At 59.3% G+C, this 69210-nt stretch overlaps 3 protein-coding genes across 3 annotated transcripts in view; all 3 read right to left on the bottom strand.

Annotated features, from left to right (window-relative positions):
• Nucleotides 1-23781, bottom strand: part of MOB2 (MOB kinase activator 2) — a 52190-nt gene extending 28409 nt beyond the window's left edge. The window contains exon 1 of the mRNA XM_024117582.3: nt 23658-23781. Within this exon, the coding sequence (XP_023973350.1) occupies nt 23658-23674 (17 nt within the window). The 5' untranslated portion in view covers nt 23675-23781. The remainder of the gene's footprint in view (nt 1-23657) is intronic.
• Nucleotides 23782-36328: 12547 nt separating this feature from the next.
• LOC102981219 (uncharacterized) lies at nt 36329-37888 on the bottom strand. The gene is given in 4 exon segments (XM_028478776.1): nt 36329-36879; nt 36882-37162; nt 37164-37196; nt 37488-37888. Coding segments are annotated over 4 exon segments (843 nt in total). The 3' UTR covers nt 36329-36751.
• Nucleotides 37889-38776: 888 nt separating this feature from the next.
• Nucleotides 38777-52698, bottom strand: DUSP8 (dual specificity phosphatase 8). The gene is made up of 8 exons (XM_028479011.2): nt 51114-52698; nt 47447-47787; nt 45859-45997; nt 41462-41628; nt 40761-40920; nt 40487-40610; nt 39665-40238; nt 38777-39414 (listed from the first exon to the last, which is right to left on the bottom strand). Exons 2-8 carry the CDS (start codon nt 47675-47677, stop codon nt 38938-38940), a joined length of 1872 nt encoding a protein of 623 aa, XP_028334812.1. The 5' UTR covers nt 47678-47787; nt 51114-52698; the 3' UTR covers nt 38777-38937.
• Between the last annotated feature and the right edge of the window lie 16512 nt (nt 52699-69210).

Below are 69210 nucleotides of genomic sequence, written 5' to 3'. Positions count from 1 at the left end.
GGTCAAGCGCCGGCCTGGAGCCCGGCTGCCAGGGTGAGCGTGGAAACGCCCAGATGCTGGAGCAGGGCGGAGGCCAGGCAGGAAGAGCGCCTGGAAAGGGAGGCGGGGAGGCAGGCTGCACCCCTGCCGGGCTCAGGGCCAGGAGAGCAGCACGAAGTTACAAGGCAGAGAAATGCCCCACACGTCATGGTGGCATTTCAGGTTCAAGTCCGGCCAAATGCCACCCAGTGGGAGTGGCTGGTGAAGCCTAGTCAGTGTGCTGGGCCCCTGGCCACCACCGACCGCAGGGGCGCCCAGACCGTGCAGTAGCCACGTCTGACCCCTGTAGCGCTGGCTGCCAGACAAGCAGATGCAGAGCCAGACGGTGACCAGCGAGGGCCTGGGGCACCATGAGCAACGCCCCCAGTCACCCCACGCCCACAGAGAGGCCAGTGCATGGCCAGGGACTGGGGCACTGCTGCCCCCCGCCCAGGCTTCACAAGCCAAGCTGGCACGCAGCCCAGGCCGCCTAAGAAAAGGGTGATAAAGGGTGATGTGGGTCCTGCCAAGCCGGCCCGCCCTCCCCGCTGGTATAAAAAGCTCGGAGCCAAGATTTAGCCCAGGCTCAGCCCACAGGAAGGAGGCTCGGAGTGCACACGGAAGGGAGCCGCCCGCGCCCGTCCCCGCACAGGCCTGTCTCCGCAGGCACCCCAGCACCAACACCGGGAATCTCCCCCCACCCAAAACACTAAAATCCAATCAGGAAACAGCCTTTCCCGAGAAAAACGTCAGAGAGAGATGGAAGAGGTCCACTGCACGTGGAAGGGCGGTAGGGAAGTTTCCAGAGAGGGAAGGACCCCAAAAGAGGTCAGGCTAGGAGCCCAGTGGAGGAGGAGAATGAGTTCCTGCCCACAGACCCCCCACCCGCGGGCCCCAGGCTGTCCCCTCACCACCGCCAGGAACGCCACCCGTCAGGGGTCCGGGGAGAACTCGCGGCGGCTGCCAGAGCGGCAGACCTGAAGCTGTCCACACGCCCCACGTGCGCATAAGATGCGCTGAGCCAGCTGAGCAGCTTCACGGCACGCTTACAGACCTGGCCGCGCCGGGGCCACGGCACCCCGAAGGCCGTGAGGGTCAACGATCGCCAAAGAGCTCCGGCCACCCTGCCGGGCTGGTGTCCTGCATTGTCCACTCCCCACTGCGGCCATCGGGCCTGGGGAGGGCCTGGACCTGGGGGTTTTATATGGGAGAAACAAGGGGACGCAGCCAGTCACGCAGGAGAAGGCGGAGACTCTTCCTCTGGACGCCCGGCTCACCGAGGTCAAAGGGCAGCCGGCAGTCAAGCAGTCTCCATGGCATATTTGCCTCCGACTGGAGATCTGTTCTCTTCTCTAAATTAGAGGGAAGGCATCCGACGTGGGAGTGTCAGAAAGTCAGAGGAAAGCCAGAGCGAGATATGCCGCAGCCCAGACTTCAGATTCCTCCAGGGGAGGCCCGGCTGGCAGGAGGGCAGTGCTCAGGCCAGAGGAGCCACAGGGAAGGGGCGCTCGCGGGACAGGGGTCCAGACGGCAGCGCACACCACCGCAAGCTGGCCCCGCCACACAACAGACTCTGCTCTGCAATCAAGAGAAGGAACTGCTGCGCGGCTGCCGGTGACCACAGACCGGAGGCAGAACTAGTCCGGAAAGCAGAGGAGCGGCAGGAGGGCACGAAGGGGACGGCGCGGCTCACGAGAATCCACCCTCAGCGAGGGCGCGCTTCAGCTCGGAGGACGCTGTGGAACGAAATCACACCTCTACGCCACACGCACACACACACACACTTGCACGCTCACACACCCCCCCACACACTCGCACTCACACACACACACACTCACACGCTTTTCCAATGCAATCCCGTACCTTCGGAGACAAGAGCGGGGCTGACTGCTACCAAGACAGGCCTAGAGGATGTCCAGCCTGTGACCGCCAGGTGAACACAAAGGTGGTTGCCTGCGCCTACGGTCCAGGTGACCGACGTTATCAGAACTCACTTCACGATGAAACACAGGGTTATGGGTGAGCCTCCCTCCACTGGTCATGCCTTTTCCCAAAAAATGACTTTAAAAAGTAAGCACTGCACGTAGAATGAAGAAGGATGGAAAGATGCTGGGGGAGCAACGTGGACACGCGTGTCTGCGAGCTGACAGCCACCCCAGGCACGACACGCCAACCACACGGAGTTAGGTTTAATGTGGCGTAGCTAAAAACCGAAGCCAGGAATTATTAATTAGGAAAATTAAGAATACAGGCATCCCTGACTTATGGTTCGAGTTGTGATTTTTCTGACTTTGTGACAGTGCAAAGGCAAAACACGTTCAGTAGAAGCTGTACTTGGAATTTGGCATTTTGACCTTTTCCCAGCAGCGACGTGGGGCAGCAGCGCAGCCCCCAGTCAGCCCGCAATCACAGGGGTGAACCTGACCCACACCATTCTGGACCTACACAACCACCTGTTTTTCACTTACAGTACAATATTCAATCAATTACATGAGACACGCAACACTTTATTATACGACGGGCTTTGTGTGAGATGATTTGGCCCAACTGTAAGCTAATTTGTGTGTTCTGAGCACATTTAAAGTAGGCGAGGAGGTCAGGTGTATTGAATGCATTTTCAACTTTCAATATATTCAACTTAGGATGGGTCTGTCAGGATGTAATTCCCACGGTAAGTCGAGGGAGATCTGTATAAGGACAGGCCCCAAACAAGACGTACGATTGGATCCAACGCCTCGGAAGGAACCTGAACCACCCTCAGTGTTTTCTGAGGGGTTTCCTGACGGGGAGCCCAGAATGAAAGTCTCAGCCGGGGCTCTTCAGCTGCAGCCCCTCCCTGCACCCCCGGAGGTGGGTGCAGCTCTGACCAGGCAGCCCCCCCAGCCCTCTGCAGGGCTGCTGTCCCGCCCATGGCCGAAGACCCCCTTCCTCTCCCTCCGGCACTGGGTCTCCTCAGAAGTTTCCTGAAAGGGGGCTGATAAGATGCAGTATTTTTTCAGAATTCACATGCCAGTTTTATTCGATCCTCACACAGGATTAACGGTTTGGCTGATGTGAAATGAAGTCCATGTTGCTAGTCCGTTTCTGACAATCTCTTGAAGATTATTTTTTAGTTTCCGGGTTGGAATTTTGTTCGGATTCCTGGTTTGGTTTGTTTTGTTCCTCTCTCTGGGAGCTTCTGAAATCCTTCCTTTATCCCTTGTGCTCTGAAATGTCACAACCGTGCTCCCTGCTGTGGGAACCGGGAGCATCCACTGTGTGGGGCACATAGGGTGAACTCACTTCCTGTGATTCTGGAAAATTTCTGAGTTGCTTAAAATTCCCTCTTTCCGTTCCCTGCTCTTTCCAGAATTCCCTTGTGGCCGCAGAGCCCCCTGTACTGATGTTCTGATGTCTTTACTCTTGCACTCCGGGTGTCCATACCTGACTTTTTGTTCTACTTGCTGGGAAATACACCCAAATTTTATCTCCTATCCCTTTATCAGGTTTTTAATTTGTTATCACACCTCTAACCTGCAAGCGTTCTTTTTAATTCTCTGGATGTTCCTTTTTTGTACCAGTCAGTTCTTACCTGCTGGGGTTCTCCATGGTCTGTAAGTCTCTGAGGAAACTAATGACAGCCCCATTTTACTTGGTTGTTCAGAGTCTGCTCCCTCTTTTTCCTTTGGTTTTGGTCTCTGCCGTTCCTGTTCACACGTTCCACAAAACACCTGGTGGCCCTGGCCACCCACTCATACTTGAAGGTGGCGCTGAAGAGCCCCCCGACCTTTCTGAGCACGCGGGCGGCGCTCAGGCATGTCACTGGGGGACCATGTGCCTCCCTATAGCAGGTGGCGCGGGGGATGTCCATCGGCCCCTCCACCGTGAGCGTCCGGAGGTCTCTTCTCTTGGGCGGGTCAGACTCCAGGCATTCTTCTACCCAGAGAGTGGACTGCAGTTGCCAGGTCTTGGAGTCCAAGACTGGGTTGGGGAACGTCACCATGGTGGCTGCGGGAGGTCCTCAAGGCTTAATCTGCACGATGGTGGCCCTGGTGCACTCCTGGGACTCACATGCCCTCCAGACAGTAATCCTCAGATTCAAGGTAGGTGGGAGGGAGCAGGGTATCTAGCGGCTTCTCCTGCACACCTCCAGACCTCCAACCGGCTCCTTCGGAGGCTCCGAGTTCCCACAAATCCGGAAGCCATCCTCAGGTCCTCAGGAGAAACGTCCCAGCTCGCTCAGGTCTCAGCTTTTCCTCAAGCCTGCGTTCCACTTGCTCACCAGCTTTCCAACTTCCTCCTCTGTCTGCTGTTGTCTCCCACCTTTGTTCCCGTGGGTATCTGCCTTTCCAGAACCCTCAGCTCTCATTCCAGTGGGCCCGGGCAGGGGGTAGGTTCCACACACAAGTCCAGTCCAGTCTACTTAGGCATCAGGGCCAAGTGCGACACAGGATACTGGCAGGTGGCCCCCGGCTCCCCTTCCGTCAAGGGCCCCCTGGGCTCTCCCCTTCCTGACGGCCCCCACACTCGGCTACCAAATGATGCCCACACCTCCCGTGCCCGTCTGTGGGCAGGGCTTCCCACCCAGCTAAGGCAGATGCACAGAGGCAGGCCCTGCCCTGCCTGCGGGGCTGGCTGGCCTCATCTAGACAGTCTCCCGGCACAGCTCAGCCCCTGCCCAACCCCCCACCCCAGGCAGCACCTCAGGATAACCCCTCCCTTCATCCCCCACCTTCCAATGCCAGGGAGTCAGAAAACCCCTCGAGGGCTTCCCTGGTGGCGCAGTGGTTGAGAGTCTGCCTGCCAATGCAGGGGACACGGGTTCGAGCTCTGGTCAGGGAACTAAGATCCCACGTGCCGCGGAGCAGCCGGGCCTGTGCGCCACAACTACTGAGCCTGCGCTCCGCAACAGGAGAGGCCGCGGCAGTGAGAGGCCCGCGCACCGTGATGAGGAGCGGCCCCCGCTCGCCGCAACTAGAGAAAGCCCTCGCACAGAAACGAAGACCCAACACAGCCAAAAATAAATAAATAAATAGGCAAAATTAAAAAAAAAAATTGGATCATATATTCACCTTTCTCTTTAAAAAACAAACAAGAAACCCTTTGACCCAACCCTGAGGGTGAGTTGCTCCCTGTCCAAGGCCATGGGATATAACCCAAGTCCCAGCCCAAGGCTTCCAAACGGACACCACTGTTTCCGTGGAGATGTGCGCAGAGATCAAGGACAAAGGACACATCTGTCGCCCACTGGACTCTCCACCCGGAGCCCGGTCAAGGCTGCTAACCCAGGCTCCTGCCTGCACAGGGAGGGCGCGGCACATGGGAGGCCTGCTCAGAAAGGGGGGCCCCTGGTGAGCCCCGGTGCACACGGCACCTCGCGTTTGTGGGACCGCACTGCCACCAGCCATACCCTATCCTCTCTCGAGATTCTGACACCCCTTGGAGAAGGCCTGTGTGTCTCAGAGAGGTCCCCACCCCCTCTGCTGGGGCCACAGGCAGAGTCCCTGATCCTGGCAATGCCCCTGTCCCAGGCCTCAGGCCATCACGGCAGAATGGCCAAGTGGACTGTAAGCTCTGTGTGGGGTTTTGCTGTTTTCACGAGGATCCTGAGAAGTAAACACTTCACACAAGGTCAGCGAGCAGCAAAATGCAGACCCTCCTCCTGGCGGCCCCTTAGAAAGGTGCTCAAACACTGGCACCTAGTACAGCCAGACAGTGGTGTTGGGCCCGGCGCTGGGCCTCCCCAGAGCTCAGAGCTAAGCAGGGAACCAAACACGGGCACAAAATGGACATATTCCCCTGAGGTTTGTCACCCTAACGGGTGCCACCAGACGCAGTGGGCACAGGCTGTCTAGAATCCCTCAAACAGAATCCCAGCTTGGGGCGGGGGAGTGGGAAGCAGTACAGGCCAGCAGTGGACCGCCTGAGACAACAAAACACCTGTTTCACCTTCCAGACACTCGGATTGAAAACACTGAGGCCGCCCAGCATCGGAAGGGATGAGGCGGGGCGCCCCCGCCCCCGCGCAGGTGGGAGTGGGAATCACGTGCAGGCCCGGCGTCCGCCCGCGGCTCCCACCTTCCCAGGCGATCGGGCGGTTCCAGCCAAGCCCACCGGCCGCTGCCGGTCCGCCGTATGATACGGACAACCGGCGGACCGGCAGCAGCCAGCAGCCGGCGCGGACGTGAGGGGCGGCCGCCGGCAGCAGGAGGGACCACTCAGTGCCCGCGCGCTCCCGCTCGCGCCAGCTCGCGCCTCTCCTCTCTCGCGGTGGCCGGTGGCCGCAAGCCCCGCCCCGGGCCCCGGGCCCCCGCTGGCGGCCTCCGGTGCGCCCGGCGCGCCCTCTGGTGGACGCAGGAGCCACACGCGGAGAGAGAAAGCGGCGCTTTCAACCCGCGGAGCCTCCCTCTCTCCTCCTGCAAGTCCGGCAAAGCGCTCCACGCGCCCCCCACCCCCACCCCCGGCCAAGAGCCTGTGTTGGAGAGAGAGCCCAGGGCCGCGAGGTGGGTCAATCCGCCTCCTGGGGGCCCCTAGACACAGCCCAGAGGCCTCGAGAGCAGGCTCAGCAGGCTCCGAACAGAGAGGGGGCCGTCACTTCCCGGCCTCCGGACGGGGCAGCTGCCCGACTCTGTGCCTCCTTCCGTCTGTGAAATGGCAGCTGCCCACCAGTCCAGCGTGTCCCCACTCGCAGAGCGCGGGGCTCGGGCCAGAGGCCGACTGGCTCCCGGACACCCCGGGCCTGGCCAGGAGAGCACGGGAGCCTCGGGGCACACGATGGGAGGGAGCATTTTCCAAGTGAACGGAACTGACGGGGTGAGAAGAAAGAAGAGCCCCGGCAAGCGTGTCTGCGGGTAGAAAAGTGAAATCTCCCTGCCGTGCAAAGAGAAGGCGCCAAGCCCAGCTGCTTCCAAGGTCCTACTACATCTGAGTGTGGCACCAGCTCCTGGCACCGGAAGCACGGGCAAGAAAAAATCCCTTTCCTGGCAGTGAGCACAGCACGCGAACCTGAACAGCATCCCGAGACTGTGCCGAGCAGTTCACAGAGGAAAGCTCATAAAAGGTAATAAAAGACATCAAAATAGGCTCTGCCCCACTAAGAAGAAACACGGTGAAAGTGAACTGACGCTTCGCCCATCAAATGGAGGACCATAAAAGACAGTGCCAGCCAGGGCAGGGCCTGGGCCACCCAGCAGGCAGCCGGTAACAGAAAGCGTGTGACAAGATGTAGCATCAAGGGAGGGCCCCCAACGGGCTTCCTACAAAACAAGTAGCAAAGAGAGGTGGGCCCACAACGTTGTTTATGACCAGCACACAGGAAACAACCACCTCAGGTAAACTATGTTACACTCACACGGGTTACACTGGCACGCAGCCTTCATCAGTGTGTCTACACCTCAGAAAGGTGAAGGCTCACACCTATTCTCTCCCTCTCACCCAATGAGGAGAAAATGAGACACAAAGTAAACAAAAGTAAGTGCCCAGCTCTGACCTTGGAGGCCAGCGGGGAGCACGCAAAGACTGTGAGCTCTGAGAAGGGAGGTTTCCCGGCCAGCACACAGAGAGGTCTGTGTCAGATGTCTTCTAGACCAAGCTCCCGGCCTGCCTGTGGCCACTGTGAGAGCCTGGCATCGCCACTCTCCCATCACCTCTGTGGGCAGAGAATGGGCCGTGTGCGAGGATGGGCCCTCTGCGGGCCCAGAGGATGCTTGGAGCGCAAGAGGAAGGGGTCAGCTGTCCCACGGGGCCTTGCTCATCTGCATCAGCTCTGACAGGGCTAAGGGTTTATTTCCCTCTCCCCAGAATCCCCAGTTACCCAGGGTGGATGAGCGAGTGAGAGGGGGCAAGGTCGCAGTGTCCTGAGCTGCCATGGTGCCCACTACACGCCACGGTCCCCTTTACAAAGTAGCTGCTCTCGTGCCCTCAGACCCCAGCGGCTCACAAGAAGCTCTGCAGTGCTGGGCCCTTCCAGCCACACGGGGTACACAAAGAAGGCGGCCTCGGGATCCTCTCTGACACCTGACCCAGGAACCTCGCGCTGGGTGTCCAGCTGCTCGCCTCACAAGGTGCCTCGCAGGGGCTCCTCCGAGGCAGATGGCCAGGCAGACCTGTCTTGCCGGACACTCTGGCCGTGGGCAGGCTGGCGTGCAGGAGGGGTCCCGCCGCCTCTCTGGGATGCCAGCAAGAGGCCAGGAGATGCCAGCAGAGGGAGCCGAGATGCACGCGGCACCGGGCACCCCCCGGCCCAGGCCGGCCACAGGAGACCCCGGTTCACAGACCCAGGACCTCACTGCCCTGCCTCCAAAGGGATGGCCAGCAAGGGGAGGCGACAGAAGGAACGGAGGCTGGAGGGAGGCCAGAACACTGCGGTAGCACAGGAGACCGGGGACAGGGGGCCTTTCTGGGCGGCCTCCAGCCACCCCGGTGGAGGGGTGGAGAAGACAGACTGTGGCACCAAGAAGACACTGGACACGGAACAGAGGGAGAAGCTACAAGTGGGGCCCAGCCCATTCTGGAAATCTGTGAGGGGGACGCCACGGGCACTAGTGTGGGCCCCACCATGACACAGAGCAGATTTCTATCAGGAGGGCCACCAGAGCCCAGGTGTTCACGTGAGGTCTGATGGAAAAGGACACTCACCGGAGCAAAGCCTGTCCAGCAATCCCAGTGGATGCTGGCATCCCCGACATCACAACCAGGCAAAGGGGCTCTGACATGACCGACCAGCGACACGGAGCAAGGGCAGAGTCTGCACACAGGAGCGGGGAGAGTGGGCCTTCTTGTTGAAACAACTTCAACCTAAATGCTCCAGAATCGGCAGAGGTGAAAAGGAAGGATCTTACTGATTTTCACTAACAAAGGCTGCTTTCAAAATCCTTCAGTAGGAGACGCGGGCCATGCCAGTCACTGAGCCGACGTTTGCCTGGAGCCCCTCTTGTCTCGCAGCTAGCTTCTCTGCCTCTGGCCCCGGAGGCAGCGGCCGGGCTTCTCCCGGCACCGTGTTCTCCCCCCGCTGTGCACACCGCCCGGCGCCTCAGGAGCCGAAGGCGCACGTGTGCCTCAACGTGAGCGGGGCTTTGGCCCGCGGCTCGGGAAGGGTGGAACCTAAACGTGTGCACGCTAAGTGTGAGAGGGTTAAAAGGAAAGACTATTTACGTCGGTCTGGTGGTCCAGCTACGTGAAGTCAGCAGAGACAGGTGAGCCCTGGCCCACGGCGATGGGCAGCGTGGCCGAGCTCCTCCTCCCCTGACCCGGGCAGGAGCGCGGGCTCTCCGGTGAGGTGTCCGTTCGCGGAGCCTCTTGCCCGTGTCTCCGTGATCTGACAGGGTCTGGATGCGCCTTCTGTCGGTGACGTGTGCACTGTGCGTCCCCAGGTGGCCGGCCTTTTCCCTCTTGAGGGATCTATATATACACATACACACGTACCATGTTTTCTCTATCCATTCATCCATCGATGGACACTTAGGTTATTTCCATACCTGGCAACTGTGAATAGTGCTGCCACGCAGGTGGAAGTACAGAAATCTCTTCAACGTAATGATTTCCGTCAGACATATTCCCAGAAGTGAGACTGCTGCATCATACAGTAATTCCATTTTTAGTTTCTTGAGGAGCCTCCATGCTGTTTTCCACAGTGACTGCACCAATTTACACTCCCACCAGCAGTGCAGGAGGCTTCCCCTCTCTCTACATCCACGCCAACTTTTGATGCCTCTTCTCTTTCTGATGATGGCCATTCTGACAGCTGTGAGGTGGTATCGCTTTGTGGTTTTGATGTGCGTTTTCCTGATGACTGGCGATGTTGAGCATCTTTTCATGTACCTCTTGGCCATCTGTGTATCTTCTTTGCAGAAATGTCTATTTAGGTCTTTTGTACATTTTAGCTCCTTGTATATTTTGGATATTAACTTCTTATCAAATGTGTGGTTTGCCAATATTTTCTCCCATTCCCTAGGTTGTCTTTTCATTTGTTGATGGTCTCCTTTGCCGTGCAGATGGTTTTAGTTTAATGTAGTCCCACTTGTTTAGTTTTGCTTTTGTTGCCTTTACTTTTGGTGTCATGCAAAAAAATCATCACCAAGACCAATGTCAGCATACTGCCTATGTTTTCTTCTATAAGTTTTATGGTTTCAGGTCTTATGTTCGAATCTTTAAACCATTTTGAGTTCATTTTTGTGTGTGGCATAAGAAAGTGGTCCAGTTTAATTCTTTTCAATGTGGATGTCAAGTTTTCCCATTACCGTTTATTAAAGAGACTGTCCTCTCCCCACTGCATATTCTCGGCTCCTTTGTTGTAAATTAGTTGACCATATACACATGGGTTCATTTCTGGGCTCTGTCTTCTGTTCCATTGATCTTTATGTCTGTTTTTATGCCAATACCATACTGTTTTGATTACTGTAGCTTTATAATATAGTTTAAAATAACTGACGCTGATCCCTCCAACTTTGTTCTTCCCTCTCAAGATTGCTTTGGGGTCTTTTGCAGTTCCATACACATTTTAGAATTATTTTTTATATTTCTGTGAAAAACGCCATTGGAATTTTGATACTGATTACACCGAATCTGTAGATTGCTTTGAGTAGTATGGACATTTTAACAATACTAATTCTTCCAATTCATGAACAGAGAATATCTTTTATGTCTTCTCCAATTTCTTTCATCAATGTCTTATAGTTTCCAGCATACAGACCTTTCACCTGCTTAGTTTATTCATAAATATTTTATTCTTTTTGATGTTATTGCAAATGGGATCATTTTCTTAATTTCTCTTTCTAACAGAGAGGGCGAGCAGCTTTAAGAAGATAGCTGGGAAGCTCCATCCTTGCCCCCATTTGTGACTGGGCCCTGAAGCTGGAGGTCAAATGTTCTAGGAGCCCATGGCCAGAAAGCCACACTGGAGTCAGGCAGGCAGACGGGAGGCTCTCCAGGCCAAGGAGACAGCATGAGCACAGGCCAGGGGTCTTGGCTGAAGAGGATACATCAGAGGCCTGACCTGGCTGCAGTGCAATGGGCACCCATGGGTTGGGGGTCAGGGATGGAGGGAAATGGGGACTTCATCCCTTAGGCAAGGAGGTCCAGAGCGTCTTTTAAGCAGGAGTAATACACGGTCAGTACTCTGGTGGTTTGCGGAAGATCTAAGCCAAAGACAAAGACACGCTCCCCAACTCCACCCACAGGTGCCCGGGTCTAGAAGAGCCTGTGGCCCTGGAGCTGGGTCAGCCCAGGGAACCATGGGCCTGCCTGGAGGGAGTCCAGTGAAGTTGTGACCCTCATGTGGTCACACCACCCACAGCTGGCTTCTGAATCAGGCAGGCCCTGCGGCCAGGACCGTGGGGTGTGTGAGCAGTCAGGCTCTAGGCCCAGGCACACAGGCCAAAGAGTGCCCAGGCACACAGGCCAAAGAGTGCAGTCTCCACCCCAGACCCTCCAAACGTCATTTTAGGGGACATTTTATTGTTTTTGTTAGAAACCAAGTGACCCGGACTTCCGGGGAAGAGAGGAGAGATGGAAAAGCGCGGTGCAGTGCTGCCTGTGAACTGCTCCTGGCAGGTACACCCAGCTCCCGGGGGCCAGCAGGGGCCCGTAATTACCACTGCTCTCCCATCTGCTGTGTGACCAGGAGGATCCTGTGACCCCCCAATTACAGTGAATCAGCAGAGAGCTGGGGACATCTGCAGGTGCAGTGTCCTGATCCTACACCTGAACTATCAGAGCCGACTCAAAGACCAGTGACCTGTGGTCCCATAGCTCCCCGGCTCTGGGAAGAGTCACAGGGCGGCGCAGCTCCCTCACTACACCCCCACCCCACCGTCCAGTCCGGTGGCCTCCCTCCCCTGGGGACAGCCAGCCCGAGCCCAGCACCGTCATCGTCCCCCTGTAGCGCCACAGATGCTGATTCCTGAAGGTCCACGGATGCCGTGGAAGCACAGCTGTGCACCCAGCCCTGACATCCCCCCACCGTGGGTAGACGCAGGGCGAGGGCACCGTGGAGACGCGGCCACCACGTCCCTCACAGCAGTGCCTGTTCCCACCACACAGTCACCGCGGCAGGCACGACAGGAACAGACACCAGGACACCGCCGCCCGCCAGCGAGGTGCCAAGGCCCCCACACACGGGGAGCGCCTGAGGCTTGGAGACCTGACACAGCAGCCGAGGTCACACAGCTGGTGGTGGACGGGGGACCGGAGGCCAGTCTGTGAGATGGCAGAGGCAGTGTCTCTGCCCACCACGTGCACTGCCACCAACACCGGCCCTCGGCCAGGCCTGTCCCCATGGGTCCTGCCTGTGCTGATGGGAGCAAGGAGGACGCGCACGCAGGAGGAGGTGGACCCGAGGCACGGCGGACGCCGACAGCAGGCCCCTCAGGCCCCTGCCACTCCAACCCCACGCCCCCGGCACACAGCGGGGCTGCTCCATCCAGAAAAAGACCACGCAGGTCGAACGGAGCACACGTGCAGCCCAGGGAGGTCTCCAGCTGGGAGGTAGACTGGAATCGCCCCGGCCCCCGAACAGAGAAGAGAAGGGAGGGCTTCCGGGGGGCACAGACCTGCTTCCAGGTCGGCGCTGTGCACGTTCCCCCAACCCCGTGCTGTGTCGACGGCCACGCGGGGCCCCCGTTGGGCGAGGCAGGGAGGGACTCCAGCTTGGTGTCTGGGCAGGCCCTGGATCTTGCGTGAGTGGGACATGAGCTCCACTGACGCCCCCAGGGGCACAGGCTCCACCATCAGGGTGGCGGCGCTGCGCCCTGGCGTGGAGCCATCTCAGGAGAGAGGGGGCATCTGCCGTGAACAACAGGCCCCACTGCTGTCCTTGGGACAGTTCAGACTTAGGGGCCGGCAAACCACCAACGCTCCCACCTACAACCACAAGTCCCATGAGGAGGTGACACACAAGAAAAAACAATACGGAGCACAAAGCACCCCAAGAGGAAGCACAGCTCCCCGCAACCCGCCGCGGCTTCACACAAGCAAGGAAGTACGGCTCGTTCCCGCCTCGTGGGGCTGACAGTCACGCATCCTCAAAACCCGGCTGCACTAGGTTGGCCTGGGAGGAAGTGCATGAAAGCCAGCACGGTCATGACAAGAGGACACATTTATTTTCACATGAATTATAAATGCCGGGAGCTCTTGACAGAACTCAGCTGAGCCCAGCACTTCTTCAGCCAAAAAGGTAGGAGGCCTTCCAGCAGGAACACGAGAATGTACTAGGAAACACGGGTTTTTGTCACAAGGCATTTCTCAGTCCCTGCTGCAGTGCCCGCGTCCAGAGAAGCGCCTGGGTCTCACTCGGACAGCGCAGGGCGGATGTGGGGCGGTGCAGCGCTCTGCAAACAGCACCCCGAGACCCAGGGCCCACGGCAGGTGGCAACCCGGACCCAATCGGACGCCCTGCTTCGGAGGCAGGCAGCAGGCCGGGCAGGGAGGCAGCAGGGACAGCCTGCGTGACGACGGGCGCGACCCGCGAGACCACCAGTGCCTGCCCTCGGTGCTTTTAACGCTCTGTGGGGCATGAGCACGTCTGCGTCCCTGAAGCTAGTAAACCTGACTGTGGTCACAAGAACACCTGCCACACAGCAGGCACCTGCCACACAGCAGGCACCTGCCAGAAAACACGTCCCAGCCAAAACCAATCTGCAGGGCAGGGGCTGGGGGCCCCCTCCCCTGATCCGGGTGCCCAGGCTTGGAAAGCAAGCGTGACCCCCAGATCACCTGACCTGCACACGGCACACAGAGTGGGCGCTGAGCCCTCCTCGCCGGTGCCCCCTCCTGGGACCAGACCCTGCAGGGCTGATGCCCCGCGGCCAGCTGCCCACAGGCTGGCTCGGGGTGCCCTGGTGCCTGCCTGCCTGCTCCCATGCCGAGGGAGTGAGGCTACCTGTGGGTCTGGGAGAGAAGATGAACACCCCAAAAGGGAAGCACCTGCCACACGTTTTGTCGGGCGAGCAGGGCACAGGACCCTCAGCCAACAGAAAACACTCCTCTCGTGGCAGGGAGCGAGCCCTGTCCTGCGAAAAAGCCGCGGCCCCAGCGGTCCCCAGTGCACACCCCGTGTCAGTGATCCTCAGGAAGATGGGTAGGCTCAGCCCTGCACACCCGCTGAAGCCCCTCCGGCCCCTGGATGCCACACAGCTCATCCAGGACACGGAAGGAAAGTCACCAAGCATGACCCGCCCCACACTCTCAGCAAGAAGCTCCTCTGAGAGGACGCCAGCCCTCTGGGGAGGAGTGAAAGGCAGGGCAGCCCAGGGGGTGATCCGAGGCCTGGGTCTTCTTCTTTTGACTCCTTTTCCATTCATTCATCACCTTCAACAGCTAAGAGAGAGCCAGGGCAGGGGCTGGGAAGGGGTGGTGAGGGGAGTGTTCTGCAGGGTCGGCGGAGGCCAGGCCGTGGCTGCTCACTCACTCGGGACGGCTCAGCCCTGAACTCCTGCCGTGCAGAGCTCCCAGGAGGGGCCTGGGGGCGTCCCAAGCTCGCCTGGGCTCCTTGGAGGACGACACTGCTCCAAGCTCTCCGGGTCACCCCTGCGCCCACCGCCTGCCATCTTCTCCACGGCCTCGGGAACCACACGCGGCCCCGACCAGCAAGGGCCTCCGGAACACTTGGTGATGGCAGCATGGATGGAATTTCTTTCCCAACAGAATCAACTAAACGGCGCGCACAGTCCGTGTGTGTGTGTGTGTGTGTGTGTGCGTGTGTGTGTGTGTTCCGTGTGTGTGTGTGTGTGTGTGTGTGTGTGTGTGTGTGTGTGTGTGTCGCTGCTTGCTCGGGCCTCCTGGTGCACAGACAGCCCTGACCCGTCTGGGTTCCCTGGTCGGCTTCCCAGCACAGCCGCACCCACCGTCCCCTCATCTGCCAGCAGAACGCGCGCCCGAGGGAAGCACAGCTACTCGGCGGGGGAGGCCGGTGACACAGCCTCCCGACTGGGTGCCAGCACCTCCCAGCTCCTCTCTCTGCTCTCAGCTGTCTCTTTAAGAACAAATTCTATCCTCTTAATACTTGGGATTTAATACCGTGAAAGTAGAAAGAACTCACCCCCGTCATAAGCAGCTAGACCGCTGAGCCAAGAGCGGGCCGACGATGCACCACGGAAGCACGCACGGCCCGCGCACACGAGCAGCTCCCATCCAGCCCGCCCGCGAGCAGACGCGGACTGACCAGCGCCCTTCCTCGCCTGCGCTGCCGGACGCCGAGCAGCATCCCTGGCCCCCACCCACTAGGGGCCCGCAGCAACGCCCCACGGCACCTCCAGGCCCCGCCCCGCGTCCCCGGAAGGTGAGACCCCTCCAGGTGGAGACCCACTGGCAGGCAGCCCGCTCGTGGGGAGGGCAACGGGAGGGTCCCTCACCTGACGCAGGGACCAGGTCCCGAGCTGCCAACGCACCAGGCCCTGGAGCCGAAAGTGGGCACGAGTCAGCACTGGCCCTTCACAGGCACAGCCTGGTAGGCGAGGAAAGCAAGTCGGTGCCGCCAGGCTCAGTGTCTCTGGGTCCCTTCGCGGCATCAACGCGGGGCCACGGGAAACAGTCTGAGAAGAGAACTCAACGCCTCAGGTCCCCCTCTCTGAGCAGCCAGAGACTCAGTTTCCAGCGGGCCGACGACACCCCGAGAGCGCCGTCTTCTCCCCGCCCGCCGAGGCCAGCAGAGTGCAGGGGCTGAGTGCCCGCCTACGCCCACCTCTCCTCCTGGTCCCAACCAGCACTAATGCACACGGGGACATACGAAGAACGCCAACCTCGCCTGTCCTCGCTGGCGGTCCCCCAGCCTGGGTCAGGGGCCTCTGGATGGTGCCCTCCATCCGCCACGGCAAGGGAACTGGCTCCCTCCCACTGCCCACGCCTCCGCTCCCAGCCCCCAGCAGTCCCAGCCCCCAGCAGCTGTTAGGAAGGCCCTGCCGAGATACAGCTGCAGCGGTGGGGGCGCCCGGCTGTCTCCCGTCCGCCCGCTGGGCTGGGGGGACCCCACTCAGTAAACATCACCTCCCGGCACCTCCGTCCCCCTCCCTGCCCGGGGGCCACTGGGCCGGCGTCTCCACCCGTTGAATCAGAAGAGTCCTTGTAAACAAGTCACGGGTCTGTCTTGAAGAGCAGCCAGGGAAGCCAAGCCGGGTTAAACAGCCCGTAGGGGTGCAGAGAAAGGGCCCGACAGGGAGAGCTGCCCCGAGGAGAGGCCGGACCCAAACCCCCGAAAAGCACGAAGGTCTCTGAGCGGGCGGTGAGCGCTCTGGAGGCGCAGCGAGCCCCGTCCTGCGGGAGGAGGCCGGCCACTCCGAAGCCCCTGTCGTAGGTTTCCACACTTTCCTTCCACTCAGAAGCCCTGGCTGAGGCGGTGAGGGCCAGAGTGGGCGCAGCCCCGCCTCCAGACGCTCCTCCTCCCCGAGGGCGACCCCCGGGGCCACGCGGAGGACCTGCTCGGGGCGGGGCCGTGACACCTGCTGAGCCAGCCTGGCAGTAGGGAAGGAGGAGTCCACACTCAGCTGGAGAACCCAGCGTGGAGGCCTCCTCTGCAGCCCCAGGCGCGCCCCGAGAACGCCCTCCCTGTGGGAGACAGGGCCCAGCATCACTTCTGAGAAGCCTGCAGGAAGCGGCTCTGCCCGGGTCTGCGGCTCCCATCAGCCTGCAGGCTGGCAGGAAGAGGCACAGCCCCGCCCCGTGGGATAAAAACTGCCACCGCCCAGAGGCCTATTTGTTTTGGAAGCGTCTCACTAATGAGCAGCTGGGACAGGTGATAACCACTTCCTCTATGCCCGCTCTGCAACCCTCAGTCCTGAGGAACCCGGGGAACAGGCCAACGGGGCCTGTCACGACCAGAGCTGGACCGCACCAACGCGGGGATCCGAGTGCGGGATCTGAGGAGGACGGAGCTGCTGGAGAGCCAGCCTGGCAGGCCAGGCCCGCGCCCTCTGCACGTGGCCCTCTGGCAGCCCAGGGCAGACTCTCAGTGCAGAAGGCGTGGACCGACAGCAGGCCGCCACAGCACCTTCCACCTTCCACCTTCCATACCGAGCTCCGCCATCCCGGCAGGAGAGGAGACGCGAGGGGTGGCCGGGGAGCTGGCGCAGCACCCGGGGGGCGGGAGAGCGGACCGGGTGAGCCAGTTCAGGCCGCGCCCTTCCCGCCACCCCGGGATCAGCGCCAGAGCGGCACTCAGCACTGGCATCTGGCGGGGGAAGGTGGGTGTGGCACGACCAGGGGACCCGGGAGCGGGCGGGTTACAGATGGAAGGCGCCGTCGGCAGGGAATTGGATCAAGCGGCCTCCAGGGCACCAAGACCCCGACCCCCCGCCTTCCGCCCGAGTCACCCCGAGAGCCAGACCTACTGCAGAAGCCTGGGCTGCGGGGCTGAGGGCAGCCGTGCATCGGGACACAGGGCTGGGTCTTCGCCACAGCAGCACTCCAAGGGCAGGGCAGAGGTGATAGTGACAAGGTGGCCTGAGGGCCGCAGGGCGCAGAGCCCTTGCACTCACTTTTTATGCAGGCGCCGCCTTGCCAGGTAAGCCCCAGCTCACTCTGAGGGGACAGAGGGCCTTCTCCACGGTGGACACCTCATAAAATCCCACCACCACCCGCTGGGAAGGTTACTACTAGGCCCATTTCACAGACAATGAAACTGAGGCTTGGGGAGGTAAAACAGGATGACTCGTGAAGCTGTAGTCGGGATTCAAACCCCAGACCATCCAGCCCCCGAGCCCCGTTCCCATCTCTCACATCCCCAGGTCTTAGCTCAAATGGCACCTATTCAAAGACGCTCCAGAAGCCCTACTAAAACGGCTCTTGAGCACCCACCCACCGGATTCCACCCTGCTTCCCAGCACGGCCTGGATCCCTCCGTGGGAGCTCCGCGCCTCCGCGCGGCATCATCCCTGGGACACACGTGCAGGGAGGATGCGCGCATATTCCACCGCGGGTGACCGTGCACGGCAGCTCTTTCCCACCGGCAAAGGAAACTGCTTCAGAGAAAAAAACCAGGCGACGAGGAGAACGTGGCCACGGCCCAAAGCCACACGGCTCCGCTCAAACAGGACCACGGGTCGCACGTGGCCCAGTCACCCACCAACGACCTCCTCGTCTTCTCCTTAAGCATCCGCATTCTATCCTCCGGTTCCAACTGTTCCTAGTCCCATGTCCCCGGGCTCCGTCCCACAGAACAGCCCTGCACACCACCGGGGGTACCCGGGCTGGGAGAAATCCTGTGCAGAAAGAAAAACAAACACGAGGAAGACAAAGAACGGCAGGCCCTCCAGCCAAGTCAGCTGGGAAGAGCCCGCGCCACCGCCTCTTCCGGACACGGCCACTGCTGGCGGGGGACACGCACAGAAGTCACCAGTGGGCACTGAGACCAGCTCCCAGACCAGCCTGCGGGGCCGACGCGCCCAACACAGGCACAGAGGGTGCCCCGCCGAGCACACCTATGCCTGGTGTTGGCCTCCCTCCCAGGCCATGCAGACCCGTCCCCGACAAAATCAAGGACGTGTGCTTGGGTGCATCTAAGTTTCCAGGACCACAGCAAGGACAACGTGGGGAAGGCTGGGACAGCGAGAACACTGACACAGGCCTCCCCACAGAGGCAGCCTCCAGCGCCCACTTGTGCGAACCCCTCCCAGGCCACCATGAGCTCTGGACAAGTCCAGCAGCCAGCGCCCAGTGCCGCCCGGCTTTCCCAGCATCCCGAGAAGAGGCCTCGGTGAGCCCAGCAGACAGTGACGCCTGGGGGTGAGAAGCCAGGACAGAGGCTGGAACAGGGCACTGCGGCTGCCCCGGGCCCTGCCCACCCCGCAGAGCCTCCCTGCGGTGCTCCGGCGGGTCCCTGGGGACACTTGCGCAAGGGTTCCCTGCAGACACCCCAAGCAGGAGGACAAATGAGAAATGACGCGTTGCCAAGGGTGTCCAGGCACGTGGGGCTCGTTCTGCAAGGGCTCCGTGTGACCGTGGCCCTCTTTAGAGGGATCTGAACGCACCCTAGCCCCAGGCCACAGCGACTGCCCGCCTGGAAAGCAGCCGCTCCTGCACGTGCCCCTGCAACCACAGGTTCCAGGGCCCACTGGCCGCAGTTTTTCTCCTCGTGCCTCTGTGCCTTTGCACATGCCGTTCCTCCTTCCTGGGGCGCGACCTTTCCTCCTTTCTACTTGGAAAACTCCTGTGCACCCTCCCAAGCCGCCCTCCTGGCCCGTCCTCTGCCGCCCCGCATCATCTGCTCCTCCTGCACCAGCCTGACAGAGCACAGACTGTCTTCTCCGTCGGGGACACTCTGATCCTGAGCTCGGGGTCTGGCCCAGGACAGCCGGTGAATATGCAGTCGGGACTGGAGGTCCCCCGGCAGGAGGGGGTCCGGCTCACGGCTGGGAGAGGCTGGCTCACAGCAGCACCATCCGGGGTCAGCAGAAAGCAGGGACAATCCAGGTGTCAGTGGAGAGGCAGCACGTGCGTATCTGCACACCGTGGAATATCGTTTGGCAACAAAAAGGACGGCTGACACCAGCAACACCACTGACGAACGTTCACAACGTTAAGCTAAGTGAGCTGCTCACAGAAGACCACGTGCTGCGATTCCATCCCACTTCCATACGAAACGCCCAGAAGAGGCCCATGTGTAGAGATGGAAAGTAAATGGGTGGCTGCCTAGGGTCAGCGAGGGAACGGGAAGCCACTGAACTCGAGGTTTCTTTCGGGGGTGAGGCCAACATCCTCAAACTAAACTGCGGGGATGGTCACACAACCCTGTAATTATACTAAAAATTACTTACTTGTACACTTAAAGCAGGTAAACTTTACAGTAGGTACATTATACCTCATCGAGGCTGTTAAAAAACCCCCAAAGCCTAGAGAATCGAGCAAGCTCAGCCTGGGTGCCCTCGTGTGGGATCTGACTGCCAGCCACGCGACGCCCTCCCCAGAGGCCAAGCGCCGAGGGCAAGGCATCAATGCCCGGCTCAAATACCCGCAGAGGTGGCACCCACGGGCTGGATCCCCTTCACCCGAGCGCAAGATTCCTGCCGGCAGACCCACCAGGCCCAAAAGCCCCCGACCGCGCAGCACGCCCTGGGCACTGCCCGACGGCGCCGACTCCACCGCCCCGCGGAGTCAATCGCCAGGCCAGGAGGCCTGTCTCCTCTGGCCAGAGCCAGGAAGCCCTACCCTGCGCCTCACCCCACCTCGATCCGCCCCCGGGGAGGAAAGGAGGTGCTGACGTCAAGGCCCGAGAGGCCCCGGCAAGGGGCTCGCGGGGTGCGGGCTGGGCTAGAGGGCGCGGGCGGGCAGGTCCCTGCAAACTTCACCCCGTAGGCCCCCACCAGTCAGAAGGGGAGGAAGTGCGTTTCCTCTTCTATATTCCCAGATGCTGGCTGGGAAGCTTCTGGACCCGGCTCCGCCGGGTAAAATGTAAACCGCACGCCTATCGTCCGCTCACAGATGCCTGCCACCGCCAGCTGAGGACAGGACAAAAGTTCTCCCCAAACTGCCACGCTCTGCGGGGTGGCTCCCTCGCCGCCCCAGCTCATGCAGCTTCTGCTCTGGGCAAGGGTGCCACCCTGTCGGCCGCTGTCCAGAATGGGTAGAGCCAAGGACCCCGGAGGTGACCTACACAAGCAGCGCACCCCTTTTCAAGTTAGAAAGTACTTTTGTAAAAAAAAGAGGACAAAAATTACCACACACCTCGGTGCTCAATGCCAAGCAGAGGAGACGCACAGTAAGACGACGGATGCGAGCTGCCCGTCGCAGAACCCTCCTGCACGTGAGCCCCAGCAAAGTCCAGCAGCAAGCTGTAACACGCTGGCTTTCTTTCCAGCTTCCCCGAGCAGGTTTCCTGCAGGCCCCCCTTTCCTCACACACGGCAGGCAGAGCTGAAGATAAGGCTGCCAGCATTACTCAGCAAGGCCCTTTCAGTGACAGGGAAGGTGTGGTCTCGCTCGAACGTCTGTAAACCGCTCTTCTGGTCATGACAGTGATCAGAGGAGGAGGAGGAGGAGGGCGCCCCGTTTGCCACTACAGCTGAGTCCAGACTTTGTCCCCCGTGGTGAACAAATGCAAAGAAACTTCTTTTAAAACGAACAAAAAACATTAAAAACATGAGAACTCTATTCCACACAAACCGGTTGACACTGAAGATGTGAATTAATAAAAATATCAAGAAAGGGTAAAACATCACACACTTCCTCAATTCCTCCAGGCTGAAACCTGGCTAAGGGATTAACTGAAGTCCCAGCACTGAGCATGTACAGGGCATCTGGCAGGAGCCAGGCCCTTCACGCGCCGCCGGCTGGCTCTCCTCCCAAGAGGGGCCAGGTGGGGTGGCAGGGGGACCAGAGCGGGAGAGCTGGGGTCTCTGCTCTCACTCCCTGTGCAGCTGTGAAGTCCAGGCCTCTGCATCCTCACACTTCACAGCAGATGCTCAGTAAACCTATGGGAGGGACAGAGGGCCACCCGGGCCCTCCCAGCTCTAGCTTTCTCAGACACCACCCTGGAAACACGCTCTCGAGAAGATCAGAACTTGACTACTGAGATTGTTCCACTTTTTTTTTAAGGGGGGGGTTCATAGTTAAGGAAATGTTAAAGAATTCATGATTCACCAAGTCTGATACGCAATCCACCAAGTTTGGAAACACATGCACGAAGAGAAGCAAACTCCATCCTAACCCCTCTTTGGAGAGCTCTAGTTCCCTTTCAGAACTGCCTACTTTACAGCCAGTCGGCAGCGAACGCTCCTTCCCTCCCCAGACACCACAGAAGCAGCAGCTCCGGGCCTGCCGTCCCTTTCAAAGCTGTCTTCCTCCAACACTGGGCCCGGCCTCCCCACCACGGGGAGGTAAGTGCTCCGCTGATCTTACCCAGACGGTCCTGACAAGCGCCTCGAGGAGCAGACCCTTCTAAGCCTAGCTGTGGTAAATTTCTGGTTGTTCACAATGATTACAATAAAGTCCATAAAGCACAGACCTCAGGCAGTTAAAAAAACTGACCGCTGGTCAGTTTCCAGGTACAGAGTACCTGCTTCTTATGGACATGAGCACATAATGACCACACACAGACAAAATACAATCAGCTGCCCCCTCGGCAACCCAGCTGATCGGGCTGGTCCCTTCGACCCTAAGCCCTGTTAATTCAACTCAGCCAATCAATAGCCTACTCCCCTGAAACCGACTCATGGGAGGCCAGGTAGCCTCCAAAGCAATCCCTCCTGATAAACACAGAAAGCAAGCATCTATGGTTCAAAATAAAGCAAACACAGCTGTCTGCCCTCAACTCTTGGTGCCCGTGGGTTACGAAGGCCTCCTGCAAACATCTCTCCTTACTAACAGTAACCAGCACCCACCAATGCCAGGCACTGTGGTAAACGCTTTAGTGGACCCTTCCACAACACCACGCTGCAAGGACCATGATTTCCACTTTACAGGTGACTTTTTAAAAGCAGGTCTGGAGAAGAAGTAACCCCCTAGAGTCACACAGCTAACAAGCAGTGGGGCTGGGACGGCAGTGTTGCCTCTGCAAGAAGCCAGGTGAGCGGCCCTGCCCCGCGGCTGGCCGCCTGCATCACCCACATGCCGCCCTGAGCCCTGCGCTCTGGCTCCAGGTCTACCCCGTCACACTCAGCAACTCTTTGGCCTCTTTATTCATCCTTCACGCTGTCTGGTCTCCCCTGGTCTCCCCCTTCACTAAACTCCACCCAGCCTGCCGGGAAGGATGGGTCTCATTCATGTCCCTGACTACGCCGACAGCACCCTCCCCTCTGCCTACACCCCGAAAGGACCTGACAGAAACTGACACGAAACGTACATCGGACCTTGCACCTCCCTTCCCGGACTTCAGTGTCTAGACAAGCCCTTCCACCGGTCGAGGTCAAGGACACAGCAACCGCTCCCTCACTCCCAACCCAAGCTCCCGGAGTAACTAACCTAACTCCAGAGGGGTGCTATACAAACCAGAGCTGGGCACAGATCGGATGGAGGACCACGCTACTGGGTGAAAAGTGCCAGCCCTTCTCGATCCTCAAAAAGTGGAAAAAAAAAAAAAAAAGAGAAAGAAAAGAAAAAAATGATGGCTTTAGGGAGAATAACTTGTTGAAGACGACGTGACGTTCTATACGTTTATCTAACTTCCAGCAAGCCCAACACACAGGCCGACGAGAGGGAGAGCCCAGCCCAGGCTCCGGTGCTGATGCTTCCTTCCTACCCCGCCCTGCGGCGGCCGCCCGCGGAGACGCCGATCGCAGCCCGGCCCCGCCGACCTCGCCCCGGCGGACGTTGGCAGAGTTGGGTTGTTTTGCTTCTTTTCCCTCGTTTTTTAAGGAGCTGTTCTCTGCCGGCGTCAAAGTTATCTCTTCCCGAAGCAAGTTCGCCGCGGCGACCGGCGAGAGCAGCCTCCGTCCGACCTCCCCCGCCGCCCGACACCCAGCGGCGAGGTGTGGCCGCCTGCCCAGGGCCGGCTCCCGGGACGCGACGCTCCGCGCGGGCGCCGACTGCAGGCGGGACGCGGCCCCGCTCCCGGCCCTGCCCCGACCCCGCTCCGGGGAGCCCCGGCCCCGCGCCCAACCCGGGGACGCCCCTCGCCGGCCCGGCCCGCGCCGCCCGGCCCGCCGCCCTTGACCGGTGCCGCCCGCGGCGCGCCCCGCGGCCCCTCCCGCGGCCCGGCCCGCCAGCCCCGCCACCCCGCCGCCCCGCCGCCCGACTCACCCCATGAGCCAGTCCATGGCTGCGCGGGGACCGCCGCGCCCGCCGCCCGACTCTTTCGGCCCTCAGCTCGCGGCGGCGGCGGCCGGAAGTAAACACTCGCTCGCACACTCCTACACGCGCGCCGCGGGCGCCGCCGGAAGTGACGCGCAGCGCGCCGCCGGCTGGGAAACGTAGTCCGGGCCGCCCCCGCCGCCCCTACAGCCCTGTCCCCCACCGGCCCACCTCCTGGAGCCTGCGCGGGGATCCCCTGACACCCCGGGATGTCCCTTGACACCCCAGGATGTCCCCCCACACGCCGCTGTCCCCTCACACCTCACTGTCCCCTCACACCCCGGGATGTCCCCTCACACCCGGGATGTCTCCCTAAGTCCGGGATGTCCCCTCCCATCTCGCTGTCCCCCTGCTCCCCATACTGCCCCCTACGCCCTGGCCGCCCCATGTCGCCAGAACGCCGCAGCCCCTCCCCCCTCCTCGGGTCCCCTCCGCCACTGGCTTCTCTCCAGGCTCAGTAAGCTTCGCATGTCAGGCTGAGCCGTCAGCTGGCAGCAGGGGAAGTTTTCGGGGACAGGACCGGCACGGTGTTGGCCGCTCCCTTCTCGGCCCAGGGAGCGAGAGCCTCTGAGCCCCGCGCCCTCGCATCCCAGCGGCCTCCCCTGTGACCTGAGCCCCACTCTCTGCCCGTCCCGGCGGCGGAGACCAGCCCGCGACACCCCTCCATCCAGCCTCCTGGCAGCCATGGGGCCCTGGACGCGGGGACAGTCAACGAGACTAACAGAGGTCTGTGGGGCGGCTCCTTCCCCAAGGAAGGAGAGAGCCTGGGGCAGGCGCTGGGCTTTGGCTGCCCTACAGGGCAGATGCCTGCAGGGACGGGCGCCTGTCCAGGGACCACATCGGTGGTGGAAGCCGCTGGCTGAGATCAAGAATGGAGGAGACGGTGCTTGGGACACATGGGACGCTTGGGACGGATGACAAGCTGAGTCCTCCACCCCCCCCACCCCCGCCCAGTGCCGCTGCCCTTGGCCCTGGTCCCGCCCCACCCTACAGCCCCACCTGAGTCTCATCAGCTGCTGCCAGCTGTGCGGAGGTTGCCTCTCTCCCTCTGGTGCCTTGCTGATCGTGAAGCTTGTGGGGGAACATTGCGCACTTGACCACCAGCCACCTGAGATGAAATAATGAGGAAAGACAGAGGGACGAGGGGAAGTCCTGTCGCATGTCCCATCTCAGGGAGGACAAGCACGCAGATATGGGCCAGGGCCTTCGTCTCCACAGCTGGACAAGTGGCAAGGGTAGATAGTTAGGACTCTGCCGTGGCCGGCCACTCTGCATCTCTACCTAGGACAGTGACCCAGACCATTCTTCCCGAGGAGTATGAGCCCCTGGGGACCCTGCCTGCATCTGGCTGCTGTAATCTTCCCTAAACTGATACCCGAGCTTCGAGCCACCCCCCAGGTTGCATCCATCTTCCTGCCCCGCGACCCGCCCCCCCCATCCCCCATCCCCCCCATCCCACGTCCCCGCGGTAGCCTGGGCTTCGGGTCCCTGCTCTTCCACTTACTGGCTGGGTGACTTGGAGAAGTTGTTTAATGTCCCTGTGACTCAAGTTCTTTATTAGTGGAATGGGAATAATAGTGCCCTAAGAAACTTCATAAGGTCACAGGTGTTGGCTGAAGATGGGGAAGCAGGGAGCTATGACTCAGCGTGTTGGGAGTGTGATCCCCCCTGCTCAGGCTGCTTACCTGTGCTGAAGGTCCATCCCCCTTCCCCCGATGGTGGTTTACTGCTGGGTACACCCCACTTTATGGCTTTGTGTCACCCAGTCCATAATGGGCCATTCAGATCACATAGTCATGAGATGTCCCGTGGTCTTATGTACGGTCTGAAGTGGAGCCCAGTGGCAAGTCAAAACTCGCATCTCAAAGAAGCATGGTTTATTTTGTAAGAGGATGTGGCTTTGCTCCAAGACCCTGGGGCCCTCCTATCTCGCTCACCCACTAGAGCTCCACAATCTCCACCAAGCACCACTGGATCCATTGAGTCATAAGTGCCAACTGGTAGAACTGCTTGTACGGCAGGCAGCCTCAGCTAAATCTTCTCCTCAGTTTGGAGCACATTCAAAGCTGGCAAACCCTCAGGTCTCTTGCTAACTAGATAAGAATAGCACACTCAATGAGCACCGGTCAGAGAGGATAAGTTAACCGCCCAACGTTCATAGCCTTTTCTTCTCCCTGCCTTCCCCTCCTCCTTCTTTTTCCCAGCTTCCCATGTAGACAGGGTGGCCAATGAGATGGAAGTGGAAGTTGTTGGGTGGCTTCCAGGAAATCCCTTTTGTCTTTCCTCCCCACCCCAATGTGGCCCAGTCTCCTAGTTCCTGCCAATAATAGGAGAATGACGGCTAGAGCTTCTGCAGCCATCTGGGCCCATGAGGCATGCTGATGATGGCAGAGCAGAAAGATGGAAAGAATTTGAGTTCTTGCTGAAACTCTGGAACCTCCACAGCAGTCCTGAACTTCTTACCTCTGGACTTCTTTAATTGAAAAAATCTCAAGTCACTGTTCTTTCCGGTCTCTGTTACTTGAAGTTAAAGACAACTGTCTGATTGATATATCCATCAAAATGTGTGTGTTCTTCCTAGTGTTGAGGTGCTCAAGGTGTCCCTCACTTTGGAGGGGATGTCTTGACATTCCCAGATTCCTGAACCTCCAAAATTTCACTTAGATGTGGTAAGTTCCTAACTTTTCATGGCATCTAATATCCCTTTGGAAACCGTGTATGTTATTTTAGTGTCTAGAATGGCACTAAGTCCCGGGCTCTGCAGCCTATCAACGGGACACCGTCCATCTGATGGAACGGTGTGGCACCCTGACATAATCAGACCCTGCGTGGACTAAACCACGGTGGAGGGCGTAAGCGCTGATGAGACCCTGCAGTGAGATGGTGGAGGTGCACCCCTAACCCTGGCAGAGGACTGCTCACCTCTCCTGGTGCTCTTGGTGTGGGGGTAGGGTTGGGACTCTTGTACTGACTGGCCGCAGGAAGGATACCACATCTGGAAGGGCAGGTGTAGCTGTCCTGTAGCCTGGACTCGTCAGCGCCTTAAACCTGCAATAACCCACTGTCAGTCACCGACAGGCCTCCATCTCCTGCACAGACAACACGTGTGAGTGAAACTGGGACGTGACAGGACCTCTGCACCTTGCAGTTCTCTGGTGGTGGCACCAACCTCTGTGACTTCTCTGGAGATTCAGTTCTGCTTGTGGTCTACTACTTTGGCAGGGAGGTGGAACTGCAGGGGTTTCCACTTAGCCCTTCTTTCCATTCATCCATCTACTGGGCAAATAAGTATTGCGTGCGAACCACGTGCCAGGCCCTCCGTAGGTGCTCGGAACGCAACGGCAGACAAGACGGACAAGAAGTAACCCCCGTAGAGCTTGCAGACTGATGGGAGTACACGGTCGATGAAAAAAATCAAGACATATGATACTTTAGGCGGCGCTCTGGAGAATGCTGACGCCAACGATGCGGACAAGGAGTTCTGGGTGTTACGGGTTGAATTGTGGCCCCCGACCCCTCAGAAGAGGTATGTTGAAGTCATAACCCCCCAGTACCTCAGAATGGGACCTTATTTGGAAATGGAGAAATTGCAGATTGAATTAGTTAAGATAAGGTCGTGATGGAATAGCAAGAGCACCTCGTCACACAGCGTCCTTGTAAAAAGGGGCGATTTGGTCACAGAGGGAAGATGGTGTGAAGAGACACAGGCCAAGGAGAGGCGTGGGCCAGAGCCTCCCCTCAAAGCCCTCAGAAGGAACCAGCCCCGCTGACACCAAAGATTTTGGTTGCCGGCCTCCAGAACGGTGAGACAACAAACTTCTGTTGTCGTACGCCGCTCAGTTTGTGGTCCTTGGTTACAGCAGCCACAGGACACTGATGCAGACACCAACCCTCAACCTTGTCCTTTCCACCAGCCGCCTGCCTTCCGCCCAGATTCTGCCCAGAGGGGCGCCTGGAGCTGTGTGCCAGCAGGGAGTTCCTGGGCAGGGAAACGAGGGGCCTGGTTTTCCCAGTTATGCTTTGCTGTAGACTGGGGACCCCCTGAAGGCAGGACCTGCAGGAATCCTCCAGAGGAAGTTGTCCTCCACTGTGGGGCGGAGGATGAGGCTTCCAGGATAACAGTGACCACGTGACACGTCTTCGCGGAGAAAGCTGACTCTCAGCAGTGACCCCGGGCACAAGCCGAGCCCTGCCGGGTCCTCCTTCTCGTTCACTGTCTCTGGCCTGACCCCGTCTGTCCATCCCATGGGCCCACTCACAGCCCATACTGTGGGCACAGGGCCCGCCTCCGGCTGCCTTCCCTTGTGTCCGACAGCCAGTGGGGGACGTGGCCAGTCGGAGGTCCAGAGCATCCTTCCCAGTGCCGGGCTGCCTGGCCAGAAGGATACACCTTCTCCTACACCTCGGGGGCTGGAGAACAGTGGCTCCCTCTCGCCTCCTGAGCTGCTTCTCGTGTGGGGGACAGTCCCCAGTGAGGCTGAGGGTGAGCGACAGCAGTGCCGGGGCAGCAGAGAGGGCCTGCCTCGTGGTACAGAGGGTCAGCACTGCTTGTCTCAGAGAAGCCTGGGGGTCTGCTTTGGGGAAGGCACCTCGGAAAGCCAATCCCCCGGGAGCTGCAAGGTCGGTGGCTCCCAGTCCCCTCGCTCCCCTCCCGAGGCATCGGCCCTTCCAAGCCTTCAGCCAGTGCTGCCGAGAACGCCCTCCTGCAGACCCGCGCTGCCCGGCTGGCTGCCCTACCCACGTTTCTTCCCTTCAGCCTCACGCCCTTCCGGGCAGTGATTGCAGGAAGGAGACCAGGGCTCCTAGAGGGACGGGAACTTGTCCAAGGTCCCCCGGTGAGCAGGTGGAGAGCTGGGATTCCAGAACCATCTGTGCCTAAGCCCACCGTCTTCCCAGTACATCCTGCCTCACAGAGGGGCTCTCCTCCCCCGGGACTTGAGAACGGTGGAGGAGGTCACCCGTGGGAGCAGCCTGCTCAGCGGCTCTTCTGTCTGGCTGCGGCAGGAGGTCTGAGCTGCCTTGGGAGAGCTTCAGGCTCCAGTGCCCCCTCCCTGCCCCCTCTGTGGGGCACTTGGCTTAGGCCCTGAGGGGGTGGCCACTGGTCCTCAGGGCCAGGTATCCACAGAGACACCAGAAGTCACTGTCACCTGGGCTTACTTCTGGGGCACTTACCACTGGCCAGGGGCCGTGCTAATGCTTCATGCTGGCGGCCCCTGGCCTCTCCCCTCCCCGCCCAGCCTCTGCCCTGTTCCATCCAGCCTTCCCCAGCTCGAGTCCCTGGGTTGGCTGGGGCAGGACAGGCTAAGGACCCCTAATCCATGGCCCCTGGCTGGTAGCAGTGAAAGGAGCAGGCCCCGGAGAGAGCCAGGAGACTGGGCCCTTCTCCCAGCCCTGCCGCGAGCCAGCTTGGGCTCACCCTTCTCCATCCAATGGGAGGGGGCTACGAGATCGGGGGTCTCCAAACGCTAGATCTCCTGGTCCGCAGGCGCTGCAGGCTCCCTGGAGAAACTTCGGGAATACAGATGCCTGGGCCCTGTCCCCTCCTTAGGGTCTGCCTCTGTAGGTCTGGGTGGGCCCCAGGGATCTGTATTTGAAGGGGATCCTGAACGGCAAGCCGGATGAGGAGCCCTGGACCAGACGGCCCCTAGTGGCTTTTCCTGATCAACCGGGTGCCTGCTCTGATCCGGGAAGACCCCAGGTCGTCGGTGGGGGAGGCGGGCTCTGCGGCCATAAAGCCTTGTTCCCAGAGCAGGCGGCTGAGCAGCGCCGTGCGCGAGGTCTGAGGGGCTTCCTGGTCGTCCTGAAGTGTGCGCGTGCCCCTGCTGACACCCGCCATGGGCTGCACTGTGTCCCGCCCAAAATGATATGTCAAAGTCCTGACCCCCAGTGCCCCGGAATGTGACCTTACTGGCAATAGGGTCTTTCCAAATGAAATTAGTTAAGATAAGCTCATGAGGGTGGGCCCCAGTCCAATATGACCGGTGTCCTTATAAGCGGGATATTTGGACACAGACAGCCACACGGGAGAATGTCACGTGAACACGAAGGCAGGGGTCAGGGACTCTCGGTGCCACGCCCTGCTGGGCAGTGGGGGCAGAGGCAGAGGCCCTGCACCTAAGGCTGGGGGAGCCGTGGACGAGCATGGAGCACACCTGCAGACCAGGCCAGGGGCACCTTCCAGGGAGAGAGAAGGACTCTGGCAGAAGGAGGGTGCTTTGCAGGCCGCTCAGTGGGGGTGAGGGCGGGTGGGGGCCGATGGAGGAGACGGAGACTGGAGGCCTGGACGTGGGCGTCACCATCCACATGAGGGGTGCAGGGAGTGGGGCCGCAGTAACAGTCAAGAGCCACAGCCTGTGCTGCTTACTGGAGGGCCGTGGGGTGAGGGCGGGGAAGGGAGGTGAGGGGGTGTGGGCAAGGGGCAGGGGAGGGAGCCGAGGTGCCAGCTAGACTGTAGGTGGCACCCAGCATCTGGGCCTTTCGGGTCTGAAGGCCGGGGATGAAATCCGGCTGGAGACACAGCTGAGGCTGTTGACTGCAGACGTGCCTCTGAGGGTGTGGCGGTGGGGCTGGCAGGCCCGGAGCAGGTGGAGGCTGTGGGCAGTTGAGGCTGCAGATGGGCCCAGGGCAAGGCCTCAGAAGGAGGGTGGGCCCGGGTGCCGTGGTGCTGGAGACCGCCGAGGACCCGAACTCCCAAGCCACGCTTTCCTGCCAGCCAGCAGGGCCCCCGGCACGTGTGGAGGTTGGGGGTCCCGTCCGCCCCTCCCCGGGCGCGGGCAGCAGGTGGCGCTGCCGGGCTGCTCGCCCGGCTCCGGGAGCGCGGGGCGGGAGCCCGAGGCCGGAGAGGAGCTCCCGGTGCGCCCCCTGAGCGGGCAGGCCTACTCTCGTGTGGCTCGGCCCGGGACGCCGGGAAGGGCGCTCGCCCCGTCCCCGCCCGGCAGGTGTTTGCCCACCTGGGGCCGGACCGGGGGCGGGGCCGCCATGCCCTCGGGCTTGGCGCGAAGCGGGTGCTCACCGCGCCCCCTCCACTCGCGGCCCGGGGCGCGCGGAGGGGCGGGAGCCCAGGGGCAGCGGCGCTTTGAGGGATGAAGGATGCAGGATGCCGTGGCGGCCCGGCCGGCGGCGTCCGGGAGTGGGCGCGGCCTTCCCGCCGCGAGCTCGGTGCGGGCGCGCGGAGCACCCACCACACCCAGCCGCCCGGTCCTGGGAGCCCGGGGCGCGCCCGGCTGTGCGCGCCGGTAGGGTGGGGTCTGGGCCCCCGGGAGGGGGACCCCAGCGGCCGGAGTGTGATGGGGACGCTTCCGGAGGGCCCGGAGGCCGGCTGCTCCCGCCCCAGCCAAGAGGCTCTGGGCGCCCCTACACCTGGGCTGACGTCACCGCCCAGCGGGACAGCCCCGCTCTTGCCGGTGGGGCCGCGCCCACGGTCCCCCCACTGGCGGTGCAGCCGCAACCGTCCCCTCGGGGAGGAGCAGGGCAGCCAGCCGCCGGCTGGGTGAGGTGAGGCCCCCCACCCCGTCCTTGGACCCCCAATCCTGCCCTTCCTGGAGTTTCCTGCTAGGGGTGACTCACGGGGAAGGGCCTTATCAGCTGCTCCAGCGCCATCCCCGTGTTCTGGATCTGCCCGGACGCCTGCCGCCCAGCTCCCCATGGCAGACCACCAGCAGAGGCCAGGAGCAGAGAGACTGGCGCCTGGGTGGGGGAACCTCAGAGACAGTGAGGTCTGAAACCAGGTCTGAAATCACTTGCGGGGGCGGGGGGGCGGCGGGAGGGTAGATACTCAGGGAGGGAGCCCTGGGGTTCTCTCCTCCACCTCTGGGCCCACGTGGGGTCTTAGTCCTGCAGGCCTGTGGTTGCCCAGTATTGGCCTAGATGTCCAGAGCCCGAGATACGTGGGACCCCCATAAGCTGCAGCGTGTCCTGAGGCAGGTGGGCAATGCTGCTGCGCCAGGGAGGTTCTGGTAGCCGGTTCAGGTAAAGGTGCAGGGGGCGGAGCTCCTTGCTGGCAGGCCTAGTTTCCCCTGATGCCGGGTCCCTTGGAGTGTGTGTGTGGGGGGGTGCTTGACTGGGGAAGAGGCAGAGGAACGAAATCTCATTTCTGCCGGTCCTGGGAGGCATGGGGAGGAGGGGCCGCTCTGCCCTCAGGTCACCTGGGAGCCGAAGGCTGAGAGCCAGGCCGTGAGCTGTGGCCGACCCTGGTCACCATCCTGTCCCAGACCCCACCCCACCCCGCCCTCCCCCGCCAACGTGGGCATTGGGCTGGCTGGACTTCACCCTGCTTCCCCAGACGTTTCCGGGTGTGAACACCCACTGGACGGGCGCGCTCTAAAATGCGGCTTTGTTTCCTCCCCTGGTGTCTGGCGTTCAGGCCCTTTCTCCGGCGCTCTCCAGGACTGCGGCCCCTCACCACCCACCCTCTCCCTTCCCCCACTTCTATTTCAAGCTCTCCTTGGCTATTTATAGCTACGTCCGCCCATTGCGTCAGGCTGAGTCCGGCTTCCGCCGGCCCGGATGCCCATGGTGCCGACACGGCCATCCTGGACAGTCACCTGCCCTGCTGGAACCCCGCGGAGGCCCCAGGTGTGCAAGCGGGGAGAGCGCCCTGGTTGGGGTTGGGGTGCCGGCGAGCGCGCGTGCTGCGGCGGGTGGGCGGGGTACCCCGCTTAATTCAAGGAAGGGACGGGGAGAGGGGCAGCTTTCCCTCTGTTCCCAGAGTTGCCCGGCTGGGCTGCCCTGAGGAAAGGCCTTCGCAGCTCTGGTCTCACATGTGGTGTTTGCACAGAGACTGAGAAACCGAGGTCCGCCTGCCGCAGCCTCCCGGAGGCCTCCCCCTCCCCAGCCCCTCCCCAGCACCCCCCCCCCCCCCGCCCCACGCAGTTCCCCAGGCCGGGAAGTTTGAAAGCTGGCTCGGTTTTGAAAGGCTGGAGGGAGGACCCCCAGGGACCTGCCTAGACTTGGCCAAACCTGGCCCTGGCGTTACCCTGACCCACAGCTTTTCTGTCTTTGGTGGCGGGGGGGAGTTCATTTGTCCTCCCCGCCCCCTCCCCGGCTCTTGCTCTGGAAACTGGCCGCCTATGGCAGCCTCTTTCCCTCCCTTCTGCCCAAGACCAGCTTTGGTCCCGTCCTCGGGGGAGCCACTTCCTTCTTGCCCCCAACCCCTTCTCCCTTTCTAAAGCCATCGTCACATAATCAGGGCCCCACCACTCCTTCAGAAAGACCCCATGTCTGCAGACCCCCAACCCCTGGGCCGGAGGCAGCTCCTGGGACTGCCTTTTACTAGTCCCGACACCCCTGCTCCTACCAAAAGGATGAGGTTTCTCGGGGGCTGCCTGATGAGCCCCCAGTGACTGGGTGGGCTAGGCACCCACGAGGAGCCCTGCTGGGGGTCAGCCCCACCCCCAATTGTCTGCCCAGCACCCCGCCCCCTCCCTTTCTGGGAGAATGGGACACCAACTCCCCATTTCCATGCTGCAGACCTCGAAGGCTCCATGGCTTCTCCTGGATGGCAGAGGGCCTCTCCCCTGCTCAGGATGGACCACTTTTCTGCAGAAGAGATGAACCCCACCCCCAGCCTACCCGCCGTCCAGAGCCACGCAGAGCCGTGCCTCCCTTCCCACCCCTTGGCCAGAGGTGGTCAGCTTCCCAGCAGGGCACGATCCCACCTCCGCCCTCTCCCTACACATGCCCCAGCCTCTCCACATACAGCTTGGCCTCCGGAGGCCAAGCCACCACCCACAGCCTCCCTGAGAACTGGCCCTCTTCGCTCTTGCCCTGCTCTGAGCCCCGTCAGTTCTGAGCCTCAGGGGTACCTCGACAGATCCATCCACAGAAGCAGGGTCTGAGCTAGAAGGGGCCTGAGGGGACCCTGAGGCTGACCCTGACCCTCTGGAGGACACGGGAGAAGCTGGTTCCCCTCCTTGGGCCTTGAAGAGGGTTGACTGGCTCTCTACGGTGGTGTGCAGCTCCGAGACTGGTCGTTTATGGTTTGTTCATTGAACGTTCACTGGGCACCTTCTTCAGCAAGGACAGGATGCCTATGGTCCAGTGGGAGGATGGAGGTAAGCACACAGCTTTAATATACGGCCGACTAATAGAGGCGCACTGGGTGTGTGATAGAAGGTTACTACTCACCCACCTTCTTTCCCTCCCTCCCTGCCTTCCTCCCATTTACCCATCCTTCTACCCCCTACCCACCCATCCATATGCCCCTATTCACCCATCCACTCCTTAATCACCCATCCATGCAACCAGTCACCCATCCATCCATCCATCCATCCATCCATCCATCCATCCATCGATCCATCCATCCATCCATCCATCCATCCACCCACCCACCCACCCACCAACCCATCCATCCATCCATTCATCCATTCTCCCTCCCATCCACTCACCTACCCACTCATTTATCTACCCACTCACCCATCCACCCACGCCTGTAGTGTAAACGCCTGATAATTAGCTTTTTTGATTGTAAAGTTAGTGCCTGACACTAAGCTTTTGATTGTTGAGGCATTCATTTCAAAGACATCTCTCTGGAATAAACACAATGCCAACTACACAGCTAAAGAGCCAGTCCACCCCACCCATGAGGGTGCCCATGCAGAAAGCCCTGGGTGACCTAGATAACTGACCCCTTTTGTGACCCCATTTTTCCCTTCCCTTAATTCCCACTCCTATGTCTTAATTTACCAGTAAAGAGTGAACCCACGAAACCCTAGGCACCCCCCACTCGACCCCAATACAAGCAGAACCCCAGGCCCACACTCTGTCTCTCTCTACTGGTGACCTCTGTGTGACCCCAGGCGTACTGTGTACCTTCAGGCCCGGTAGTTAACCGTGTTTTTTCAAAGTTCCCTGATGGTCGTTGCTGAGATATGTGCCACCAAATGTGTGTCCTTCATATGGGGGCGTCCACAAGTAGGACAGGCCTGGGCAGGGGCCGCGGGCATCCCTAGCCCATGGCATCACTGTCAATAGGCTGAGACCAACCGCAGACAACCCCATGCCACCCATCTACCCACCCCCCCCATCCCAAACCCATCAGGTGCCTAAAGCTCTTGGCCTAGGGGGGAGACACAGAGGCAGAAGCAGGGGTGCCTAGCATCTAGGAGACCTGGTGTGGTGGGGACCAGACTGTGGTGGTCGAGAGCAGGGGGGAGGCCAGCCCCCAGGGTCCAGATCTAGCCTCACTACCTGCCTTGTTCAGCGCTTGGGCAAGTTGACCCCTGGGAGCCTGGGGGATTTGGAGTCTTCCACTGGCCCCAGGGCCCCTGCTGGGTACCCCACCTCCCTCAGGGTTAGGTGCTGCCCCAAATGGCAGTCAGCTTTTCCAGTCCTCCTTTCATTGACTCCAGGGGGGCTGCCAGAGTTATAAATAGATGTGCTCGAGCTAAAAATAGCCTTGCCAGAGAGGCAGTCAATGTTTCTAGCTTTCGGCCTCTTTGAGGACTCCTGCGGACGCAGGCTTCAAGGACCCTACCTCCTCTGCAGACCTGGCCCTCCCGGCCTGGCCCTTTCACTTTCTCTTGCTTCTTGAAACACGCATTTACCACACACGCGTGTGTGTGCTCCTGTAACACGTGTGTGTGCTCAGACACACATGCACGGACACAGCTCTGGCTGGTGTCACTGGTTTGGGCCACCTGCCTGCTTGCAGAGGGGGAGGGTCCCCAGGATAAGCAGGCCAAACCTCCGGGAAGGGTCAGACCCGCTGCGGGGAGCTTGCACTGCGTTAGCCAGAGGACCCTGGGGCCGAGGGCACAGACCTGCTGGGGAGGCTTCCCAGAGACTTGGGAGGCGAGGGTCCCAGGAAATTCTGAGAGTGGCGCCTGGCCCAGAGCAAGCGCTCAGCATGTCAGAGCCGTTGTTATGGTCACGGCCGGGCAAACTTTGGAGTGGCCCAGAGGAGTCAGGTCTAAAACGCGTCCCATGAGAGCACTGCACGGACGCTCAGAGCTGTAGCTGTAAACACACGTGAGCCGGGGAACCTCAGCCCCGCCGCACTGACACTGCAGTCTCTGCAGCCCTGGCGGGGAGGGAGGGAGGCCTGCAGGGGGGCGCTGGTGCCGGGGAGAGGAACCCGGTGGCTGGGGACACACATCAGTACTTCCCACCAGGTACCCTTGTGGGCCTTTGGGCCTTGAACCTTCAATAAGTAATTTAAACAATAGCGTAAAAGCCAGTTGCAGACACTCTGTATAGCTAGACCCCGTTTCTGTTGGGAAGGACAAGCTGTTGTGTGGTACGTACATGTGTGTACCCACACGTTGCTCACACGTGCACACACACGGAGGTCTGCAGGGAGCTGTGGAACTAACTATTCCCGGTGGTTATTTTTGGAGAGTGGGGCGGGGGCAGCTGAGGGGCAAAACTGAGTTTCCATTTTATACAGTTCTAAGTTATTTAAATTGTCAGTAGCCTGAAACAGCAAAAAAGGCTGTTCTACATCCTACACCTGCCCCTTCAGCACAGCAGGCCCACTGGGTTCTGGGTTCGGGGCTCTGAGCAGTGAGTCGGGGGCAGTCACTCTCCAGGCCCCACACCCCAGCCTCCTGGCCCCAGGAAGCCCCTCTACACCACCGCCCACCAGCCCAAAGAAGGAGGCAGCCAGAGGCGTGGAGAAAACATCCATCTCAGGATTTATTACAACACGTCGTTTCCAAATACAAAAGAAGGGGACAGGACAGGGATCAGAGAGTGGCCGCGCCGGGGAAGGGGTTCTGAGGTGGGGCGGCCCAGTCCAGAGGGACCGGGAGCCATGCGGGGGGACCTGCCACCTCTCCTCCGCTGGACTTTCCAGCAAATAATAGGAGGGGGCCGGGTCCATTCTGGGGGACCCCTGCTGCCAGGGCACTGGGCCGGCAGGAGGGGTGGGAGGGCCAAGAGAGACTTGGAGAGGGCTGGGGCCCTGCCCCCTCCCCGCCTGGGACAGTGGGTGGAAGTGACCAGGGAGGGGCTCTTGGCCGGTGCCCAGTGCCGCCAGCACGGGGGTCAGGGGGCGGCCGAGACAGGACCTTCTCTCATCACAGCTGCTCACTTCGACCAGTGTCTCAAGAGCAACAGCCTCCACACGCCCCAGGACAGAAGCCACAGGGGGTCTGCAGCCCTGGACAAGGACGGAGGGAGGGGAGAACGGGCCGTGGGACCTGCCGCCAGGGTGGTGGGGCCCAACCAGTGGCCCTGAGCACTGTCTCCTGGACAGCCTAGGGGTGGGGAGCGGAGAGGGGACCAGTGCATCCTCCACACCCGGGGTCACCTCAGAAACACAACGCGATAGACAGACAGGAGGCAAATTTACATAATCAATAATAATAATAATAATTAACCAATAGTAATAAATAGTTAAACCTCTAGTCCATAGATTGCAAATACAACAATGATAGCTTATGTTCTTGGGAGACGGGGTGGGGACAGAGGAAACAGGAACAGAACTTTTGTTCAAAGGAGGGATGACGGGACATAAGGCGGGGGTCAAAAGAAGAACAAATAGAAGAAACAGCCAGAGGGCAGCTGGGGGCAGGCACGCCCCCCCCCCCCCCCGCCCCACGCCAATAGTTAAACCTCTAGTCCATAGATTGCAAATACAACAATGATAGCTTATGTTCTTGGGGGACGGGGTGGGGACAGAGGAAACAGGAACAGAACTTTTGTTCAAAGGAGGGATGACGGGACATAAGGCGGGGGTCAAAAGAAGAACAAATAGAAGAAACAGCCAGAGGGCAGCTGGGGGCAGGCACGCCCCCCCCCCCCCCCCCGCCCAACGCCTGCCTGAGGACTCAGTCCTGCCCAGGCCACCCCTTCTGCCAAGCCCCTGGCCTCTCCCCAAGGTGACCAGCCCCCACTCCTGGACACGCTAGGACATCTGAAGGTTGGGGGACACCCACTCCTGCCTCCAAAAGCCTTAGGTCCCCCTGACCGAGGAGTGGTAGCTGAGGCTTTTCTCCTGCCCTCACCCCCAGGCTGGCCCACCTGGGCCAAAAAGCCACGTGGGAGTAGGGACTGGCATGTCACCTTGAAGATACTGGGGAGGCTTCCGAGGAGATGAGAGGGGTGTACAGGGGTCTCTCTCCTCCGAGGTCCCTGTGGAGGTTGGGCAGACGTGGGGGACACCTCCTGCATCCGCTCACATCAGGGATCTTGACGTGCAGGCGGCCCTCCCAAGCTAGGGCCCCCGCCCCCGGAGGCATAAGGGTCTGCCAGGAGCTGACTGGCCCCTCCCTCTGCAAGGCAGCCACTCCTCCCGGAGGGACCTCCGCCTGCAGAACAAGTCCCTAAATCTATCTACCCCCTCTGATCAGCGGAGCCAGCACTGGCGGCCCAGCTCCTCCCGCCTGCCACCCCCAGGGGCCAAGCGCCCCCTCCTGCTGGCTCTCCCACTGGCAGCTGGCGCTGGGAGGCACCCCCAAAGCGGAGGAGAGGGCAGCGGCCTCCCCGGACCCCGTGAAGCTGGACCCAGGCTCGGGCAGGGGTGGGGGCGTCCCACCTGCAGGCCCTGCCCTGTGGACCCATGTCATCTAACACTCGGGAGCCCCCTTCACCGCGCTCCTCCCCTCTTCCAGACCCCCAGTCCTCTGAACACCCTGGGCCCCCAACACCTGCCAGGCAACAGGCCCGGGGGCGGGGGCGGTGGGGGTGCCCTCTAGGGCACCGGGACGTGGTGCCTGGAGCTGGCAGGGGGCTGGCGGTGCCTCCTCCGCTCCCGGGACACCTCCTCCCACCTATGGCTTTGGTGAAGAGCCCAGAAAGGAACAGAGAAGGAAGAGGCAGGAGAGGAGGTCGTGGGGGGTGGGGGGAAGGGCAGGGAGGTTCTGCGGCTCAGTTTGTGGCAAAGGTTTTTTTTATCTTTTTTTCCCCTTATGTAAAAAGTGCACGAAAGCTCAGCAGCCTCTTTGCAACGGTCAGCAGTGTTTCCTGGGGGAGGGGGGAACCCCAGGCCTGGCACCCCAGCTTGCAACTGAAGGTGGCCTCATATTGCTTAGAAACGTGGGTTTCAGTTTAAATACCAGACAGTAAAAATAGAGCTCCGAGGACCGCCCGCACTGTTGCCAAATCATTGCCAGAATGAACAGCTTAAATAAATAAAAAATTGAAATATTTACTTCTCGATAAAAATCGCAGTAAAACCATTTACCTTTCATTGCATTATATATAATATGTATTTATAGCGGGCCCAGCCGAGGGCAGCGGAAGGGCTGGGGGCGCCGGGTCCCCGCGGAGGGGCCGCTTCCGGCCGCGGTCAGGACACCTCGATGACCTCCGCGCTGCCCGAGAAGCTGGCCTGCTTGCCCAGGGCGGCCCGCTCCTCGCCGCGCGCGCGCCCCTCCACCATGCCCTCCTCAAACTCCATCTGGCAGCTGCGGCGCTTGAACTGCGTCTCCGGGGCCGGCTCGTCGGGCCAGCCGGTCCTCGCGTCCCGGGCCTCGGGCCTCGCCGTCTCCCGCCGCCGCAGCTCGCCGCCTCCCGCGCCGGGCCCGCTGGCCCGGCCGAAGGGTGCGAACCGCGCGCCGCCCGCGCCCTGCGCGCCCTCGGGGCTGCAGCACCAGGGCCCGTCGGGGGACGGCGTGCCCGGGGAGTCGAGCGGCGGCGCCCAGCCGCCAGGGCCGGCCGGCTGGCTAGGGCCGGGCAGCCCGGGCGCCGACAGGGCCGAGAGGCCGAGCCGCGGAGTCTGCCGGGCGGCGTCGCCGAAGTTCAGGCCGAGGCCCGGCGCCGGGGCCTCCCGCGCGGGGCCCGCTGGCCCGGCCGAAGGGTGCGCACCGCGCGCCGCCCGCGCCCTGCGCGCCCTCGGGGCTGCAGCACCAGGGCCCGTCGGGGGACGGCGTGCCCGGGGAGTCGAGCGGCGGCGCCCAGCCGCCAGGGCCGGCCGGCTGGCTAGGGCCGGGCAGCCCGGGCGCCGACAGGGCCGAGAGGCCGAGCCGCGGAGTCTGCCGGGCGGCGTCGCCGAAGTTCAGGCCGAGGCCCGGCGCCGGGGGGCCGGCTAGGGGCCGGGGCCGCCGGCGGAGCCTGGGGCGCGGCTCGGGCGCCGCGTCCGGGCTGTCGGGGCTGGGGGAGGGCAGGCTCAGCACGCCCCCCGACGGGCTGTCCAGTTTGCAGAGTTTGGAGGCCTCCCCGGGGTCGGGGGGCCCGGGGTCTTCGGGCTGCCGGCTCGGCGCGTAGGCCGACTTGATGTCCAGCGAGAAGGAGCGCTTGAGGCGGTTGGTGTCCTGGAGGCGGTCAGAGGAGAGGTGCAGGCCACGCAGGCCCTGCTGCAGCGCGCTGGTGGCCGGGGCGGGGGCGGGGGCGGGGGTCTCCCCACCCCCCATCTGTGCGCCCTCCCTGGTGGTGGTGGCCGCTGCGCTCCCGGTGGCAGCACTCTCTGAGGTAGGTGGTGGCAGCGGCGGCAGTGGGGCGGCAGGGCCCGGGAGGGGCTCCGGGGTCCCAGGGTGGGACGCCCCGTCGCCCTGCAGGGCGGCCAGCAGCTTCAGGCTGCGTTCGTACTCCAGCAGCTGGCCCAGGAAATTGAAGTTGGGCGAAATGGACGGGCGACGGTCCTTCACGAACCTGGGGTGAGAGCCGCTCAGTGGGGGCGGGGCTCCTGCCAGGCCAGGCTGCCCAGCTGACTCTCCCCTGCCCCCACTGCCCACTCTGGGGCACACAGCTGATCTGCAGACCCAAGTGTGCCAGGGCTAGGCTCAGGCCCCCCTCCGCAGCGGGGGCAGCCAAAGGTGGGTGCCCTTCACGGCTGGGCCCGTCCAGTGGCCAGTGGTAGAGAGGGGAGGGGCCGGGCCCAGGAGGGAAGGAGGGGCTACCTGTAGGCGTCATCGGAGGACATGCCCATGGTCTTCATGATGTAAGCGATGGCGATGGTAGCAGAGCGGGAGATGCCGGCCAGACAGTGGACGATGACTTGGCAGCTGGACAGCTTGGCTTTATCTGGGGGCAGGGGGACCAGGTGAGGGCTGGGGCTGCACAGTCCTTCCCTGACCCCAGGTCCAGGACCCCTGGGACACAGCGCTGCTGCCCTCCTGGCCCCCTGCTTCCGGCCCGCCCCCGGGGCTGGGCAGGAGGGTGCTGTCCACTCACCGATGAACTCGATGGACTTGTCCAGCCAGGGCAGCAGCTTTTCACAGTAGTTGTCGTTGATGGGAATGCGCAGGAAGCGGCTCTCACAGATGAAGTCAGGCTTGGGGCAGGAGCTGCTGGCGTTGAGGACGTAGCTTATTCCGTTTTGGGTCATCAGATCCTGGGAGGGCGGGGGAACAGGTTGGAAGCGGGTGCAGCTGGGCAGGAGGCCCGAAAGCTGACATGCTCTCGTGGTGGGAGCCTTGGGCTCGGGAGCCTCCCCTGTTCCCACTGAGGAGCCTGCAGGCCCCATGCGGGGAGGAGGGGAGAGTTGGGGAGGGGGTGGTGAGGAGGCTGGCAGCCCCTGAGAGCCCCACCTGCGGCCTGGCCTGCCGTAGGCTCCCAGGAATTTTACGGCTGGGCTGCCTGGGCGGTGGCTTTACCCGCTTCCCTCGTCACCATTTTTAAAACACGGGGTTCTTTCAGGGCTGGCCAGGGGCCCAGTGACATCAGCAGTTTGGCATGTGGGCTGCACTGCCAAAGGGGCAGGGAGTTGCCTCTCCACCCAGCCTGGCCAGGCCCTGCCCGAGCCCTGCTCTGGTCCTGCCAGGCCCCCTTGGGTCCTCCCGCGCCCCCGACCGGTGCTTCCCTCACACCTGTGTGCATCCGTCGTTCCCCCAGACCAGCCTAGGAGCTGCTTCGGGCTCCGGCGGTGCACGCACCTTGTTCAGGACATCCTTCTGGGAGCCCAGGTAGAGGTGAGGCAGGATGCGGGTCAGGCCCACGCTGGGCACGGGCAGGCAGGGCTGGGAGAGGCTCATGGGCAGCAGGGCAGCAGGCTTGCCCTCACAGAGGCCAGGGAAGCAGGAGGAGAAGGTGGCAAAGCCCCCTGCAGGGGGAGCAGCAGAGACGCGTGTCAGGGGGTGGGCCGGCTGGGGCAGGGGAGCCAGGCCACCCACCCACCACCGCGGCTCGGCCACACCCACCCGGACGCCCAGCCCGATCTGGTGCTGGCCGGCGAGCCTCTGGCCTGAGCACCTGGTATCGGTGCTGGTACGGGAAGGCCATTCTCATCGCAGCGGGGGCGTGGGCCGGCACATTTACATCACCTGCCCCTGCGCCAATTCCTCCTCATGCTAATCAGGGGCTGGCCTCGCTGAGGACGCCGCTGTGATGCCCGTAAAAGTCGGGGCCCATAAAAATGATGGGCCCTGCACGCGCAGGGCCCACAGAGGGACGCCTCAGAGGCCACGGGGGTCTTCCTGCGGGAGTATCACCAGCCCCTTCACACCGTGGCCTGGGCCAGGCTGGGCCTTCCTGCCTCTCCCCCTGGGCTGATGCAATCCCTCCCTGCCTCCAACTGGCCGGGAGCCCCGGGCCAGGCTTGGATGCCAGGACCAGGAGGCAAGGGCTTCTGAGGGCCAGCCCGCCCCCCCACACTGGGCATGACATCACCCACTGGAGCTGGCACAGCCAGCAGGGGTATTTGCGCTCAGGTTACGGCTCCATTCCACCCAGCAGGGGACTACGGAGGAGGAGAGGCTGGGCTGAGAGCTGGGAACGCTGGGGGCCGGCAGCGCGCGCAGGCCACGCGCTGTACACGTGGCTGGCACGTGTGTCCTGCCGCCTTTCCCGCACGTGTGCGCTGGGCCGCAGATTGATGGAGGGAGACCCTCCGCTGGCCAGAAGGGGCTGAGGGGGACCCACGGGCACACGTCTGACTCTGCGAGTGACCGCGGGCCTCAGTGTCCTGGTCCTGCGCGCCCCAGGCATTGTTGTGAGGCTCAGGGAAGATGAGCAAGAAACCACTGGGCCAAGGCCTACCCCATCCCGCGGAGGAGGCAGGGGAGCCAGGCAGGCTCCCTGTGCTTTCCTGCCCTGCCCCACAGACACAGCTGGTGCCAGAGACCTGGCTGATTCCGGAGGACAGAGATGCCTGGTGGCCTCAGCCTTCGCCCTGGTCCAGCTCGGTGCCCGACCAGAATACCTGACGAGGGCACTCCCTGCGCCCCCGACAAAGGCTCGACCTTGGGGGGCCACAGAGGTGCGGGACCTCCAGGCTAGGGGCGTGGACGTATCAGCCTTGGAGGGAAAGGGGTCCCTTCCTCAGAAGCCTGCTGGCTGGACAGGGAGAAGCAGGCGACTGTCGGCGCGGGCAATGCCCTGGCTCTCAGGTCCCCAGAAGGGGAGGCTGGGCTCAGCTGGGTGCCGGGGTGGGCCCCAACTCACAGTCCAGAGCCGGGGGCCCCTTGGCTACTCCTGCTGGAGGACAGCGCCCGCCGGGGACGGGCAGGGTCTGCACCGTCTCTCTCCGAAGACTCTTCTCTGCCGCGGTTCCCCTACTCTCTGCTCTCTCAGCGCGAAGACAGACAAGTATGAGGGTGGGGGAATTCCATCAGGAACCTCCCACCTAAAGAGAGTCTCAGGGCAGGTGCAGAGACCTGCCAGCCTTTGCTGCAATTCCTGGAACCCCCAGGAACCCCCTCCAGGCAGAGCCAGGCAGCTTGGGGTGCCCCTTACAAACCCCCTATAGACACCAGGTCTGGTAGGGCCGGAGACTGCAGTCCTTCCGCGATTTCAGGGCCACCCCAGGTTCTGGGGATGGGTGACAAGGGAGGGTGCCAGCAGCCCTGGACCCTCTGCAGGTCCCCCACCCCCACCCCAGCCCGCACTCTCAGGGCCTCGCCGAGGGCCCTCCAGGGCACCTTCCTTCCGGAGGGATCCCCCAACCCCCTGCTCTCTCTGCCTTGCAGGTCAGGGGAAGCCACACGCAGCTCCCAGGCTTCACAGTGAAACCCCGAACCCGCACAAAAGCGCACGTCCTGGGAGGACTCCCGGCCCCACCCGCCTCTCCCACCACGCACTCCTGCTCGGACCCGGGCGGCACGCCCGGGAGCCCCCACCGCGCCGCCGCGGTCCCTGGCTGAGGCCGCACCCACCCTCCGCGCAGGGGCCGCTCCCGCCGCTGTCTCCGACCGGGGTCCGAGGGCGGCGCGCGCGGGCTGAGCTGCCTGCGGCGACATCACCAGCCCGCATTCCGCAGGGACGCGCGCCGGGGCGCAGCCGGCTTGGGCCGGCTTAAAGGGCCAGGCTCCCTTTCCCATGCCCGCCCCCACCGGACGTCACCCGCGGAGCGGCTGTGGGGGGAGGGGTGCGGCCGCGGTCACGTTAGCGGGTTCTGGACCCCGGCACGGCCCGCCCTCTCCAGCACACCTCGCTGTGCTGGAGCTGCCTTCTCTCTGGCTGTGCCCCACCCACGGAGGGGGCCTGGTCCTCCCTTCTGGCGTCTGCGGAGCCCCACCGCCTGTGCTGGTGAGCCCCGAGAAGAGACTCACTCCCCCTCTGCGGGCGGCAGCATCCCTCTAACCCCCTCAGCCTTGCCCTGCCGTTCTCACTGGTTCAGGTGCGCACCGTGGGCCAGGCCAGGAGGCTGTCCCCAAGTCTGGGTCCTGATTCGGTGTCACTCTGAGTCCTCCTCCTGTGGCGGGGGGTCATGGCTTCTCCCTGGCTTGGCCCTCAGAGAACTGGGAGGGAAGCTCTAACCCTGCAGGGCGAGGCAGTGCTTGCTGAGGCTCAGTGAGCCAGGTGGGGCACAGCTGGGTCCCAGGTGACCCCCCCCAGCCCCCCAGGGAGACAGACCGTGAGAGGCTCTGGGCTTTCCCTGGACAGCCCAGGGGTAAGGGAGGGCGCTGCTCCAGTACCCTCTTCTCAGACTCCCAGAAGGGCCTCTGGTTGTCACTTCTGGCTAGGGCATATGTGCGTCCACACACATACACAGGGGCTCCCATCTGGGCCCTGGGAGGGTTCCCGTTCTGCCCAGGACCCCTGTCAAACTCCCCCTCTGCTTGGTCCGCAAACTGAGCCCAGCGGCAGTGGCTAAATCAGAGGGTCTGCAGTTCTGTGGCTTCTGGCTCCCAGAGTACACACACACACACACACACACACACACACACACACACACACACACACACACCCCGCCAGATGCAGACACGCTCTGACCTCGCAGAGCCGGGAATGCAGAGCCCTCCGGCCCGGACACGACGCACGTGTAGAGGGCAGCACGCACTCGTGCAGCCCCTCTGAGAGGTCTGCCCAGAGCTGCCTGGCTCCTGAAGCTGACGGAGCCCACCTGCAGCCCCTCTCCCCGCACATGAGGGCCAGCCTGGTGCCCACCGACCACCACCCTGGTCTGGGCTCAGCAGATGCTCAGGGCAGGTGTGCCGAGGGAACAGAAGCATCCCGCCAGCTGTGTGGTGGTGGTGGTGGTGCCAGCGTGGGCCCCGCCCCCCCATCGCCCCCCCCCCCCACTATGGTCCTGGGCAACCAGAGGCCAGGGGCACCCAAGCAGGGAGGCCACATGCCCCTGGGACAGGCCCTGGGCCACCCGGGCAGGGGGTGGATTCTGCAGAAGTATGTTAGCCACTGCCTACAGGAGGAAGGAGTCGGTAAGAACCACAGTGCAGCCTGCGTACGTGCGTGCGTGTGCGTGTGTGTATGGGGGGCTGGCCAGGCTGCTTCTGGGGGACAGGAAGCCCTGTGGGGACTTCCACTCGCCCACCAGACAGCAGTCACGATCAAGCAGGCTGTTGCGAGGCCACCTGTGCCAGCTGGAGTGTTCATGGGACCTCCCTGTGCGGGACAAGTTCTGGCTCAGTGCCGTGTGTGTGTGTGTGTGTGTGTGTGTGTGTGTGTGTGTGTGTGTGTGTGTGCGCGCGTGTGTGTGTGTGCGTGCGCGGCGGGGTGGGGGTGGTTTCCAAGGTAGACCAGGTCTTGGCCTAGATTCCTCCCCCATCTCCCCTGCCCCAGGCCTGTGTCGGGGGTTCCCTCCTGTCCACCTCTTCACCTGCTGGTGGTGGGGATGGGCCTGTGCTGGAGGGGGCTCTGAAGTGTGGCGGCCCAGAGGAGGGGTCCCTGGAGCCCCTGAGAACTCCAGAGCTACGGAGGTTCGTCCCCACCGGGCCCCCAGTGCCCCAGCACACGCTGGTCTGCGGGCTTAGAGACGAGAGCAGCGGCAGACCCAGAGCATGACCCCTGAGACAGACCCCCCCCCGCCCCGCCCCGGCCCCGCCCCCGGCCCCCGCCAAGCTGCCAGCGAGGGGAGAGAGGCCTCCCGACGCACCTGTGAGGATGGCCACGCTGTCGAAGCAGCCGTCCAGCTTGCTGAGCAGGATGGAGAGGAAGCTGTCTGCGGCCAGCACGCTGGCGTCCCTTGTGCTCTGGTCATAGACCACCACGTCCTGCGGCTCCGTGGCCTCCACCTGGGGGCCGAGAGGGCAGAGGTCAGGGTGGCCGGGCACCTGCCAGCTGCCCCATCCCCTGCCGCCACTGCTGCTGCTGGTCAGGCGATGGAAGGGAGGGGCTGCCGCTTGGGTGCCCCAAGGGGAGTGGGGGCAGGCGCGCAGCCACAGTTCACACCTGGACAGGTGTGCATGCCCGCAGCCACACGGGCAGACCCCGGGAGCAGGGAGGGCCGGGGGGACACGCATCCCCGACGCAGCCGAGCCCGGTGTGCGCACTCACACGCGTGAAGGTAACAGACACTACGGGCCAGGCCCGTGTGGAGGAGACACGGGGAAGGCAGTGGGGCTCCCGGGAGGTGCACACAGGTGGCCAGATGGCAGGCGCACAGGGCGGCCCGGGCTGCTGGCTCCCAGGGAGGCTGAGGGAAATCAACTCTTCCTCAGGGACCCGGGAAGCACACTTCTGGGGTTCTTAACGCGGGGGTGGGGCTTTTGGGTCTGGGCTCTCCTTCCCTCCCCAGCCAGTGATGGGGAAACTGAGGGCTGCAGCAAGACCCCTCCCCACAATGATCCAGGCCGCAGCAGCAGGAAGCGGGGGTTCCACCTGCCCTGGCCCCTCGGGTGCCACCGGGGCCCAGATGTGGAGCAGCTCTTGCTCAGATGGCAGCTGACGCCCCCGCCCCCCAAGCACACTCAGCCCTTAAGCCAGCTGAGCTGCCAACCCTGGGCCAGATGATGTCACCGGCAGCCAATGGGAGAGCGTTCTGGCCGGGAGTCCTCGCTAGGGGTTATTAATCACTGGATTCCCCTCACTGGAGCCACAGGGAGCCGGTTCTGCCCTTGGGGTGGGGGGACTCCCATCTGGGTCCTCTCACATCCCAGCTAAGCACGGGGCAGGGCCTGAGACCAAGACCCCTCCCTCAGGCTCTGGGCTGCCTGGCGGGCCACCCCTCCCCCACTGGAGGTGCCACTGCCTTCCCAGGTCACGGCCCAGCAGTCCCGGTCCCTCCCCAGTGCGGACTCAACACTCCTTGGGAATAGAGACAGGATTGTTCTCTGCAGGTGACCTGAGACATTCTTGGGGGCCACAGAGAGAATTCCTGGTCCTCAAGACTCCAGAGGGGAAAGAACGGGGGCTGGGGACATGAGCTGTCTGCGTGAGACCCTCGGCCACCAGTCCCGTCCTCTTCCAAGTCCTCACAGCCATCAGAGTGCGGGCCGAGTGGGGACCCAGACGGGGTCAGTGGCTCTGGGAGGGAAGGAAGGGGGGACGGGTGTTGAACCTGTCAGCGGAGGAACTCCCTGGGGGGAGGGGCCTTCTGGTAGCCCTAAGAGGGAGCGGGGAAGGGCTCTACAACGGCTCAGATTCCAGCCCTTAGGAGCCCGAAGGCAGAGGAGGGAGAGCTGCCCCAGCCCAGGCCCCCGGAGGACCCTGGAGGAGCTGGCTGGGTGGGCATGAGGCGGTACCTGGCTGCGTGAGGTGGGCTGGATCAGCTCTGCGATGGTCACCTTGCCCTGCTGCAGTCGCCGCTTCACCAGCTTGGAGCAGCAGATATTGACAGAGCTGAGCACGTGCCAGCTGTTGTACTCCACAAAGGAGCGGCTGTCAATGACCAGTGGGCCCCCGGGCCCGCCCCGCAGCAGGCTGGCCAGTTTCTTGGCATCCATCACCTTCCGAGGGAGCCGGTCCCCGGCCATGGCGTGGCAGTGGGCAGTGGGGAGGGGGTGAGCCCGGGCGTGAGCAGGGGCTGCGCCCACACTGCCCGGGTGTGGCCTAGGGCTCCGAGTGCCCGGGCATGGCGCCAGACCTGCAGGGACAGGCGGAGCGTGAGCGGCGCTGCAGGCCCAGGGGGTGGGCACCAGCAGGGCCGGCCTCAGAGGGGCTGGTGCGGGAACCGATCCAAGGGCACCGCGGCGTTTGGGCCTGACGTGTGCTCATGGGGCCCTCCCTCCCTCGGGCTCCTCTGTGCGGGTTGAGCTCCCCGACCCCTCTGGTCTCGACCTGGGAGTCTGTGACCCATGGAAGGGTGCTCGGGAGTGGCCCGTCCCGTCCTGCCCCCTCCAGGTCACGGTGCCAGCCTCTCAGCAGGACACGGCGAGGCAAGTGGGGGCTCACAGAGGGAACGGCCTCGGGGCTCAGGCTGGGCTGGAAAGGCAGGACGAGGCCTGAGGGTCCCTGCCCTGGGCCCTTGGGTCCACGGACCCTCACTCATCCCAGAACACCTCATTCTGCCCCTGCGTCTCCTGTCATCCCACCCCTGGGATGCAGACCTCTCCCCAATCCGGCCTCCACATCTTCCCAACTCCCAGCACCCAGGGCAAGGCAGGGTCCAGAACATGCCCCCACCCTCCCCCACTGCCAAGCCCTCCCGTTCTCCAGCCCGCGCAGCCTGCAGCCCAATGCTCCATAAGCTGATAATCTGGATGGGTGGGGGGGGGAGGGGCTGCCTCCACAAGGTGATGGAGGCAGAGGCCAGGGCGGGGCGCTGGAGGGGGTTCAGGAGTGGAGTTCTGCATCCCAGTTCTTCAGGCCAAGGTTTAGGCATGCGGTGGGCCAGCATCCTTCTCCTGCAGGGGTGACAGTACAGCAGGACACCCCAGGCACAGCAGTGGCCGGGGGTCTAGGGGGCCCCTTTTGGGGACCAGTAGGTCCAAGGATGGGGTGTGGTGGGAGGGCACCCGAGGACAAAGGTCAGTGTGGGTGACCCGCATGTAGGACCCTCGGCTCAGGGGTGCCCAGAGGGAGTAGGAGGTGGGTGGGCACATGGGGGCTCCAGAGCCTGGGCGGAAGGCCCCTCCTACAATTTGGGGCCAAGCCTCTGCCACCCCCGTCCTACCTGCCAGACCCATCTTCCCTGTCACCTGCCAGGACTGGCCTTTCTCTCGGCACCCCCAAGCCTCAGAGCGCCCCCCGGAGGCATGCAGCATCAGGACGGTGAGTTTGCTTTAAAACTGCGGAAACTGAGGCTCAGGGAGGGGTGGGATCAACCCGATTAATGAGACTGGACAGAACCCGGGGCGCCACGGCTGCCACTCACTCAGAGTCTTCCCTCTGCCACAGCCCAGCCAGCCTGGGGTGCGGGAGGCCGGGAGACAGATGCTCCCCCGAGGGGCCACAGAGAGGGAACCCCCTCGGGCGAGCCCCCAGCCTGCAGCTGCAGAGAGCGCTGGGGTGCGGCACCTGAGGATGCTCGTCACCTTTCAAACAGCGCTGATGACACCGGGGACAGCTGCCGCCACCTCTGGACCACCCCCTCGGCGAGCCCCCAGGCTGGGGCGGAGGATGGGGGAGGTCACAGAGGTGCAAGGCAGGTGGGGACCGGCCCGCCTGGTGTGGGCATCCCCAGGCTGGGCCACCGGAGCTGCTGACAAGGGGGTTGCCGGGATGGTCCTGGACAGTGCTGGGGCCTTGGGATCCCGTTCACAGACACCCCACTCCTCAGGTGCTCCAGCTCCTCGACTGCGGGGCAAGGCCTGGGGGTGCAGCTGGGGCTGCTGCCCTCCTGAAGGCCACGTCAAGCAAGTTCAACAGCCAAAGGGCCTGCCTATTAAGGGGGTCCCTGCCTGTGTGCCAAGGGGTCCCCAGTTCGATTCCTGTCCGAGCGGTTCTGAGACGCTTTTCCTGAGTTCTAACCTGAATCTCGTCAAGGCTGTGTGACAGGCCATGGCCACCAGGTCCCCTTTTACACGCTGCTCCTGCAGGCCTGGGCAGAGCTTCCCACCCTTTGATGTGGGACCAGAGCCCAGTTCAGAGGCCCAGGACCCTGACAGGGATGCTGTGGGCTGGGGACACCGGGGGCCAGAGGGTCCTGTCCTCATGGGTTAGGTGGGGGTGGGCTACCTCGCACCGAAAACAACAGAAGCCAAATGGAACTGTGGTGCAGGGACAAGGGAGGGTGAGGGAGGGGGAGAGGCCTTTGCTCTCCCCGTGGCCAGCCTGCGCGCCTCCCGCCCTCTGGTCCTTAAATGACTGGAGGGACGAGGAGAGTTACCCGCTCCACAGATGGGAAAGGAGGCTGGAGGAGGGGCAGGGAGGTGAGGTTGGAGACCCAGGGAGGAGGGTGGGGGCAGGGCTGGAGGGGTGGGCAGCTTGATCCCAGGCCCAGTACCTGGTCCCCGCCCAGCCGCCGCCTCCCAAGGAACCCTCCGGCTTGGCCCTATTAACCAGTGTAGTATTGTTATTTGCAGCCGAGGGGGACTCATTAGCAAGTTGGCACCTCCGTCGTCGCCATGGCAACAGCAGAGGTGCCAGGCAACCGCTGCTCCTGCGGCAGCAGCACGGAGCAGCTCGCTCTGCAGAGCCAGGTCCCCTCCTCGTTCGCTGGCTCCCACCCCCTCTCCACCCTGCAGGTGCCCAGTAGCTGGGCCTGGACCACCCCCAGCCAGGCCAGACCCTCTCCATCCTGTTCCACCCGGTCCTAACCTTCCTCACCTTCCGGCAGCCACGTGCACAGGCTCCCTCCCTCCCACCCCTGGGAGGCCTTCTCTGAAAGACCAAGGTCTGGCCAGAGCACCCCTCCTTCGAGAGACCTACACCGAGCTGGCCTCCTGGGTGGGCACCCGCACCCACAGGGCCTCCTTGGACCTGGAGCTCCTGGGGGGTAGACCCTTCACCTCCCGAGGTGCAACACACGGGCCCAGAGCTGGGCAGCAGGGCGGGAGGGGTGGAGATGCTCAGGGCAGCCTTGAGCAGAGCAGTGGGGCTAGAATAGGCCAGGTGGGCACAGAGGCAACAGACATGGTAGGGGCTTGGGCCTCCCTGCTTTTAAGAACCACCCCAGGCTCAGCCGAGACCCCTTCCCTGGGGGGAGAGAACCCAGAGCCTGGGTCAGGTGGGAGGGAGGCACAGCCCCACACACCCTTATCAGAGGGCCCAGGGCCAAGGAGACAGCACTTCCTAGTCCAACGGCAGAAGGAGGCCCCGCCCCTCCCCTCCCTGCCCTGGCTGGGCATGGCCTAGGAGGCCACAGGCAGTACCCGGGCTCCCTGAGGCCAGGTACGTAGACACAGCGCTGCCCGGCGGCCCCTGTGCTGCATGCAGGCTGGACACGCCCCTCGGCACACTGGCTGAGCTCGGGGCCCGGTACCCACCCCATTCCCCCAGTCCACCCCAGCTCTGTGTACAATCACTCACATGACAACGCGTGTGCACGTTCATGTGGTCACTGGACGCGTGCGTCCTCACGTTCTGTATGCTGAAGGCCCCAAGATCCCAGGGCGCCCGAACCCCAGGTGCAGCTAGAGCATCTCCTCACACGGGCTCCCACATCCTCCACGCGGCACATCCATGTCCCTGAGCACATGCATGGCCAGGAAACTCCCAATTAAGGGCATCTTCCCCAGAGTACTTTGCGCTCAGCGTCTAGGGATCCACGACCCCCAGAGACGGGTGAACAGAGAGTGCAGCTCTCACTCACAGTGTATCTCCAGCCCTTGCGGAGCCTGGTCACGTAGGCAGGCCTCAGGAGGAGCTGATGGTGGACGGACCCAAGATGCTGGGTGTCTAGCTCACTCTGACCCGGGGGAACGTTTGGAGGCAGAAACTGCTGCACTCAGAAGGCCAGGAGAGAGACTGGTAGGGGGTAACCTCCCGGCGGCAGGGGGCCCACGTGCACACACCAGGTCAGCTCGCTTGACCCTTTATGTTACCAGATGTTCTCGCCCCTGCTCTCTGCACCCCCTCAGCTCTCTGGGGTGAGTGGCATGGGACCCAAGCTGGCCTTCATCTGTCCCGGTTGGGCTTGGCAGGGCCAAGCAGAGCCAGCCTGTCCTGGGGAGGCTATGGACTTGGGAGACAGTGGGGTGGAGGCCCTACCTGCTCAGTTCCCGGGGATCGGGGCTGAACTGGGATAGGAGGGCTTGGCATGGCATGTGGGTCCTTGGAAAGGCAGGCTCGGGACCCGACGAATCTAGGTTTCCTCTGTTCCCGCTGGCTTGTTTTAGCCTCACTGATCTGCAAAACTTCTGCTGGTCACCATTCCCCCCCCATCCCACCATGTTAAATACCTGGGCCAGCATCTACCGGTCATTGTCCCGAGGGGTTCAGGAAGAGGCAGCCTCAGCCTGTACAGCCCCGATGGTCAGAGTCTGACCCACGTCACTCTTGCTGTGGGTTTGGCCCCTTCCTCACCTTTCTCTACGAGCTGCACATCTAGGAGATGTGCAGACACCCTCTGGCTTCCTCCACCCCCGGCCCATGGTCCCTTGAGCTCTCTGCCTGGTTGAAACTTCTGGGCCCCAAGGTCAGTCTCAGCCTGAGAAGAGAGGTGATGCTGGGAAGGGTCCTGGAGCAGAAGGTGACTTTAGGCATCTTTCTGCATCTTTGTGCATGGAACCTGCTCTTCCCAGAGGCAGCCTCTGGGGCCCAGGAGGCTTCCCAAGGGCTGCGGGCAGCAGGGAACCAGAACCGGCCCAGCAACTCTCCCGGGGCCCTAGGCTGACTACAGCAGGAGGTGTTCCAGTCAGACTTCAAGATGAACTCCCAGCTCCCGGTCACATGATCTGGCCTTCTTTGGCAGGTGCTTATCAATCATCTGAGGAGCGAACACATGGGACATCTGTCCTCCCTCAGCAGGACGGGGCGCTGGATGCTACACTCATTCCCGGGGCTGCCCTGGGAGCATGAAGGTCTCAGGGAGACGATGGAGAGTGCACAGACCTGCAGACTTCCGCAGACCAGGAGCAGGGGCACAGGGCAGGAAGAACACCGCTCCCCGGGCCTCCAGCATCCCCCCGCCACCAAGCTGCACAAGAAAACTGCAGACGCCACGCTAGATCCTGTCACCTCTCTCCTCCATCCTATGGAACCGCCCCCCCACCCGCCCCCTCATTACTGCGGAGCCCAGGCCCCAGCGCTCCACTTTGCAGAAGCCAGTGCATTTTTGCAGCAGGAAATCAGAAGGCAAATTCTCCCAGAAGGGATGACCTGGTGGGAGCTGGGCCCACTGTTGCCCCCTCCCCTCCAGGCCAGACTATTACATACCCCCCACCCCAAGGTGGGCGCACAGGCTGAACGAGAATGGTTGCACTCAGCCTGGCAGTGCCAGCCCCTCCCCCAGCACCCGCCGCGTCTGCAGCAGGCTGGCGGATGGCCTTTATTCCGCAGAGGCCAGCTGAGCACCCCGAGGTGGGGGAGCCCATGGTAGCTTGGCCAGACCGGGGAGATGGATCTTTAGTGCTTCCCCGCCGGACGCGGAACGAGCCCTGTCCTGAGGCTCCCACCGGCCAAAGACCCTCCGCTCCTATGGCCCAGGCCTCCGCATCTTCCAGCCCGGCCCAGGAAAGGACGATCTTCTCCAATTCTGGCCCCAGCAGGGGGCCGTCCGGGGGCGTTTGGGGCTTGCGCAGAGGCTCGGACAGATCCACGCTGGATAGCAATGGTCCTCCTCGTCCTTAATTCATGCCCCTCCCCCACCAGAAAAAGAAGGAATTGCGCGGAGAAAGGTGGTGAAGCGGCGGCCGGGTGTGGGCCGGGCCCGGGTCCGCTGGGCGCCGCGGTAGGCGGGGGAAGGACTTATCGGCCCGGTCAGCGGTGTCCCCGCAAGCCGGGCTGGGGACCAGCGCCCCGCGGGCCGGCGCCGCTCACCTCCAGGCGGTCTCCTCCACCCGGGTGCCCGCCCGGCGCAGCCCCCCGAGCGGAGCGGCGCCCACCCGGCCGGGCCGGGCGCTCCGGCCGCGCGCCGGTTAACCCCCACCCCGCCGGCGCCCCGCGCGTCCACCTGGTTGGAAGGGGTTTCCCAGGAGGAGCCGTAGTTGTAAAAGAAGGAAGAGAAGAAGGTGTCTTCCGACAGCCCGCAGCCCGCCATGCTCTGGATGCAAATAAAATGAGGGAAAAAAAAAAAAAAAGCACACACACAAAAGCAACCAAAAATTTTCAAAATCAAATTAAACCAATAAGCGAAGAAGAAATTCTCTCGAAAAATAAAGAAAAGGAGGGGGAAGGGAACGGCAAAGGGAACGGAAACTCTCGGCGGTGCTCCCTCTCCGGCTGAGGAGGGATGCTCGGGCTGCCGCTGCCGTCGCCGCCGCCGCCGTCGCCGCCGCCGCGGGGAGCGCTCGCACGGGCCCGGGCGCGCGCACTGCGGGCGGGCACGCGCGCTCGCGGCGCGCATCCCACCCCGCGGCTCGGCGGGCGCGGCCGGTGCGGCTCCGGCTCGGGCTCGGGCTCCGGCGTCCGGCGGGGCGGGGGGGGCCGCGGAGCCGGCTCGGCCGCCGAGCTCAGATGCGAGTGACAGGCCCGGGGCGGAGGGCGGGGCCGCCGGCGGGGATGAGGTCATGCCGAGCGAAAAAAGCCCCTGACGTCACCTGCAGCCAATCAGCGTGCACGGCTCGGGGGCAGGTGACGTCAGCCGGAGCCCGGGCTTCGGGTGCAGATTAAAGGCGGCGGCGGCAGGGGGCGGGGGGCCAGGCTCACCGCCGCCGCCCGGCGCCCTCTGCCCTCATCCCTCACCCCGGCACCGGCTCTTAAAGGGGCCGCGCGGGGTCCGATCCCGAGCCGGGACCCCACCTCCAGGAAGCCCTCTCAGTCCCAGCCCTCGGCCCCACCCGGAGACCCTCAGACTCGTCGCACACACACCCGCGGAGGGTCCAGTTGTCCTTGTTCCGAGCACGAGGGTCCTCTCCCCGCCGGCCTGGCCGGAGCTGGCGCCCCCTCCTCTCCCCGCAGCCTTTGTTCGTGCGGGGCCTGCCGCGGGGAGAGCCTTCGCTAGCCCGGGGCCCGGCACGAGCGCGCACCGCGAGCCCGGCCCTGCGCGGCGCTTTACCTGCGGCGTCCGCGCTTCCCCTCTCCACGACCCCTGGAGGTGGGAACCTGGGTCTGCATTTTACTTGGGAGGAAATGAGAAGCTCAGAGGCGAGAAGGTTTGCCTCAGGCCACACGTCTCATGAACTGTGGGGTGCGTGGGGGGCGGTCCCCAGTGCAGCGCTGTTCCCCCAGCCCCACCGATGACCTCCAGACTTTGTCGCTTCCAGTGAAAAGTGGCCCCTAAGCAGCGCTCTAGAGGACCCGCCCTGACAGTGTGCCCCGCACCGCTCCGTAAAGGCAGTTGAGGGTCCGCCCCTAGCCGACCGCGGTTGGAACACAACCACTGGGCGCTTGGACGCTGGTTGTCCAGAGCAGGAACAAACATAGGTAATTACACCCTGGGCCAGTGTCGAGCGGAAACACCCTGGAGTCGGTGGGCGTCCAGGAGGTCACCCCAAGATGGGACATGCAAGCAGTGACTGGAGGCCAAGTACGTGCCCTGGTGCAGCAGGGACCACCCCAGGCTGGAAAGGCCTTTTCTCTCCGCCGGGTGCCAGAGCAGCTGAGGGGGAGGGGGTGAGGTGGAAGGGGACATGCTGTCATGCATCTATGATGGGCCAAATGTGTACTGAGCTCCTGTGTCGGGCACTGGGGGCTTAGCTCTGGGAGAGGGGAAAAGACCCCTGCCCAGGGAGCCAAGGAGCCCTGGGAGTCTTTGAAGGTAATTATTTTGGGGGGGAGATGTGATCAGACGGACTAAGCATTCCTAAAACTCCTCCCCCAGGGCTGCCGGGTGGAGAGTGAGGGCAGTTCCTCCTCCAGCCTGGAACCCCCAGCCATGGCAGGTCCCCGGGGGGCCACCCCAGCGCTCCGAGAGAGGCTTTGGCCCCCGGGGAGTGCAGCCCTTTCCTATGGAGGGAGGGAGGGATCTGAGAGGCTGTTTGAATGAAGGTTCACAAAAAACGTTGCAGGGGACTGCTTCCTGCACCCTCCTGGGACAGATGGGCACTCAGGACCCCAGAGCTCTGAGTGGGACTGGGGGAGGGCAGCAGGAGGGGGATGGGTAGGGCTCCGGAGGGCCTCTAGGCTTTCCCATGCTCAGTTCTCCGGATCTCTGGCCTCAGAGCTTTGCACACAGTAGGTGCTTAGTAAGTGCTTGGGGCCCCTCCCTTGCAAGCCTGAGGAGTGCCCAGGTAGCTTTGAGCATATGGGGTGTGTGTGTGGGGGGAAGAGTGTGTTCCTGGCTCAGAGCCAGCACGTAGGAATAACAAACATCCGTGCGGGGTGGAGGGGGGGTGGGGCTGTCCCGGAAGGAAGCACTGGTAACTCCGGGGCTCTTTGGGGCCTGGGCTGGGGTCTGGTCCTTCCTCTTTCCCTGCCCCAGGTGGGCCCCAAAGGAGGAAGGTCCTGCCTAGGGGAGAAGCCCTGGCTGGAGGTGGAGCCTGAGCTCAGGGAGATGCCCAGCCCCCATGCATGGCCAGGTCAGGTCCGCGATGGAGTGTGGGGTGTGGCGGTGGCCTTGCTACCTTTGGGCTCACTCCATGTCTGAAAAGTGGAGGAGGCTGGGTCCTGGGAGGGGGTAGGAGGATTCAGGCTCAGCACCCCAGCTGGCCTGGCGGCCTGAACCGGTAACTGAGGCCCTTGGGGAAGCATGGACAGACCCCCCCAAGGCCCTGGGACCCGCGGGAGTGGGAGGATAGAGGAGCTGTTGCCTGGGGTGGGAGGATGCCCAATCGGCTTGCTCCGGGGGCCGGGCCCAGGACGGGCACAGTGGAGAGGAGAAAGGAGGCCCGTCCAGGTGGGCTGCTCTTCTTCCCCCCAGGTGTGGTTAGCACCTGCATGTGGCCCCAGGGGCGAGCTTCTGGCTCTAGGCCTGAGCAGGCAGCAGTAAATTGAGGGAAGGGGATGGTGTCCTAGTGCCCCTTCGGGGAGGGTGGCGGTGGCCTGCAGCTTCCCCCTCCTGTGCTTGGCCAGGGGAGTGTGTTTGGGCCAGGATTATTTCATTTCATTTCATTTCATTTTTCTGGCTTCACCTGGCGTCTTGTGGGATCTTAGTTCCCCTGACCAGGGATTGAACCTGCATCCTCGGCAGTGAAAGCACGGAGTCCTAACCACTGGACCCCCAGGGAATTCCCAGGCCAGGATTATTTTATAATCCTAAGGGTCATTTCTCATGCAAAACGATGGGGCAGTGGTACCCACTCTGGAGAGGACAGTGACTTCCAAGGCCACCAGCTCTGGCCCTGGGTTCTCTGCAGCCCGGGGCTAGACTCTATCCCTTCCCCCTTCGCCACCCCCCCCACCCCCCCACTCCGCCCAGGCGGAGGGCCAGCGGTCTAGGCGCCTTGCCTGGGCGGTGGTCCCTGCCGCTCACGCCCCCAGACCCGCCCAGGTCAGCGCGGGGAGGCCAGCATCTCCGCGGGGCGCGGCTGTGGAGGGGCAGGAACGCCTCGCGGGGGTTACGTCTCCCCAGCGGGGCCCGGCCTCCGGCTGGGGCCGCCGCGCCAGGCGGGTCAAAGTCCAAGCCGGGCAGGTGATCGCGGCCGCCGCCTCAGGGTCCCCAGGGTGGAGCAGGGCCCTGCACGGGGCCGGGGAGGAGCCGCGGCCGCGAGGGCCCGGGTCCGGCCGGGCCTGCCCTGCGCGCTCGCAGCCCGCGGCCCCCGAGGGACCCGCGCCCCCGGCCGGCAGGTGCGAGCGCGGCCGTCCGCGCGGTCCGTGCGCGCCCCCTGCCGGCCGCCTGCGCCCGCCTCGCCGCGGGACCGACGGCGCCCTCCTGGGCATTTCTTAAAGTTTCTTTCCGGGCAAAGGAAAAGCGGGGTTCCTTTTTTCCTGCTGACTCCCAACTCGGTGATTCAACAAATAAGTATACCTGTATCCGTAGCGTAACAAGTCATAGAAAGTTCCCTCGCGACCCTTCCCAGCCCGTTCTCCCCTGACCTCCTGAATATCCGCATCAGTTAACGCTGCCTGCTCTTGAACTTCACAGACTCGGAGACGGGAGGTGTGTCTTCTTTTGTGTCTGGCTTTTTTCACTCAAGGCAATACTTTTGAGGCTCATCCACTTTCCCGCTTCCCACAACCTGATTGTAAATGTCTGTGGTATTGTATTTTGTGGGTGTGCGGTGATACTTGAACCAATTCTCCATTTTTATGCATTAGATTCTTTCCATACCTTGGGTATTAAAAGCAGTGCAGTGAAGCAGCATCCTTCTATATGCTTTTTTTTTTTTTTTCCGCCACTCCTCAGGGCCTGCAGGATCTTAGTTCCCTGACCAGGTATCCAACCGGTGACCCTGCAGCAGAAGCGAGGAGTCTTAACCGCTGGACCACCAGGGAAGTCCTCCTTCTCATGCTTTTACTAACACATTTCAGATTATTTTCTTTCCTAGTATCTTAGGACATTTTTAGAATGTACACATAAATACAGAGAATGATATAACAAACGCCTAACTCCGAGACCCAAACATGTCAGCATTTTCCCATTTTGCTTCAGATTAGAAAGCAACAGTGCAGACCTCCGCGGGCTCCCTGGACCTCTCCTGCCCCTCTGTCCAGAGGTGGCCTCCACTCGTGATGGCAAGTGTCTTCTTGGCTCTGCCTTTATCATTTTGCTGCATGTTTAAGTCCCATGTACACCACATGGTATTATCTTGTACGCTTTAAAATATTTACATATGAGAATCATAGTAACTGTTGTCTTTCAGTTCGCTTTTTTTCATGTTGCAGTCTGTTCATCTTTGTGGATGCAGATGGGCCTCGTCCATCCATTGTAGCTGCTGTGCAGGTTTCCGTTGATGAATAGATTTCCCCTGTCGACGTTTGGCTTGTTTTCCTACATGGAGCAGTGCTGCAAGGAACCTTCTAGTAGACATCTCCATCTCCTAGCACCACCTAACTCGTAACCCATAGTCATCCCGGACCAGCTGTGTCAGCATCACCTGTGAGCCTGTTGAAACGCAGGCTCTCAGCGCCCACCCCAAGCCTGCTCAGCCAGAATCTGTGTTTTAACGACTCTGGGAGATTCATAGGCACATTTGATTTTTTTAAAAAATTTTATTTATTTACTTTTGGCTGCGTTAGGTTTTTGTTGCTGCGCGTGGGCTTGCTCTAGTTGTGGCGAGCGGGGGCTGCTCTTCGTTGCGGTGCACGGGCTTCTCATTGCGGTGGCTTCTCTTGCTGCGGAGCACAGGCTATAGGCGCGCAGCCTCAGTATTTGTGGCGGGCTCAGTAGTTGTGGCACACGGGCTTAGTTGCTCCACAGCATGTGGGATCTTCCCGGACCAGGGCTTGAACCTGTGTTCCCTTCATTGGCAGGCAGATTCTTAACCACTGCGCCACCAGGGAAGCCCCCACATTTGATTTTTTGCTTTTCTTTTTTGCGTCATTTTAGTTAATGGTTACAATCATTGTGCCATAAAATTGACTTTTTTGTTGACTTTTTATTGTGGTAAAATATACGACGTAAAACTTACCATCTTGACCGTGTCTAAGTGCACAATTTGATGGCATGAAGCACGTTCACGTGGTTGTGCAACCGTCACCACCATCATCCCCGGAACTTGTTCATTCTCCCAAACTGACACTCTGTCTCCTTTAAACACTCACTCCCCTGCCCTCCCCCAGCCCTGGCCCCCACCGTCCTACTTTCTCTCTCTATGGATTTGACTCCTCTAGGGACCTCACGTAAGTGGGATTATACGGATTTGTCCTTTAAAAAACTATTTATTTTTAAATTGAACTATAGTTGATTTACAATATTGTGTTAGTTTCACGTGTACAGCAAAGTGATTCGGTTATATATGTCGCAGCCTCAGTATTTGTGGCGGGCTCAGTAGTTGTGGCACACGGGCTTAGTTGCTCCACAGCATGTGGGATCTTCCCGGACCAGGGCTTGAACCTGTGTTCCCTTCATTGGCAGGCAGATTCTTAACCACTGCGCCACCAGGGAAGCCCCCACATTTGATTTTTTGCTTTTCTTTTTTGCGTCATTTTAGTTAATGGTTACAATCATTGTGCCATAAAATTGACTTTTTTGTTGACTTTTTATTGTGGTAAAATATACGACGTAAAACTTACCATCTTGACCGTGTCTAAGTGCACAATTTGATGGCATGAAGCACGTTCACGTGGTTGTGCAACCGTCACCACCATCATCCCCGGAACTTGTTCATTCTCCCAAACTGACACTCTGTCTCCTTTAAACACTCACTCCCCTGCCCTCCCCCAGCCCTGGCCCCCACCGTCCTACTTTCTCTCTCTATGGATTTGACTCCTCTAGGGACCTCACGTAAGTGGGATTATACGGATTTGTCCTTTAAAAAACTATTTATTTTTAAATTGAACTATAGTTGATTTACAATATTGTGTTAGTTTCACGTGTACAGCAAAGTGATTCGGTTATATATGTGTGTATATATATATATATATATATATAATTCTTCAGATTCTTTTCCATTATAGGTTATTACAAGATATCGAATGTACTCCCCTGTACTATACCACAGATTTGTCCTTTTATAACTGGCTTATTTCCCTTAACATAATGTTTTCAAGATTACCCTGTGGTAACGTGTCAGAATTTCATTCCTTCTTTTTAAAATTAAATTAAATTAATTAATTAATTTTTATTTTTGGCTCTGTTGGGTCTTAGTTGTGGCTCACGGGATCTGCGTTACAACATGCGGGATCTTTTGTTGCGGTGCGTGGGCTTCTCTCTAGTTGTGGCGTGTGGGCTCCAGGGTGCATGGGCTCTGTATTTTGCGGCACACAGGCTCTCTAGTTGTGGCACGCAGGCTTAGTTGTTCCACGGCATGTGGAATCTTAGTTCCCGGACCAGGGATCGAACCCGAGTCCCCTGCATTTGAAGGCGGATTCTTTACCACTGGACCACCAGGGGCGTCCCTCCTTCCTTCTTATGACTAATATTCCATTGTATGGATGGACCACATTGTGTATCCATTCATCTGTCGATGGACACTTGGGTTGTTTCTACCTTTTGGCTACTGTGAATAATGCCTCTATCGACATGGGTGTGTAAGTATTTATTTGAGATCCGGCTTTGAATTATTTGGGGGATATACCCAGAAGTGGGATTGCTGGATCATATGACAATTCTGTGTTTAACTTTTGAGGAACCAATAAACTGTTTTCACAGAAGGTGCACGGTTTTGTTTTATTTATTTATTTATTTATTTTTATTTTTGGCTGCGTTGGGTCTCAGTTGTGGCTTGCGGGATCTTCGTTGCAGCATGCAGGATCTTTCGTTGTGGCGCGTGGGCTTCTCTCTAGTTGTAGTATGCAGGCTCCAGGGTGTGTGGGCTCTAAAGTTTGTGGCACGCGGGCTCTCTAGTTGAGGCATGTGGGCTCAGTGTTGTGGTGCGAGGGCTTAGTTGCCCCGTGGCATGTGGGATCTTAGCTCCCTGGACTAGGGATCGAACCTCCATCCCCCGCATTGTAAAGCAGATTCTTTACCACTGGACCACCAGGGAAGGCCCGGTGCACCATTTTATATTCCCAACAGCAGTTCATGAGGGTTCCCATTTCTCAACATCCTCGACAAAATTGACTCGAATTTTAACACGTGTAGTTCTGTGACTTTTAACACGTGTGTAGGTTCATGTACTATCCTCATAGTCAGGATACAGACCAGTTCTCCTAAGACTCTCCCTTGTGCTCACAAGGGTCCTGGTAATCACTGTGGGCCCACCTTGATAAGCCAGGACAATCTCCTCATTTCAAGGTCCTGAACTAAGTCATATCTGCAAAGTTTCTTTTGCCATGTAAGGTAATATATTCACCGGCTCTGAGGAGTAGAATGTGAACATCTTCGGGTGTCCATTATTCTGTCTACCACAGTTGGCATGATATCTTCCTTAAGTATCTGGAAGTATTCACTGTTGAAGACGTTGGCCTTCTGCTTTCTTCATGGGAAGATTTTCAGTTACAGATTCATTTTCCTTAACAGATACAGGACTATTCACACTTTCTATTTCTTCTCATGTCAGTTGTGATAAAATTGTGTTTTTCAAGGAATTTGCCTATTTCATCTAAATTTTGAAATTATTCATGTAAATTTGTTCTCATACCTAGTTATCATGTTTTTATTGGGTGTAGGATATGCAGTGATGTCACCTTTTTATTTCTGTTATTCGTAATTTATCTTTTTCTCTATTTTTTTGATCAGTATTGCTGGTGGTGTGTAAATTTTGTTTTTTGTTGCTGTTGGTTTTTTTGTTTGTTTGTTTTTGTTTTGTTTTGGCTGTGCCCCATGGCTTGTGGGGTCTTAGTTCCCTGAGCAGGCATTGCACCCAGGCCCTCAGCAGTGAAAGCATGGTCCTAATCACTGGACCTCCAGGGAATTCCCTGTAAATTTTGTTCATCTTTATGAAGAGCAAACATTTGACTATGTTAATTTTCTCTATTTTACATCTGATTTCAATTTCATTGATTTATGCTCCTACTTTTATTATTTCCTTTCTTCTACTTTATTTCACATTCAGTCTGCTTTTCTTTTTCCAGCTTCTTGAGATGGAAGTTTATATAGTTGATTTTTCACCTACTCTTCTTTTCTAAAACATGTGTTTTGAGCTATAGATCTTTCCTTAAGCACTGCTTAAGCACTTAAGCACTGCTGTCCAAAATATCTTCTAATTTCCACTGTGATTTCTTATGCTTATGGGTTATTTTGAGGTCTGTGATTTAATTTTCAAACATTTGGGGATTGAAAAAAGATATCTTTCTCTTATTGAATATGTGTTTGATTCCTCTCTGTCAAAGAACATACTCTGTAACATTTCAGTAGATGTCAATTAGGTCAAGTTGGCTAATCACATTGTTCAGATCGCCTATATCCTTACTGATTTGTTTTATCTCCTTGTTGTATCTGAGATATAAAAATTAAAATTTTTAATTTTACTGAGATATAAAAATTAAAATTACTGAGATATAAAAATTAAAATTCTCAATCCTATTTGTGGATGTGTATATTTCTTCTTTTAGTTTTGTCAACATTTGCTTCATATATTTTGAAGCTCTGTTATTTGGTTCATAGTCATTTAGGATTGTTTTCTTTTTGGCCTCACTGACTCTTTCAGCATGATCAAATGTTCTTTGTTATCTCTGGTAATAATTTTATCTTAAGGTCTACCTTGTTTGGTATTAATACAGCTACATTAGTTTTCTATAAAATTAGTGTTTACATGGTATATCCTTTTCCCATCTTTTCACTTTCTACCTTTCTGGGTCCCAATATTTAAAGTGTGCCTTTTGTAAGTAGCATGTAGTTGAGTTTACTTTTAATTTTCCAATCTGACATTTGACTTTTATTGGAGTGTTTAGATTATTTGTGTTTGCTGATATTGTTGGGCTTAAGTTGCTGTTTTTTAAAAAATTTATTTATTTTTGGCTGTGTTGGGTCTTTGTTGCTGTGCGTGGGCTTCCTCTCGTTGTGGTGAGCAGGGGCTACTCTTCGCTGCACCACTCATTGTGGTGGCTTCTCTTGTTGCGGAGCACAGGTTCTAGGCGTGTGGGCTTCAGTAGCTGTGGCACGTGGGCTCAGTAGTTGTGGCTCATGGGCTCTAGAGTGCAGGCTCAGTAGTTGTGGTGCGTGGGCTTAGTTGCCCCACGGCATGTGGGATATTCCCGGACCAGGGCTCGAACCAGTGTCCCCTGCATTGGCAGGCACATTCTTAACCACTGCACCATCAGGGAAGCCCTAAATTGCTTTTTTTATTTCTTATTTCTTTCATTTCTTCTCTGTTCCTTTATTCCTTCTTTCTTGCCTTCTTTCGGATTCATCATATATTTTTTATTAACTTTATCTCTTCTATTAGCTTTTGAGTTATATGTTCATGTATTATTCTTTAATGGTTATCCTAGAGATTAAATTTTACATTCTTGAAGTCTCATAACTTCCTGAACAAGGCAAGAACCTCACAACTCTTTAATTCCATTTATCCCCCTATATTTTACTTCTGCAAATGTTAAAAATCTTACAGGACATTAATGTATTGTTTAAAACAGTTAATTTTCTTTGTACTTACCAACGTATTTACCCTTTCCAGTGTTCTTTACTCATTCCTGATGCTCCATATTCCCATGCGGAGTTATTTTCCTTCAGTCCAAAGAACTTTAGTGTTTCTTGTCGTGTAGGTCTTTTGGTGATAACGTTTCAGCTGAAAGCAACTGTATTCCACTTACATTTTGAAGGTTATTTTCATTAGGTATTAAGTTCCAAGTTGGTAGTTTCCTTTTTTTTTTTAAATTGGCCATGCCACATTGCATGCAGAATCTTAGTTTCCTGACCAGGGATCGAACCTGTGCCCCCTGCAGTGGAAACGCGGAGTCCTAACCACTGGACCACCAGGGAAGTCCCCTGGATGCCATCATTTCTGCAGAGGCTCAGCGGCCACGGCTCACGGGCCCAGCCGCTCCGCGGCATGTGGGATCTTCCCGGACCGGGGCACGAACCGGCGTCCCCTGCATCAGCAGGCGGACTCTCATCCACTGCGCCACCAGGGAAGCCCTTCTCTTCATCTTTGATGTTTGAAAGTTTTCCTGTGGTATGCCTCTATGTGATTTTCTATTTATTTACTCTGCTATGAGTTTGCTGAGACTCTTGAATATGTAGGCTCATGGTTTTCACTAATTCTGGAAATATATTATACTATTATCTCTTCAACATAGCCCTTGTTCCATTATTCCTCACTTCTCTTTCTGGGAGTCCAGAAATATGTTTTAAACTATGTTGTGCATTTCTTGCGTTCCATTCCATTTTTATTTTCAACATTTTTTCTTCCTCTGTTTCAATTGACATATTTTCTATGTATATTTCTTTGTGTTCTCTAAACTTGTTTTCTGTTGTTAAACTTGTTCAATGAGTCATAAATTTTAGGTATTTCAGATATTGCATTTTCCACTATTAGAATGTCTGTCCATTAAACACTTAAAAGTATATTCTAACTCTGTTGAAAAAGTCCATCTTTTCATGCATTTGGGTTATTTTTTCCTTTATTTCTTCTAACATATTAATAGTTCTTTTAAAGTCCTGTTTGCTAACTGCAGTGTATAGATTATCTATGGATCTGCTTCTATTGTTAGTTTTCCTCTTTGTTATTGATCACCTTTTCCTGGTGCTTCCCATATCTAGTACTTTTTTATCGTACTCCAGATATTTGTATAAGAGGGCTACAGAAAGTCTAGCTGATGTCTTCTAACAGGGGGCACTTGGCCTTTCCTCTTCTATGCAGGTAGGACGAGAAGCTGGACACTTCAATCCAGTTAGAGATTGGGCTGGATTTGGAATCATTGCACTAAGGTGCGGGAGGTGTGGCGTTCCTGGGGTTTTGGTTAAGAGCCTGGCTAGTCTCTGTCTCCTCAGTGCTGAAAGGCTGTGGAGAATTCAGTTCTCCTCAAATATTTTAAGCTCTTAATTTTCTGTTCATGCAGCTTCAAACTTTGGAAAATGTCTTAAGGGGCAGATATGCCTTGTGTGAGGTGGACACCTTTCCCCTAGAAGGACATTGTGCCAAGAAGCTATAGAGATTTCACTTTGCCTGTAGAAGCCTCAGATTTAGCTTTGTAGCTTCTCTTGCAGCCCTAGAAATGAGCAAATGTCTCATTTTGCTTCACCAGCTTTTCTGATTGCCAACAGCTCTGCTGGTTTTTCTTTCTCCTGCTAGAGTCCCTCCTTCTGGGTCATGCCTGATGACGAGCCCACAGCCAGAACTGGCTGATTCCCCAAAGGAAGAAAACACAGCAGTCGATGCTCAGTTGATCTCAGAAGAGCTTTCCCTCTCTCTATATTTTTTCATCTGGACCTCATTGCTTCCACAATTCTCTGATGTCATATATATATATATATATATATATATATATATATACATACACACCCCTATATATTTATTTACACACGCTTTAAAAATATAAGTAAATAAATAAATAAATGGTGGTAAAACACACATAAAATTTACTAATATCTTTTTAAATTTTTAAAACTTAATTCTTTTATATTAGAGTACAGTTGATTTACAGTGTTGTGTTAGTTTCAGGTGTACAGAAAAGTGATTCTGTTATATATATACATATATCTATTCTTTTTCAGATTCTTTTCCCATATAGGTTATTACAGAATACTGAGTAGAGTTGCCTGTGCTCTACAGTATGTCCTTGTTGATTATCTAGTTTATATATAGTAGTGTGTATATGTTAATCCCAAACTCCTAATTTATCCCTCCCCCACCCTTTACCCTTTGGTAACCATGAGTTTGCTTTCAGAGTCTGTGAGTCTGTTTCTGTTTTGTAAATAAGTTCATTTGTATCACTTTTTTTTAAGATTCCACATGTAAGTGATATCACATGATATTTGTCTTTCTCTGCCTGACTTACTTCACTTAGTATGATAACTAGGCCCATCCATGTTGCAGCAAATGCCATTATTTCATTCTTTTTCATGGCTGAGTTATATTCCATTGTATATATACCACATCTTCTTTATCCATTCCTCTGTCGATGGACACTTAGGTTGCTTCCATGTCCTGGCTATTGTAAATAGTGCTGCTATGAACACTGGGGTGCGTGTATCTTTTTGAATTGTGGTTTTCTCCAGATGTATGCCCAGGAGTGGCATTGCTGGATCATATGGTAGCTCTATTTTTAGTTTTTTAAGGAACCTCCATACTGGACTCCATAGTGGCTGTATACAATTTACTAATGTCTTTTAGCCTATGGGTTTGTAATTAATTTGGCCTTTTCTAGTTGCCACAATGGGATTGTTTGTTTATTTATTTATTTGGCTGTGTCAGGTCATAGTTGTGGCACATGGGATCTTCGTTGCTGTGCCTGGGCTTCTCTCTAGTTGTGGTGTGCAGGCTCCGCACAGGCTCAGTAGTTGTGGCACGGAGGCTTTGTTGCCCAGCAGCATGTAGGATCTTAGTTTCCCAATCAGGGATCAAACCCGAGTCCCCTGCATTGGAAGGCAGCTTCTTAACCACTGGACCATCAGGGATTGTTGACCTTCCATAAATGTTACATCCCCTATTCCTCACATCATGAGAGTCTGGGTGAGCGGGGCAGGTGCCCAGCTGGTCTGGAATGGCTTGAGTAGAAGGAGTGGGTGTGCTTTGGTTTTCATCAGGATTAGGGGATGGGTCATTTCACATCAGCAAATTGGGGCTGCTGTGCGCATTCATGAGGTGCATATGTAAAGTGCTTAGCACAGTGCCACATCCACATAGGAAGCACTTAGAGACGGTTTCAGTTTGGTCTGGCTGCTTCAGTGAAGACAGTACTCAACTCAGCACTGAGCCAGGGGTGTGTGCAGCGCTTGCTCGCCGACCGTCACAGCGAGTCCCACCTCACGTGGCCGCTTTACCGTTCACAGAGCATTTCCTACAAGGAAGGTGCTGTTAGCAGCCCGTTTTACAGGTGTGGACACTGAGGCTCTGGGGGGGGACAGTGGCTTGCTTAAGGCTTCTCAGCTAGTTGGCTGTAGAAAACACACACAAGGTGTTTGGGAGATGGAGAGCAGATCGGCATCTGCCAAGGACACTCTGGGAAGCTCGGACAGGTGGACTCTTAGCTGGTCCAGGAATGCGTGTGGCCACAGGTGTAATTCCGACGCGTACCACCTCCCACCCCACCGGAGGGCTATAAGCCGACAAATAGACCAACACAGCAGTGGGGTCCTGGGGCTAGTGGCTTTATTAGATGCTTAAAGGACAGAGAGATTTGAGCAACTCGTGACCCAGAACGAGCAGAGCTGAGGAAAGCCTGTGCCATCCACTCAGATGTCCTCATCGGAGCAGGTGCAGCTGGGCGGGGCTTGGGACGGGCCGTTGCTGCAGGTGCCCGGGGAAGGTCTCCAGATACTGGGAGGGGGGCTCTGGAAGTCATTCTCGGACACGCATGCCCATAGCATTTCTTGGCAGGAGGTCAAAGAGAAATGTTCACACTTGGTAAGGGAGGAGGATGGGAAACAGGGAAGCAGGGTGGGGAAGGAGAGTCTGGCTCAGGGGGTGTCGGGAAAAGGCAGATGATGGCTGCGCTGGAACCCATGACTCCTGACCAGGGATGGCGCTGGCTGCGGCCTGTAAATCAGGTCTTGCACTGGCAGCAAACAGGGACACAGCAGCTGGACTGGGAGCCCCCGCAGGAGCCACAGCCCCCTTTGCTGGAGCAGGACCAGGCTGGCACACAGCAGCACACGGGCTTGCAGCTGCAGACGGGCACACAGCAGCACACGGGCTTGCAGCAGCGGACGGGCACACAGGAGCTGGAGCCACAGCCTCTGGAAGAGCCACAGCAGCCCACGGTTCTGGTGGGTTGAGGGTGGAGTAGGTCAGAGGAGCAGGTGGGGAGGGAGAGGGCAGGTGTTCAGGTGTGGAGCCTCCTGGGTTAGGAGCCTTTATATCTATCTATCTATCTATCTTTCTTTCTTTCTTTCTATCTGTCTCACCTGGTTAGGGCCAGGTGAGATCTGGGCACCTGCTCACTTCCTGGTTCCCGTTTGTGCCGTGTTTAGGACTTTCTTCTTGTTTTCCTCTGGATATCAGCTCCTGAGATAAGGTCCATGTGTCATTAGCTGTTACTGGTCACTCACTGGGACCCCGCCCCCTTGTGGAATCTGTGTCCAGACTTGAGGGAGACCCCCCGAGGGTCTGAGACTCATTGATTAAAAAATGATGTCCTTTAGCTCTACAAAGTGTATAGGTAATAACATAGGTGATGCACAGAGGTCTATTTATCCATTGCTAGAGTTACAACCGTTGACTTAATCCCTTTTGCCTGTTGATGGACATTTTGTTATTTTTGTTGCTATTCCAAACAGTGCTGCCCTCTTCTTGCCCGAAGCTTCCCTGCAGGTAGGAGCGAGTGCCTGGACCCTAAGCAGGTATTGCCAGGCGGGCCTCCAAAGCCCGGTCCCAGACAGCTCTGTATGAGAGTCTGGGTCTCCACACCCTCACCCAGACTTGTCGTCAACTTAAATACATGCCCCGCTGATGAAACGGTGTGTTATTGTGGTTTAATCTCGCGTTGTCCTGGTTACTTGCGAGGCTGCACAGAATCTCTTCTGTTAATTTCCTCCTCATAGCCTTCGCCCACTTAAAATTGGGCTGCTTATTATTTTGATTGATACCTGAAGTTCTTTGCATTTTCTGAATTCCAATCAATAACATGCATTGCAATGATCTTTTTCTAGCCCGTGGCTTTTCTTTTTACTCTTTTCCCCCTTCTGGCGATTTCTGGTGTACCAAGTTTAAAAATTTTTTTTTTAAATTAATTAATTTATTTGATTGACCCGGCTCCTTAGTTGCAGCTCGTGGGGTCCTTAGTTGTGGCATGCACGTGGGATCTAGTTCCCTGACCAGGGATCGAACCCGGTCCTCTATGCTTTAGGAGTGCAGAGTCTTAACCACTGGACCAACAGGGAAGTCCCTCAAGTTTTAAAATTTGAATGTAGTAAAATGTATTTGTCTCTTTCTTTAGGGTT

Source organism: Physeter macrocephalus, chromosome 18 (assembly GCF_002837175.3).
Source record: "Physeter macrocephalus isolate SW-GA chromosome 18, ASM283717v5, whole genome shotgun sequence".
NCBI classification, from domain to species: domain Eukaryota; kingdom Metazoa; phylum Chordata; class Mammalia; order Artiodactyla; family Physeteridae; genus Physeter; species Physeter macrocephalus.
Note: the sequence above shows the minus strand (reverse complement) of the source record. Positions and strands in the feature narration are given on the sequence as shown.

Coding starts and splice junctions, on each gene's coding strand:
- DUSP8 (XM_028479011.2), bottom strand. CDS start 47,677: ATGGCCGGGGACCGGCTCCCTCGGAAGGTGATGGATGCCAAGAAACTG. Junction 40,611..40,760: donor CAAGTCCATCGAGTTCATCG/GTGAGTGGACAG, acceptor CCCTGCCCCCAG/ATAAAGCCAAGCTGTCCAGC. Junction 39,415..39,664: donor GGCCCCTAGCCGGCCCCCCG/GCGCCGGGCCTC, acceptor CCCGCGCGGGAG/GCCCCGGCGCCGGGCCTCGG.